This window comes from Canis aureus, chromosome 19 (assembly GCF_053574225.1).
Source record: "Canis aureus isolate CA01 chromosome 19, VMU_Caureus_v.1.0, whole genome shotgun sequence".
Lineage (NCBI taxonomy): Eukaryota > Metazoa > Chordata > Mammalia > Carnivora > Canidae > Canis > Canis aureus.
The window spans coordinates 41,967,424-42,038,413 of NC_135629.1; the positions used below are offsets into that span (position 1 = coordinate 41,967,424).

The 70,990-nt window shown below is 46.3% G+C and overlaps 1 protein-coding gene and 1 long non-coding RNA gene across 7 annotated transcripts; one reads left to right on the forward strand and one right to left on the reverse strand.

The window, feature by feature from the left end:
- Positions 1-3,895: 3,895 nt before the first annotated feature.
- Positions 3,896-16,542, reverse strand: LOC144290136 (uncharacterized). The gene is made up of 3 exons (XR_013357962.1): positions 15,792-16,542; positions 6,867-6,975; positions 3,896-4,089 (listed from the first exon to the last, which is right to left on the reverse strand). It is a non-coding gene; the product is annotated as an uncharacterized LOC144290136 (long non-coding RNA).
- CDC25A (cell division cycle 25A) lies at positions 16,163-41,963 on the forward strand. Of its 6 annotated transcripts, none has more exons than XM_077859039.1 (16): positions 16,165-16,313; positions 16,461-16,895; positions 18,261-18,334; positions 19,506-19,548; positions 19,942-19,978; positions 20,476-20,574; positions 22,560-22,679; positions 25,689-25,823; positions 26,478-26,552; positions 30,302-30,475; positions 34,621-34,719; positions 35,882-35,944; positions 36,040-36,138; positions 37,486-37,616; positions 39,782-39,893; positions 40,120-41,963. In XM_077859039.1, the coding sequence occupies exons 2-16, from the start codon at positions 16,726-16,728 to the stop codon at positions 40,258-40,260; spliced, it is 1,572 nt and encodes a 523-aa protein (XP_077715165.1). In that variant the 5' UTR covers positions 16,165-16,313; positions 16,461-16,725; the 3' UTR covers positions 40,261-41,963. The 6 variants fall into 6 exon arrangements, with proteins under 6 accessions (XP_077715169.1, XP_077715167.1, XP_077715168.1 ...); XM_077859038.1 differs by having other exon boundaries at positions 16,166-16,313; positions 20,473-20,574; XM_077859041.1 differs by lacking the exon at positions 22,560-22,679 and having other exon boundaries at positions 16,164-16,313.
- The last annotated feature ends 29,027 nt before the right edge of the window (positions 41,964-70,990 follow it).

A 70,990-nucleotide genomic window follows, 5' to 3' on the forward strand; every position in this document is an offset into this window, starting at 1 on the left:
AAGCTTCCAACTCTTGGTTTTGGCTCAGATCATGATCTCGGGGTCATGGGATTGAGCCCCACATCAACCCTCACATAGGGCTCCACGCAGAGTCTGCTTAAGATTCTCTCTCCCCTTGGGGCACCTATGTGGCTCGGTCAGTTAAGCGTCTGCCTTCGGCTCAGGTCATGGTCTGTGGGTCCTGGCATCCAGGTCCCACATCAGGCTCCCCACTGAGCAGGGAGCCTGCTTCTCCCTCTTCCTCTCCTCCTCCCTCACTCATGCTGTCTCTCTCTCACTCTCTCTCCTGATAAATAAAATCTTAAAAAAAAAAAAAAAAAGATTCTCTCTTTCTTCTTCCTCAGCCCCTTGTGCTGTAAGCACACACACACTGTCTCTCAAAAATAAATAAATAAATAAATAAATAAATAAATAAATAAATAATAAATAAATAAATAAATCTGTAATTAAAAAAAAAAAAAAAACCACCTGAGCTGAGGTCAAGATTTGGATTCTTGGGACGCCTGGGTGTCTCAGCAGTTGAGCATCTGCCTTTGGTTCAGGGTGTGATCCTGGAGTCCCGGGATGGAGTCCCACATCAGGCTCCCTGCATGGAGCCTGCTTCTCCCTCTGCCTGTGTCTCTGCCTCTCTCTCTCTCTCTCTCTCTCTCTGTCTCTCATGAATAAATAAATAAAACCTTGGGCAGCCCGGGTGGCTCAGTGGTCTAGTGCCTGCCTTCGGCCCAGGGCGTGATCCTGGAGTCCCGGGATCGAGTCCCACATCAGGCTTCCTGGATGGAGCCTGCTTCTCCCTCTGCCTGTGTCTCTGCCTCTTTCTGTGTCTCTCCTGAATAAGTAAATAAAATATCAAAAATAAATAAATAAATAAATAAATAAATAAATAAATAAATAAAACCTTAAAAAAATTTGGATTCTTAACCGACTGAGCCATGCAATTGCCCCACATAAACTGATTTCTTAATTTAATTTTCGTTAATTTAAATTTAAGTAGCCACACGTGTATAGGACAGTAGTAGAAATACTTTTTTTCTTGGTCTCCCTGCAAAATGTTCTTCCTTCTTTGCAGGTCCATCTTCCAAGGTATTTATGGCAAATGGGTGGACTTTAGTAACCCAAAAAATATTAGCCCTAGCCAACTTAGTTCAGGGCCAAAAGGAAGTTCTCAGGATTCACAGAAATCATTTTAAAAAGGATAAACTTATCACACAACCCAGAAGAAATTCCACTCCTGGGTGATTACCATTAGGAAATGTGGGGTACCTGGCTGGCTTAGTTGGTAGAGCACACAACTCTTGATCTCAGGGTTCAAGCCCCATGTTGGGCATAGAGTTTCCCTAAAAAAATGAAAAAAGAAAAAAAAAAGAAGAAGAAAACACACTTCCACACAAAAACTTGTATGAGAATGTGCACAGCAGCTTCATTCATCATAGTCAAACCCAGGAACACCCAAACATCCATCAGCAGGCCCATCAAAGTGTGGAACATCCAAACAATGGAATGCTACCAACAAGTGAAAAGAAATGCCGGCATACACATCACGAATAAACCTCATAGACATTATGCTCAGTGAAGGAAGCCAGATACAGAAGATCACCTATTGTATGATGCTTCACATGAAATTTCCAGGAGAGGCAAAACTATAGTGGTAGAAAGTAGATCAGTGGCTGCCAGAGGCTGGGGTTGGGAAGAAGACAGTGACAATGAAAATGTTCCACATCTTGATTGTGGTGGTGGTCACACAATTGCACATATTTGTCAAAACTCATATAATTACTCTTAAAATTGTGAATTTTATTGTAGATAATTTATATCTCAATTTTTAAGATTTGGTCAGAGGGGAGCTCCCCCTCACTGGCTCAGTCAGTAGGACACGAGACTCTTGATCTCTGGGTTGTGAGTTCAAGCCCCACAATGGGTGTAGAGATTACTTTAAAAAGAAATAGGGATCCCTGGGTGGCGCAGAGGTTTGGTGCCTGCCTTTGGCCCAGGGCGTGATCCTGGAGACCCGGGATCAAATCCCACATTGGGCTCCCGGTGCATGGAGCCTGCTTTTCCCTCTGCCTGTGTCTCTGCCTCTCTCTCTCTCAGTGACTATTATAAAGAAAAAAAGAAAAAGAAAAAAAGAAAAAGAAATAAAATGTTAAAATAAAAGTTGTAGAGTGAGGAGATAAGTGCTGGCAACGTGTGGGCATATCCTTCCAGGAAGGAGTGTTGTTCTCTATGCCCACGAAGCCCAAGCTTACATAAGCTGGCCCTTGCACCCACTACAGATGGGAGAAAGGGCTGGAGGTGAGAAATAGGAATAGACCTGCAGTGTCCCCTCCCTGCCCACTTGGGACAGCTCTGAGTGTGCCCAGGGAAGGGATACCCAGGTTGTATTCAGGAACAGAGCCTACCAACCTGGGGCTGAAGGGATCCCCTCCCTCCTCTGCATTTCTATTTCCTCATGTGTGAAAAGAATGTGGGGGCCCCACTGGATTAAAAAGGTACTTCTCAGAGTGTGTTCCCTGGAAGAGTGGTCAAGCAAAATTCTCTATGAAAAACATGCCTTATTCAAGTAACTATGTAAAACCTCCTATGCTGGTCCTTGGAGATTCACAATACATATTAGCTTATTAAAGGCTATGAAGAATCCTGCAGAAAAGGACTGGTTTACCCCAGGTAATTTCATTCCGATTTACCCCAATTTCCTCAAATTTGCCTCTTTATTTCACAGAACTCATAAACATCCCAGAAGGCCTGCAGTAGACCTTAGAGTCTGGATTTTAGGTGTAAAAGATGAGAATAGGTCCAGCCTCATTTCCCTGTAGGGCAGGCATTGCTCAGGGATCGAAAGGGATAGGGCCTGGAAACCAAGCCCCATCCTCCCACCTGCAACCCCTCCCACACCTTGCCTAATGGGGCCTTTTGTCAACCAGCTAGCAACAGGATGGCACAAGATGCTCTAAATCAAGATAGGAGGGAGTCACAGGAACAATTTCACTTCCTAGAGGCCCAGAGATTGAGAAAGACAGGGCAATGATACCACAGGTCCAGCTTGTTGGTTTCCAGCCCCTTGCAGCTCTCTGCAGTGTTTCCTCCCTTCAGGGAAAACTTAAAAAAAAAAGGGTATACTCTGGTTGGAGGGAGGGAGGGACAGCACCCTGTAAGGGCTGTAAGATGGGCACAGCTGCTCCCCAGGATCTCTGACTTCCAGAGGTTTGACCCCAGGAAAGCTCACAAGAAACCTTGGCCCTTTGAGGGGCACTTGGGAGGCTCAGTCGGTTAAGTGTCGCCTCTGGCTCAGATCATGGTCTCAGGGTCCTGGGATCAAGCCCCGTGTCAGGTTCCCTGCTCAGCAGAGAGCCTGTTTCTCCCTCTCCCTCTGCCACTTCCCCTGCTTGTGTTCTCTAAATAAGTAAAATCTTTAAAAAAGAAAAAAAGAAAACTTGGCCCTTTGAAATGAAGCCCTTCCACTGATCTAGAACCTACTATGACTCCCTATTGGCCCAGTGTCCTCCTCTCCCTGCCTGCTACCTCTGACCTAACTCAGACCTCACCACCTCTACCTGCTGGGGAATCACCTGGGTCAAAATGTCCAGTGCTCCATACTTATGGTAGTGGACATGAGTGTGTTGCTGAAAGCCAATCTCTGTGCTCCGGAGACAAAATATGTTTTTTTTTAAAGATTTTATTTTTTTAATTTATTTATTCATGAGAGACACAGAGAGAGAGAAAGGCAGAGACACAGGCAGAGGGAGAAGCAGGCTCCATGCAGGGAGCCCGACGGGGGATTCGATCCCAGGTCTCCAGGATCACACCCCTGGCTGCAGGCAGCGCGAAACCGCTGCGCCACCCACTGGGGCTGCCCCGGAGACAAAATATGTAACACAAAGACAGAGTTTGGGTATAAAGAAGAAAAATAGCTTTATTGCTTTGCCAGACAAAGGAGGCTACAGCAGGCTAAAGCCTTCAAAACCACACACCTGCCGGAGGAAGAGGCTGGGGGAAGGGGGTGGTTAGGGAAATAAGGGATCGAGCAGGTTTTGAGAGGAATTGTGTACATGTTGCCAACTTCATTTGTCATGTTTTCAAGATCCTACCGGGTTCCTGAAACAAAAGGCCAAGAAAGCGGATGCCCAATTAGCTCAGTCAGAAGAGCATAAGACCCTTGATTTTAGTGTTGTGAGTTCAAGCCCCACACTGGGGTATAGAGATTACTAAAAAATTAAAAAATAAAACTTAAAAAAAAAAAAAGGACAAGAAAGGAGGAGGTCTGCAGAAGAGAGGAAAAAGATTACTTCAAAAATCAAACTTTCCGGGATCCCTGGGTGGCGCAGTGGTTTGGCACCTGCCTTTGGCCCGGGGCGCGATCCTGGAGACCCGGGATCGAGTCCCACGTCAGGCTCCCGGTGCATGGGGCCTGCTTCTCCCTCTGCCTGTGTCTCTGCCTCTCTCTCTCTCTCTGTAACTATCATAAATAAATAAAAAAATTAAAAAAAAAAAAAAAGAAAAAAAAAAAGAAAAATCAAACTTTCCTGAAGCATTAGCGCAGCCATATTTATTTTTGTTCAACTTTATGCTTTTAAGCAATTTCAAGTGTAGTGTCACATTAGATTACATTAACAAGGAGGCAGCATGGGGGACAGTGAGAATCAGCAATCCCCTGCTTTTCTCCAGTACATTTCACTTCAAATTCTGGAACAGTATTTACACTATTTGCTTTGTTCTCTCTTGCTAATGCCTCGGTGTGGTAGATTGATCAGGGGTCATGCCTCCCATTTCCTTGAGGGTAAAACTGAGACCAAGAGTGGTCAAGAGGTTGACACATAAAATGACGACTGACAGCTGAGACCGACAACACGGGTTTAGGGTTCCTGGCCCTGAGTATGTCCCACTTTGCAAAAGGCTCTGGAAACCATCCCCATCAATTAGGGTGCTTTGGGTTTTTCACACGCACTTAGCTTCCAGCCCAAACCGCTCTAACTACAGCTGCCTCAACACTTCTCAATTCTTTCCCACAGAATATTCTCCTGGGAAACAAGCGCCCTCTGGCGGCCTTCTCAGGTGCTACGCCCATGTCCGGCAGAGAAAAGAGTGGCAGAAAAAATCCTCAACCTTTTCTGGAGAGAAAGAGGACTCTAGGGACCTGCCATCTCCATAAGTCCAGTCCATCTTCCTTGAAGGGGAGGGGAGAGGAATGACGGCTTCTCCGAGGCCCTTTCTAAACCCACCAGTTTCAGGATAATTCTCACATTCCTTTTTTTTTCTTTTTTAAGATTTTATTTATTCATGAGAGACGGCAGAGAGAGAGGCAGAGACCCAGGCAGAGAGGGAAACAGGCTCCACACAGGGAGCCCGACGCGGGACTCGATCCCAGGACTCCAGGATCATGCCCTGGGCGGAAGGCAGGCAGGCACTCAGGTGAACCAGCCAGGCGTCCCTGATTCTCACATTCTTAGTCTTCACCACTCCACACATTTCTCCTCATCACTGTGAGCCAGGCTCCAGTCACTGCTGGGAACAAGAAAGCCTAGGTGCTCCAGAAGAGCTCTGGCTGACTCAGGAGGCCCGAGGCTCTCTCCCTGCCTGTTCCCACACTTGAGGAGCCAAATAGCTCCCTCTATCATGACCTCTCTATAGCATCTTTTTATAGGAGTGATTTGAGTAGGAGGAAAATCTGGAGGATGGTGTCCTACAAGTGAAGCGAATGTTTGTAGGGGTGGTCAACTGTATCCAGTGCTGTAATGGACAGCTTCTGGAGAGTAAGGCAAGGTGTACGAACTTGTCACCCGATTAGCAAAACAAAAGTTCCCTGGAGAACTTGCCAAAAGCCATTTCTGCAGAGTAGGGAGGATGAATGTCTGATTGAAGTGAGTTCAAGACAAAATTAGAGACATTTTTTTTTTTAGTTTAACTGTGTAGGGACAGGATATAGCTGGAGGGGAAACTGGCATCAAGGGAAGGTTTTCTTTCATATTTATATATTTATAAAAATATTTTTTTAAGATCTTATTTATATATTTGATAGAGCATAAGCAAGGAGAATGGCAGAGGGACAGGGAGAAGAAGACTCCCCACTGAACAGGAAACATGTCATTGGCACGTCTTGTCACAGGGCTCCATCCTGTGACTCCATCCTGTGACCCTGAGATCATGACCTGAACCAAAAGTGGCCTCAACTGAGCCACTCAGGCGCCCCTCTATACATACAATTTAATAATAACTGTATCATTAACAATAAACATTTCAGGGGCATCCGGCTGGTTCAGTTCATGGAGCCATGCAACTCTTGATCTCAGGCTTATAGGTTTGTAAGATTATTCAAAAATAAAATATCTTAGAAAAACAAAACAAGGGACACCTGGGTGGCTCAGCGGTTGAGTGCCTGCCTTTGGCCCAGGGCATGATCCTGGAGTCCCCGGATCCAGTCTCATATCAGGCTCCCTGCATGAAGCCTGCTTCTCCTCCCTCTTCCTATGTCTCTGCCTCTCTCTCGGTGTCTCTCATGAATAAATAAATAAAATCATAAATAAATAAATAACAGAACAAGGGGCACCCTTCCCCCTGCTCATGCTCATTATCTCACTCTGCTCTCTCAAGTAAACAAAATCTTTTTTAGGAAATTTTATAAAGCAAAACAAAACAATGAACATGTCACTGACATATACCATTCACGCAGAAAAGTAAACAAACTATGAGTGTGCAGCTCAGTGAGTTTCCACAAGGTGAACACTTTCATGCTACCAGCACCCAGATCAAGAAACCATGTGACCTGTTCCCAAAAGTTCTCCTTACAGCCCCTTCTAGTCACCATTCACCCCACACAAACAACAAGTACCCTTACTTCTATCACCAAAGATTAAAAAGCAGGACTTCCATCTTACAAAATTTTATGTCAGTAGAATCAAACAGCATGTCCTCTTCTGCATATAGTTTATGTTCAACATGGCTTGTGATTTCATCCATAGTATGATAGTCCTCTCCTTTCTGTTGCTGTATAAAAGAACCTCCATTTACCCATTCTATTGTTGATAGGCATTTGGGTTGTTCTCTACTTGGGGCTAAGATGAATAATGAAGCTATGAACATTCATTTAAGTGCTTTTTGGTGCACTTATGAATCATAATGTACCTTCTGTGCCATCTCTTACCTTTCCAGGGCCTTCCTGTGGCTACTTCCTCACTTCCCACCTCTCTCACCACTCAACATGACCAAGACCTCATCTGGCCACCTTCCCTGACTCCCCTCAGGGGAGTCTTAACCGTGGGCTGGCCACTTCCTCCCTTGTGGTTCCTAGCCTGGGCTTCCCCTCCATAGGCTTCTGCTACACCCAGTGTTCAATACTGGTGCTCCAAAGACCCAGTTTCCAAAAACACTTTTGGCACATCCTCAATGGACTTACCATCCTCATGCTGATGAACCCCAAATCTCTCTCCTGAGTACCAAGCCCATAGAATAAACAACTTATCAAATTGCTCCAAGAACTGTGCTGCCTATGGTTGAAATCACATTACCATCCACCCCCAATTGCTTAAGTCATTACCTAGGATTCATTCAACACTCCCTCAACTCTGTTATCAAAATCCCATGATCTCTACCTCTGGTCAAGGTTACTCCCTCCTACTACTAAGGCCCCTGCCTTGGTTCGGGATTATCACCTTTCCTCACCCGGACTGTTCGGACAGCCCCCACCTTTCAGGCCTTCCCACGCTCCCCCACTGACCCACCCTGCATCAATTCTGATCCCATTATCACCCACCCTCCACACCCTCCACTGTCCACTGGCCCAACCCTTCAGCGAGCTCTAAGTCCTTTGAGAGCTGACTCCTTCCTCCCACTTGGGTCCCTCACAACCACTCCCATTGGCCCATTCTGGGACTTGGCTGGAGCACTTCATAAGTGGTTCCCAAAAAGTGCCATTCTCGCTTGCCTCCTTGCTTCTGAGGGTTCTTCTCCTTGGAAAGCACCGCACCTCACCTGACCTTAAATTCCCCTCTTCCAAGGCAGCCCGGGTGGCTCAGTGGTTTAGCGCTGCCTTTGGCCCAAGGTGTGATCCTGGAGACCCCGGATCGAGTCCCACGTCAGGCTCCCTCCATGGAGCCTGCTTCTCCCTCTGCCTGTGTCTCTGCCTCTCTCTCTCTCTCTCTCTCCCCTCTCTGTGTATTCTCATGAATAAATAAATAAAATCTTAAAAAAAAAAAATTCCCCTCTTCCAGGGACCTACACCAAGAACTGTGCCAGCCTTCAAGCTTCAGCACCTTTAATCTCCTTTGGGAGGTACCCCGCCTCCTCCAGCCTCCCCCATCTCCATCTCCTCCCATCCTCTGGGTTGTACCAACCCTCCACAAAGGGCAACCATTATCATGGTGATGATTCCAGATTGCATTTGGCTAATGTAAACCCCCTGAGGGTAGGAATTGTGGCACTTTGTTTCAAACCCTCAGTTTGTCCCAGTAACCAATAAAATACTTGTTGAATGAATGAATGCAAGAATAGGGATGTTGAACCAAGTATTGAACTCCCCAGACAGAACGCCTGGGTGGTTCAGTGGTTGAGCTTCTGCCTTTTTGGCTCTGGGTGTGATCCCAGGACCCTGGGATCGAGTTCCACATCTGGCTCCATGTAGGGATCCTGCTTCTCCCTCTGCCTGTTTCTGCTTCTCTCTCTCTGTGTCTCTCTTAAATAATAAAATAAAAAAATAAAATAAAATAAAATAAACAAAAAACACCTCCCCAAACATGAAAAGAGGGAAGAAAAATTTCAGATTTAAGGGAGAAAAATGTTTGAAATAGTGGGCTGGGCAGGAAGGGAATCCCAAATAGGACCATAGGAACTGTGACCACAGAGATAGTGTTGGATTTCTGGAGGGCACTGGTGCTGGAGTGCTTGTGAGGGAAGAAGGAGATGGAGCAGGAGACAAGGGTGCTTCACTGTAAAGAATCTGGTGTTCTGGACCACAAAGGCTTTGGACTTCAGCCTGTCACCCATTGCTTTTGAAACTATAGGTTGAAGGCAATCATAACATTCATTTTGTTTGGTTGATTGCTTTGTGGGTTTTGTTGTTTTAGAGAAAAAGAGAGGGGTGAGGAGGGGCAGAGGGAGAGGGAGAAAATCTTAAGCAGGCTCCACACTGAGCACAAGCTAGATCTCCCAACCCTGTGATGAGGACCTGAGCTGAAATCAAGAGTCCGATGCTTAACCTGACTGAGCCACCCAGGTGCCCCTCATTACCAGGATGTTTTAAGTGACATAAAATAAAATGGAAAATAGTGTGTTGTGTGAAGTATGAATAAGTGATGTATTAGAAACACTTTGAAAAGAAGAAAAAAAAAAAAAAAGAAACACTTTGAAATGGTATTCTGGGTAACAGGTCCAAAATGTATGAGAGCCCCTGCTTTAAGTAATGTTGGGAGTGCTGGTTACAGGAAGGGCTTTGAACAGAGGAAGAGATCAGATTTGCATTTAGAAAGATCACTTGAGGCCAGGGTTTGGGAGTCTGGCTATACCAGAGCAGCAGTGGGGAGGAAGAACGAATAGATGTTGGTGGTGCCATTTCTGCCAAGGGCCCTAGGGAGAGTCATAAGCTTGAAAGGAAAAGAGATGCAAACTTGAAGCAAGTAGAGTTGAGTTGCCAGTGGGCTGTTCTAGGTGGATTCAGAAGAGGGGCTAGAATTCAGGAAGGAGATCCCTACTGGAGACTAGAACTTGGGAGCTCTGCGGGGATAAAGCTGAAGAAGTAGGGGGCGGGGTAACTGTTCAAGAGCACCCATGAAAAAATGGAGAGGCACCTACTAGAAAAGACTGTCATTCTAGAGCAAACATTGAGCCATGAGACCAGACATAGCCTGTGCTCAGAATACTAACCTACAAAACTTGTTACATAGCACAATGTAATAGAAATACAAATTGTGTATCTAAATAATGTATGTGATCTTTAGTCCTCAATGTCCTTAAAATCCGTATCATACAGTTCAGTGGTCCCCCACCCTGACTGTGTATCAGGACAATTTAGAGAGCTTTCTGATCTCACAGATTCCAGGCAGGGCCTCACTCAAAAATTGCAACATCAAAAAATTCAAGGGAGACCAGAGCATCTATAATTTCAAAAAAGCTCCCCAAATTGGTAGCCATCAGGAAAAAAACTGAGGAGGGCACCCGGGTGGTCCAGCCAGTTAAGTGTCTGCCTTCGGCTCAGGTCATGATCTCAGGGTCCTGGGATCCCTGTGTTGGGCTCCCTGCTCAGAGGGGAGCCTGCTATAAACTGTCTCTCTGCCCCTCTCCAAACCCCGTTCACATGAATGCTTGCTCTTGGTCTCCCTCTCTCTTAAAAAAATAAATAAAATCTTAAAAAAGGAAAAAAAAAAAGAAGAAAGAAACTGAAGTATTCTATCTGTGGTATTGAACCAATCAAGTGAGAAAAGGAATGTTTGGGACAATGTTTATAACATGTTGTGTCTATGTAAAATCAAAAGTGTATGTGCGAGAACATGTACTTCTTAGCATGGACACAGACCCTAGGAGACACAAAAAAGCTGGCCACGATGGTAACCAACAGGGAAAAAAAACAGGGTAGTTGGCACAGGGATTAGAGTAAATCTCTAGGCCTTTTTGGTATCATTTGAATTTGTGCCATACAAATGGATTATCAAGTCAATAAATAAATTCCCAGATGTTTGTGATGTAGAACCAGGATTTGAGAACCTCTGATTGTTAAATACTCCTCTTCATCTTGATAGCATCTAAGACATAGGGATTTTTGTTGTTGTTGTTTTTTAAGATTTTATTTATTTATTCATGAGAGACACAGAAAGAGAGAGACAGAGACACAGGCAAAGGGAGAAGCAGGCTCCATGCAGGGAGCCTGATACAGGACTGGATCCCAGAACCCTGGGATCATGACCTGAGCCAAAGGCAGATCCTCAACCACTGAGCCACCCAGGTGCCCCAAGAGACTCTTAATCATAAGAAACAAACTGAGGGTCCCTGGAGGGGAGGTGGATGGGGGGATGGGACAGTTGGGTGACAGGCATTCAGGAGGGCACATGATGTGATAAGCACTGGGTATGATATAAGACTGATGAATCACTGAACTCTATCTCTGAAACTAATAATACATTATATGTTAATTAACCAAATTTAAATATTTAAAAACTCCTATGGGGTTTTAATTAAAGATTTTATTTATTTATTTATTTATTTATTTATTTATTTATTTATTTATTTGACACAGAGAGAGAATACAAGCAGGGGGAGCAGCAGAAGAGGGAGAGGCAGGCTCCCTGTCTGGGCTCCATCCCAGGACCTCAGGATCATGACTTGAGCCAAAAGCAGACGCTCAACCACTGACCAACCCAGGTGCCCCAAAGACGCAGATTATATACAAGTTCCTGCCTGATAGCCTGGCGGGGGATGGGGGTGAGGGGGTGCGGTGGGGGGGTGGGAGGAGTTCATGCTGCCTGCCATAACCAGGCAGAAACCCAAACCTGCCTCTAGCACAGTTGGGTGAAAGGAGGATGGGCACAAGTAAAACATGAAATCAGAAAAGGAATGTTTCTTTTATCTCCAGAAATTAAGTCTGATAAATGGATGGAAAATTATTTGGATTTTGTTTTGTTTTTGTTTTTGTTTTTTACAAGATGACTCCCTTCTCCAAGCAAAAATGGACAAGGTACTGCAGTACCTAATGCAAATTTATTTTTTTATTTTTTCCTAATGCAGATTTAAAAGCCAAGTTTCAGGGATCCTCAGGTGGTTCAGTGGTTTGGAGCCTGCCTTTGGCCCAGGGTGTGATCCTAGAGTCCCAGGATCAAATCCCACATCAGGCTCCCTGCATGAAACCTGCTTCTCCCTCTGCCTGTATCTCTGCCTCTCTCTGTGTGTGTCTCTCATGAATAAATAGAATCTTCTAAAAAATAAATAAATAAAATAAAATAAAAGCCAAGTTTCTGGGCAGCCTGGGTGACGCAGCGGTTTAGTGCCGCCTTTGGCCCAGGACATGATCTTGGGGACCCAGGATGGAGTCCCACATGGGGCTTCCTGTGGGGAGCCTGCTGCTCCCTATGCCTGTGTCTCTGTCTCTGTCTCTCTCTCTCTCTCTGTGTCTCTCATGAATAAATAAAATATTTAAAAAAAAATAAAAGCCAAGTTTCTGTGGTTGCCAAGGAATGTCAGGGAGGAAGCAGGAACCCTGCTGGGGCACCTCAGTATTTAAGAGACCCAGTTGTGGTCCACCTCTTGTCACCATTCTCAAGTACCAGAGAGGCTTCCTTCCCACCTCTGCATCACCTCCTGCCTCATTCAAGTCACCACCTTCTCCTAGCAGGACCTGGTGATGATCCCCTCCAAACTGATCTCCTCAGCTCTACCATTGCTGCTCTGGAATCAATTCCCCATTCTACAGCCAGGGTTAGGGTTATCTTCTTAAAATGTAAAAGTTACTTTGTTATCCCATAGCCTTTGAGATAAAGGCCAAGTTCCAGAATGTGGTCTTCAAGCCCACAAGCCCCTGCAGAGTCTGGGCCCTCCTCACCCTCCTCTTCTCCCATTGTTCTTGGCTATACACAAGAGATTCTGGCCAGCCTCAGAGCCCTTGCTTATGGCCTGTTCCTCTGCCCAGAATACTCTCTCCTATCTCTCCTAAGGATTTATCCTTCTGGACATATCAGATTCCCTTCTTTTTTTTTTTTTTTTAAGATTTTATTTATTTGGGCAGCCCGGGTGGCTCAGTGGTTTAGTGCCACCTTCAGCCCAGGGCCTGATCCTGGAGACCCGGGATCAAGTCCCACGTCAGGCTCCATGAATGGAGCCTGCTTCTCCCTCTGCCTGTGTCTCTGCCTCCCTCTCTATCTCTCTCTGTGTCTCTCATAAATAAAATCTTAAAAATATATATATATTTTTTTTATTTATTTATTCGTGAGATACACAGAGAGAGAGGCAGAGACATAGGCAGAGGGGGAAGCTGGCTCCCTGTGGGGAGCCTGCTTCAGGAATCCAGCCCAGGACCCGGATCACGACCTGAGTGAAAGACAGATGCTCAACCACTGAGCCCCAGGCACTCCTCAGATTCCCTTCTTAAACACTCAAAGCATTCATAGTCCCCCCCCCCCCCCCCCCCCCCCCCCCCCGCTCCCCGGCAGGGGTCACACTTTTTCTTTGTAACATGTATCCAATCTTTATGTTCGAGGAGTCCCTTGAACCAGGCACTGGCTGGTACTATATAAGGGGCTCAAAAGGGTAAGGTCCCTACCCTTTTAAGTTTATTGTCATTTGGGGGAGGGTACTCACCCCAATCCAATAATCACTGAATCAAATGTAAACATATGGTGCCTGGAAGGTGGATGATAACTGGGGAATATATCAGTTAGGATGTCTGAGGGTAAAGCTCTCCTGGAATGGGTGAATGTTTGCTGAGTGAAGTGACTATGGAGGTGAGACCATTTCAGGCAAAGGTCCAGGGAAACACTGACCCTGTTTGGATCTAGCAAATTGGTAGGCTCTTACTAAAGACTGAATGAATGAGCAAAAATTGACTTGTCCCAGAATCATATTAGAATTCAGGCCTTGGAACACCTGGGTGGCTCAGCAGTTGAGCAACCTCCTTTGGCTCAGAGTGCGATCCTGGGGTCCCAGGATTGAGTCCCACATCGGGCTCCCTGCATGGAGACTGCTTTTCCCTCTGCCTATGTCTCTGCTTCTCTCTTTGTGTCTCTCATGAATAAATAAATAAAATCTTAAAAAAAAAAAAAAAAAAAGAAATCAGGCCTCCCACTCAGTGTAGTGTTCCTCCCTTACCCTAGGGCTTCTCTTGGATTTTGGAGAGCATGCCCTAAGAAAATGTGGGAAGTGTTCTGGTAAAATGATGCTTTTCCTTTTGCTTCCATTTCACATTTCAAGTGTCAGGTTTTTATTCCAGTACTTGGATTCACTGGTGTAAGTGCTTCAATATGTTAGCCCTCTTGGGCTGATCCATTTTGGGAATATCTGCTTAGGCAAGGAGGGAGAGCTTTCAATTCCTTTCTTTGACTATGAAACGAATACTGATTGTATATTTACACTGCACACACATGCAAAAAGTTTAAAATGTTGACATTTGTGTCTTTGAAGATGGTAAAATTATGATTTTTTAAGATTTTTAATTTATTTGAGAGAGAGTGTGCAAGCTTGAGCAGGAGAGTGGGGGGAGGAGCAGAAGGAGACTCCCGACTGAGCTGGGAGCGGCATCCCAGAATCCTGAGACCATGACCCCAGCTGAAGGCATACCCTGAAGGGGCCCCACAGATGATTTTTTTTTTTAATTGTACTGATCTGTATTTTTTAAGCTCATAATTATTTTGTATTATTTGCATAACACAAATCTATAAAAGCAAAAGCTTTTCTTGTCTTTTTTAAAGATTTTACTTATTGGGACGCTTGGGTGGCTCAGCAGTTGGGGATTTGCCTTCTGCTTGGGGCGTGATTCTGGAGTCCCAGCATTGAGTCTCTCATCGGGCTCCCTGCATGGAGCCTGCTTCTCCTTCTGCCTATGTCTCTGCCTCTCTCTCTCTCTCTCTGTCTCTCATAAGTAATCTATTTATTCATGAGAGTCAGAGAAAGAGAGGCAGAAGGAGAAGCAGGCTCCCCATGGGAAGCCTGATGTGGGACTGGGTCCCAGTACCCCAGGATCACTCCTTGAGTCAAAGGCAGATGCTCAACCACTGAGCCACCCAGGCCTCTCAGCCAAAGTTTTTCAAAGAAACAATTCGGGGCACCTAGGTGGCTCAGTTAGTTCAGTGACTGCCTCTGACTCAGGTCACATTCTCAGGGTCCCGAGATCATGCCCCCACAACCAGCTCCCTGCTCAGAGGGGAGTCTTCTCCCTCTTCCACTTCCCTTACCCCCACTCATCCACTCTCTCGCTCTCTCTCAAATAAAAAAAAATTTTTTCAAATAAATACAATCTTAAAAAAAAAAAAACTTAATTTAATGAATTTAATGGTTGGCCCTAACCAGAGGTAATGGTCATAATCACCAGACACCCAAAATATACGATTTAAATAAGCAGATAAGCAGAACGTGTGCTCTATGCATGCTGTCTACAGACAAGTGCTCTTGCAGCTCCATCACTTTTATAAAACCATTCAATCTAGGATCTGTCACTGATGCAGGAGTTACAAAAATAAATATGGCCACCCACAGGGCGCCTGAGTGGCTTAGTCGCTTAAGTGTCTGCTTTCTGCTCTGGTTGCTCTGGTGGGACCCAGGTACAGGGATGGAGATCCGCATCAGGCTCCGGCTCTGCCGGGAGCCTTGCTTCTCTCTCTCTCTCTCTCTCTTTGTCAAATAAATAAAAATAAAAATCTTAATATATATATATATATATATATATATATATGGTCACCTATAAAATGGGAACAATTTCTCCCTCTCAGGGTTGTAAGGATTAAATGAATTAATACAGATAAAGCACTTGGAACAGTGTCTGTCACATAAATACTATATGTATTATGTATTTATGTATTACGTATTTATTGTATTTATGTTGTTGCTGTCTAGGAGCTCCCAATAGGGTAAGGGTAGAAACGAAGGAAATGGTTCTGAAAAAGTATGGTATGAGCTTAAAACGGAAGTGAGCAATGAATGTGGAGTCCAGCAGCCTGCAGTGCAGGGCTCGAGTCTTGTGTGTCCGTGGCTAGCACTGCAGGAGCCTTAAGCGCTTCGTTGTTGGGGCCTAGAGGTCACAGAGCCCAGTCGTTGGGTCATTCGGTTCCTACTCTTCTTACAAAAATTGGGGCCTGGAGGCCCGGGAGGAAGGGAGAAGGGGCCTACAGTACCGCACGGTTATAGGTCGAGCCACGGCTGGACCCCGAGTGGTCAGGACAGCTCTCTCCAGCCTGCGCGTCCCCTCCGCGTGTGGACCTCAGGGAAGGGGGGGGCTACGCAGTCGTGGCCCTCCGCGGGTAGGAGGTTCCCGGGCCACGGTGCGGGTTGGGAACTACGCTCCCCAGCATGCAACGCGGCAAGAGAGGCGTCTCGGTCTCTACCCTCGCCTCCCAGGTTCTGCTGGGAGTTTTCATTGACCTCTGAGCCCCTATCCATTCGGATCTGCTCTGGCCTCCTCTCGGCCCCGCCCCTTTCAGAAAGCGGATGACCCCTCAGAGCCCCGCGAGCTGCTTCCTTCTTCCCCTCTCATTGGTCCAGCGTAGCTGCCTTTCGGGAGCGAGGAGGCGAAGTTGCTTACTGATTGGTGGATTCCGTTTGGCGCCAACTAGGAAAGGGGGGCGGGGCAGCGGCGGTCCCTAGTGAGCAGCTATTACCGCGAAAGGCCGCCTCGGCAGCGACAGTCCGGAAGAGAGGTGAGACTCCTCTTGGTGCTCTGCGACCCCGGGTTCGGGCAAGGGGGTGAGAGAAAAGTGAAGAGAGTGTGAGCCCTGGCCGTTGCCTTGCGGCCCTGGCCGCTTTCTCTTCCCGACCCGACGCGTTTGTTTGGATTTAATCCTCAGGTTGCCGGCGCCCGCCCGCCCGCTGGCCTCGCGGGGTGCGGGGGAAGCACCCGTGCATGTGCCTGGCGCCTGCTGGGTCTAGACACCCGCCCGTCCGCGCCGCTTGCCCGCGGCAGCCGCATCCCTGAACCGCGGGGTCGTGTTTGTGTTTGACCCGCGGGCGCCCGCGGCGGGGCGCGCGGCCGAGGCCGGTGCCGGCGGGGCGGGGCGGCGCGGCGGAGGCGGAGGAAGAGGGAGCGGGAGCCCTGGGAGGCCGGGTGCCGCCATGGAACTGGGCCCAGAGCCCCCGCACCGCCGCCGCCTGCTCTTCGCCTGCAGCCCGCCTCCCGCGCCGCAGCCCGTCGTGAAAGCGCTGTTCGGCGCGCCAGCCTCGGGGGGCCTGTCGCCTGTCACCAGCCTGACGGTCACCATGGACCAGCTGCAGGGACTAGGCAGGTGAGGAGGGACTGGCGAGCGGTGCCACAGGCCGCTGGGCTCCCAGATGGCTCTCGGTGGGGCGGGGGCGGGATCTGGCTGGGAAACGGGTCCGGAGCGGGGCGAGACCTGCCCGCCGCTCGTGGGCCGCCCCGCTGAGCTGGGGCCCGCCATGTGCACCCTCCCCCCCAGGGCGGAATGTTGGGCGGGAGAGGCCGTTCGGACCCTCCAGGGCCGCCCTCAGCCCCGAGCCGGGCCCGGTAGGGGGTGGGGTCGGCCCGGGGTCCCCACTTAGGCTACCCATTTCAGATTGCTTTGTACTCTCCTTCTGTCCCAATCCAGGGAAGTTCTTTGTAATCTCCCCCCAAGAGGGCAAAGCAGACCCTTCAGGCGCCTCACTTCCACCCTTTCCTGAACCACTTAGCTTCCTGCGAGCTTTGTTCCTTCTCTACAGAGACACATGGCATTTTCTTTCCTGTCGTTTGTGCAAAATCCTCTTCGTTCCTCACCACGTGCACATTCCTGATGTCCACCCCTGCTTTCCTAAGGCAAGGCCTTTTTATTCAACTCTCCATCCTCAGAAGCTCCCTGGACTTTTCCTTCTAGCAAAACCTGCATCACGGTGTTTCTGGTGGGGTTGCTTTCCCTTCGATTTTGGATGTCCCATTTTCTTTGTAAGCACATGTCTTGTACATTTCTAACCTCTGAAAAGCAGGAACTTGTCCAATTTATCTTTCATCCTAGCAGCTAGAACACATGCTCTCCCTTCAGAAAATACTCCAGCATCATAGTCCTCTTGCCTACAGTGTAACCCAGGCCATGCCTTCCCACCACTTTTGCATCTTTTATTTTCAAGTGCTGAGTGTTTTGGGTGGCAAAGTGGGTTCTGTGATGTGGCCCAGAAGTAGATGATTGATAGCAGCCTGGATACTTGCCTAACCTCGTGGCCTGTCTCCTGTGTGTACTTGTAGTTATGTTTTGGAAATAGAAAGAGGGGCAGCTGGGTGGCTCAGTGCTGAGGTGCTCTGCCTTTGGCTCAGGTTGTAATCCTGGGGTCCTTGGATCCATCCACATCAGGCTCCTCCCCACAGGGATCCTGCTTCTCCCTCTGCCTGTGTCTTTGCCTCTCTCTCTCTCTGTCTCTCATGAATAAATAAATAAAATCTTTTTAAAAAATACATAGGGATCCCTGGGTGGCGCAGCGGTTTGGCGCCTGCCTTTGGCCCAGGGCGCAATCCTGGAGACCCGAGATCGAATCCCACGTCGGGCTCCCGGTGCATGGAGCCTGCTTCTCCCTCTGCCTGTGTCTCTGCCTCTCTCTCTCTCTCTCTCTGTGACTATGATAAAAAAAAAAAAATTACATAGAGTTCTTTCTCTTGCTTTCAGTGAATATGAACAGGCGCTGGAGGTGAGAAACAGCAGTCTGCAGAGAATGGGCTCTTCTGAGTCAACCGATTCAGGTATTCCTTTAGTCTCTACCATTTATTATGTGTTTACTGTGTGAGGATCAAAACTTGGAATGTGTTGTGAACGTGTGCCCCACCTAGGAACTTAGTCTGGTGACTACCTGAGACAGTAAACCAGAGTCATGGCATTCAGTAACCAATACCCTTAACATAGGCCAGATAAGGCCCTATGGTAGTTTATGGAGGAAACCAGCGTCAAGTGTCTGCATGGAGGTAGAGTGTGCTTGATCTTGAGGATGAGTAGGTGGGTACAATGAACCATAACACCAAGACCAGAAAGGTGTATTGGTTGAAATGCAGGGCCAAATTATTGAAAGTGTGATGACATTGTTTCAGTGAGCCTGCGGTGGAGGAGATGGGCCCAGTGCATTTTACTCTAATTCACAACTTCATGCTACTGCAGGGTTTATATTTGCACAGATGCTTTAGGCTAGGGAACTACAAGAGCGAAGATCTTAAAATGGAAACTTCTTAAGAACTAGGGATAGGATTCTTGTGGCAGCATGGCAAATGAGAATATCAGAGCTAACACTTGACTTTCTGCAAAGTTATGTGGATCTCATGAGGAGAGGTGTGCAGTAGGCACACTCGTGGGTCTGGGCCATACTGAGAGCAGTGTGTCTTCCACCTTGCTCCCTTTGGTGAGATGAGCACCTTACTTGGTGTTATTTTGTTAAAGGCCATGAATACTTGGCTTGTTTGTCACATGACTGATAAATGTATTTTTCAAAACCCCCAAATTAAAAAAAAAGAAAAAACCCAAATTACACATATGATCTGACAAGATAAAATATTTGAAGTCAAAACTATTCCAGAAAACAGTTACCTATTCTTTCCATAGTCAGAACTCACAGAAAGTTACCTGGGTAATCTCTATTTGAATAACCAACCATTCATTAGAAGATTATGTTTAATTCTCACATCCTGTTCCCTTGATGGTATTTGCAAATAGGTAAAGGGGATTGGTAGAAGATATACTATGAAAATGTTGAGACTTGTGCAAATATGAAGTTTTTGACAATTAGAGACACCACTTTAATTCTGGCAAAAGTCCAAGGTGTGAGTTGATTGATGGCTTAAAGAAAATACTAATAGTATTTTTGTTTATTTAATAACAAAGTGGTGTTTTGTGTATTATTTCCTGAGGTTTTTTTTATTTCCACAGGCTTCTGTCTAGATTCTCCTGGGCCCTTGGACAGTAAAGAAAAGTACGTATTCACTGCTTTTTAAAGTTTGTGCTTAGAAAAGACTTTTCTTAATTTTTTATTGAAATTCTTTGTGTTCTGGACAGGACCCCTGGATTTAGCTAACCCTAGTAAAACTTCTGGATCCTATAAATAAGTCTGCCTTTAGAGAAAGTAGTTTGTGTTAGTAGTCTTTAAGACTTCCCGTCCTTTAAAAGAAGACCAGGCTTGCTCATTTTACCCAGAAGCCCAGTAATGTTGGGGTGCTTGTGAGAACAGGACAGTCTCAGAAACCTGTACTTGCATCTTGCCTAAAATGGGAATGTTTGTGCCCTCCCCAAACTATAGGCTAGACACTGCCTCTGCTAATATTTCTCTTGTTTTAGTCTCATTGTTTATCTTCTGATCTCATTGCAGCCTTGAAAATCCCATGAGGAGAATAAGTTTCCTGCCTGTAAGTTAATTCTCTTGTTTATCTTGAGTTAATTAGTATTATCTATCTCCTTAGCTGTCAGGGTGACCTTGATAGTAGGTAGACTTTCACTTGGACAGCAAAGACTACTTTTCTTTAGTCTTGTAGCACTCAAAACACATAAGCAACTCACCTTCAGTTCTGACTACCATTTTAGATACAGGAAGCATTCTTTTTTTTGCAAATGATGTCTGGGGATTGACTTGGCACCCTAAATCCCTGCTGAGAAGGCCATAGACCTATCTTGTGAGGTTGGATGGAAAGCCATGTAGCAGGATCTTCTGTTCCATGTTGTGACAGTGTGGAACCCTGGCCACATTTCTTGGTTCCCTCCTGCAGTGTATGAGGAGCTAAACCCTACCCTCCCACCACTGCCATTTTTGTTTTTCTTTTGAACCTGAGTTTCATTGAATTGTCATTTATGTACCCTTTTTTCAATGTCTTTTTTTTTTTTTTTTTTTTTTCCATTTTGACAGCAGAAGCTCTTGGGATGTAGCCCAGCCCTGAAAAGGAGCCATTCTGATTCTCTTGACCATGATGTTTTTCAGCTGATGGACCAGGATGAGAACAAGGAAAACGTGAGTGGCATCAATATACTAACAGAAGATGGAGGTAAAGCCACAAGTGTCAGTGGCTTACAGAGGAGTGTGGCTGGGCTGCTTTCTGGCAGACTAGACTGTCACCAAAGTCATGCATGGTCTTTGCAGTCAGAGAAATCTAGATTTGAATCCTGCTTACTAGCTGTGTGACTTTGACCCATTACCTCTTCTTAGGCTTCATTTCTTTGCTTGTAAAATACAAGTAGCAGTAACTTGTAGGGCATTATGGAATGAAATAAGATAATGTATATGAAGCATTTAAAATGATTCCTGGCAGGGAGGAGTTGCTCAGATGGTACCTTTAGGAGTAATTATATCCATGAATGCCCTTATCCAGAAGGGTCTGCTCGAGGCCCTGCTTGTTTGTGCTCACCCTGGCGTGAGTTGTAAGCTTAGGGAAAGGCTTCTTGGCAGTATTTGGTAAGAACAGGGCCAACAGGTCTCGGGGAATCAGAGTAACTGAACTAGTTGCTTAGAGGGTGAGCTTGTGATGCTCCATCCAAAAGAACACCCCGACCTGGCTTTTCTCTCATACCTGCCAGGTGCCTTGCACAGGGTAGGCATCCAAAACAGTTCAGTGAATTGGCTCAACTTTTTTCTGGCCTTTATTCTCTCTATATCCTATGTCGATTTCGTCCTGTATTCCATTGCCTGCTAAAATGCCACAATTCATAATCATCATCTTCCAGACTTTGTGTACAACCTACTGCCTCCATAAATTCTCCCATTGATTCCCTTAGCAACTTGTGAGGTGTTCAGAGGGAGAATATGAAAGTGAGTTCCTGCCTTGAGTGCTTAGAGCACTGCCTCAGCCTCTGTGTATATAGTGCTTTCTACTGAACACACTGAAGCTGTACTGCTGCCTGGTTTTTCCCCTGCCCCTGGCTCTTCCCAGGGTTGCTTGCTTGGAACTTTGTTCCGGAGAGGGGAATAGCATAGGTGGTAGTTCAAGAGCTCTTGTGATCTTAGGCACCTCATTTAACCTGCAAGACCTCATTTCCTCATCTGTAAAATGGGGATGATCAGGTTGTAGTTGATGGTTCTATGAGTTAATGCACAGGAAGTACTTAGTGCTGTGTCGGCATGCAGATACTCTGAGATTAGCCTGTGACCACTCTGAGCACTTACAAGTGAAGTAGCTATCTTGGGTAGGGAGATTATAAGTGCTTTTAAACTCAAAGTAAGGGGCACCCTGGGTGGCTCAGTGGTTTAGTGCCGCCTTCCGCCTGGTGTGTAATCCTGGAGGCCCTGGGATCGAGTCCCATGTTGGGCTCCCTGCATGGAGCCTGCTTCTCCCTCTGCCTCTCTCTCTTTTCTCTCTTCTCTCTCTCTCTCTCTCTCCTCTCTCTCTCATCTCTCATGAATAAATAAATAAAATCTTTTTTAAAAAAAACAGATAAAATAAAAAGTAAACTCAAAGTAAATGCAATCGTACAGAATGTCTTCTGTCACTTCTGGCTTTCACTCAACATGTGAGATTGATTCATTCATGTTGTGAGTAAAACAGTTTTTTAAATTTCCCATTGCTTCTAGTATGGAGTACAATCACTATACGTGGAAAATAATTACCTCCTGTTGGTTAGGAAGAAGGTGGAAAATATCTTGAAACAAATTGAGAGTGAAAAGTTGTGACTCCCATTCACAGGCAATAATATTGAAGCACTTTGCTTTGGATTTGAGGAAGTTGTTGCTTTGTGTACTTGGAAGATAATTATGTTTTTGTCAGGAAATAGTCTTTGTGGTGAGAGAAAAACATGCTGCCTTAGGAGTTAGCTGTTGACAGGATGTGTGAAAATCGTAGACACCGATCCAATGTTTGAGTGAAGCTCAGAAATGGGTAAACCCTTAGTTTGGAGGCAGTTACAAAGGTGAGCAGTGCCTGCTCCCTTGACTCTCACCCAAGCTACAGTTAGGGCCCTGGTTTTTCATGGACAGTGGAAGATGTCTTGACTGCTATCTTGCAGGAAGCCTTTGAGTTTAAGAAGCCAGTAAGACCAGCATCTCGTGGCTGCCTGCACTCTCATGGACTTGAGGAGAGTAAAGATCTCTTCACGCAGAGGCAGAACTCTGCCCCAGCTCGGATGGTATGTGCTCTGGCTTTCACGGGGGAGTTCCTGGTGGGAACAGAATTAAAGCACTCACTTTCACCTGGAGTCAAAGACACTCTAGTAGCTCTTGTTGTCTTTTCCTTGACTTTTGAAATTAGACTGTCACATGTTTTGGTGGTTTTGATGTGCCTGGAAAGCAGACAGAAGCAGAGTGAGAGATGCAATATGGAACTTGAGCAAGGAATATTTGACTTTGTCAATCCTGGGGAAATAATCTGCAGGCATCCTGAGTCTTTCTTCTAAATGTGTGTACAGTGGAATTCTATGTCTCGAACCTTGCTCTTTCATAGCGCCTCCTGAGTGCTAAGAGGTTCCCAACATGGTGGTGTTCAGGGACAGTACTTGGCTTCTTCCAAAAGTGGCTTATTAAGAACTTAAGGATTCTAGTGAATCCTTACCTCTGGGCTACTTGACAGTATTTGGGGCCACCTACCCCAGGGTTATTTTTTGCCAAAAAGAGGCATCACCATTTCCAAAGCTGCCTCCTGGTGATCTGCTAGCGAAGGCTAGAGAGGCCCAACTTGAACGAAACGGCCACATTTGGTTTCCAGGTTTTCCTGGGGACTTGCATGTGAAAATATACAGTCTGGCTTGTGGTCTGAGGTTCATGTTCACCCAGTATCATGGCTCTGTCTAGCATTTGCATAAGGCACTTTTATATATGTTCCTGTCTTTAATCTTCATAGGCCTGTGAAGTAGCTGGTGTTAACCTATTTTACAGATTGGGGATGTCTGGTCAGGGAGGTTGGGCTGATTTGCCAAAAGGACACACGTAGGTAGAACACTAGGATTTAACAAAATCTCCAGATTCCTAAGTACACAGTAATTCTTTAAGCACTGGGTATCCAAAACTAAATATCTTTAGTGTGCCTCTTGAAGACTGCTGCATTGGGTTTTATTGTGGTCACCTGGCCATCTCTAATTATAGGTGACTTGTCCATCATTTGCTGTATCACATGTGCACTAGGGATACCAGAACCTCGGTCACAAATAATAGTATTACAGTGTGAGCCTTCAGAGGATATTGTCCCACAATAAAGTCACCCGCCCCTTGGTTTGCTGGTTTAAAACTTGCCACCATCCCCAGAGTGCGCTCAGGAACATTTGTGGAGAATCAAAGGAAGCCTAGAGCTTCCGTGAGTGAAACAAGCTGGTACCTGAACCAGAGTAGGCCAGCTGCAGAGCAGATTTCTCACTAGGTGGGCAACTGACTCCAAAAACCAGAGAGCAACTTGAGGATTAATGCCATCCTGTCACAAAGGGATTTGGGTCTGAAGGATTCTCTGTAGGACTTAGGTTGAGACTGCTTCCGTACTGTGGAAAAAGATAACTGATCATTTTTCCTGATTTTGGGAAGCACCTGGAAAAGATGTAATGGACTATCAGCAATGTTTGTATTAATGTTTTAAGTCTATTTTTTTTTTAATTTTTTTTTTTAATTTATTTATGATAGGCACACAGTGAGAGAGAGAGAGGCAGAGACACAGGCAGAGGGAGAAGCAGGCTCCATGCACCGGGAGCCCGACGTGGGATTCAATCCTGGGTCTCCAGGATCGCGCCCTGGGCCAAAGGCAGGCGCCAAACCGCTGCGCCACCCAGGGATCCCAATGTTTTAAGTCTAGATGGTAGACTTATGAGCCATCTTTCTAAATTTCCTATATTAAATATATATTAGTTTTATGTTGGGGCTTCCCCCAAAACAACAACATAGGGTTGCTTTTTGAGATTCCCCTATTTTTATTCCAGAAATGGTTCTCCTAGGAGAAAATGTAGTGGGGAGAGAGGCGTGGGCTTTGGAGTCAAACAGATGAGCCGTGTGATCTTGGTAACCTCTTGGTTTCCTGATTTGTTAAATACATAGAAAAGGATTAGCTCCCCTCAATGTATTGTGAGGTTTTTTTCATTTTTTTTTTTTTTTAAAGATTTTATTTATTCAGAGAGACAAAGAAACAGAGACATAGGCAGAGGGAGAACCAGTCTCCCCACGGGGAGTCTGCTGCAGGACTCAATCCCAGAACCCTGGGATCATGACCCCAGCCAAAGGCAGATGCTCAACCACTGAGCCACCCAGGCACCCCTGGGACTAAGCACTTAAGATGATATCATAGTGGCCAGCACACAGTAATTCCTCAGTTAAAAAACTGAGCACCTGTCATTCATTCATTCATTCATTTATTTATTTATAAAGATTTTATTTATTTTTATTTTTATTTTTTTAATTTTTTATTTATTTATGATAGTCACACAGAGAGAGAGAGAGGCAGAGACATAGGCAGAGGGAAAAGCAGGCTCCATGCACCGGGAGCCCAACATGGGATTCAATCCCGGGTCTCCAGGATCGCGCCCTGAGCCAAAGGCAGGCGCCAAACCGCTGCGCCACCCAGGGATCCCTATTTATTTATTCATGAGCGACACACACACACACACAGGCAGAGACACAGGCAGAGGGAGAAGTAGGCTCCATGCAGGGAGCCCGACGTGGGATCCCGGGTCTCCAGGATCATGCCCTGGGCTGCCCGCACCTGTCATTTAAATTCCAAGTCTAATGGACCAGGATAGACTCTCTAGAATGAGGCCACCCTTTACTTCCGTAGGAGCTAAAGTTACATAAGCATTCTCCAGGATGCTCTGTGAGCAGAGATTATCTTCTCACCCTTCCCTACTGTATCACAACCTGCTTGTTGATCACTGTTCACCAATTATAGTCCTCTGATACAGCAAACTTTGCTCTTCGTCAAAGGCTCTCCCCAGATCCCACTGTAAGGTGAATTGCTTCTGAGAAGAGGTTTTTGTGAAGGCTTCCAGGCCTGATTTTACTCAGGACCATGTATAGACATCAAATCCTTTAACACCTTAGGCTGCATTTTCTTTGAGTAAAATTTTACTTCTAATAAATGCAGTATGTTTTCCTCATAAAATCTAGTGACCCATCCAAGGAAATCCAATCTGATCAATTATTAACAAGCTGTGAATTCTATCTTCCAGCTTTCCTCCAATGAAAGAGATGGCAGCGAGCCAGGGAATTTCCTTCCTCTTTTTATGCCCCAGTCCCCTGTGACGGCCACTTTGTCTGATGAGGATGATGGCTTCATGGACCTTCTTGATGGAGAGAATCTAAAGGTGCTGTGTGTGTGTGTGTGTGTGTGTGTGTGTGTGTGTGTGTGTTGTGTGTGTATGTTCTTACGTGCTGTGTGTGTGTGTTGTGTATGTATGTTCTTACTCGTTCCACTAAGTACCCTGGAGAAGTCATGTGAGAAAGAACAATAATTCCCCAGGGCTTTGAGGTGACTGATATTTTTGTTCATTTGGTGAGAATTTATTGAGACTCTGCTCCCAGTTCGGGGTGGGAGTGGGGGTGGTTCTTCAAAAGAAGACCTGAGAGGATCCTTCTTACCCCGATGGAGTTGACAGTCTATTCTGTGCAAGAGACCTGGAACTAGAGAAATGTAGGATGAGCTGGCGTAACACAGGAGGGCCAAAGGCTACCTACCTCCTCGTGTACCCTCAGGGTGGAAGGGATGCTTGTAGCTACATTCAGATGTCTGAATTGTGAAATGTGATGCTCTTCTGACCTTAACATACTGGGGAGTGGGAAGGAGGAGTGAACATTAGAGGTTTCATATCCAGGCCTGTCTGATACTTCTCAGAGGGAGAAGCAGGCTCCATCCCGGGACTCCAGGATCATACCCTGAGCCAAAGGCAAGACGCTCAACTGCTGAGCCACCCAGGCGTCCCACTGCTGAATCTTTCTTTATAATAGCTTTTCTCTTTTAGAATGATGAAGAGACCCCGTCATGCATGGCAAGCCTCTGGACAGCTCCCCTTGTCATGAGAAGAACCACAAACCTTGTAAGTTGTCCTGGTGTGTCTGGAGGGAGCCTTGAGTAATTAGGCCTCTGGGACAGAGTGGACTAGACTAAATGGAAAACTAATCCTTCTGTCCATATCACCACAGGGTTTCATCTGAGATTCTGTCTTTGGGCTTATGAGTTTCCCTTTGACTTGATTGGTCACTAGTGTTCTCTGGTGTTGTAAAACACGCTGGCTCTTCAAGTTTTCTTTTATCTTCATTGGTATGTGAGGAAGTCTGGCTAATATATATACACATAGTTCTTGTTTGATAATTTCTAGTTTATCCCAGCCATTCTTGTTCAAGTTAATATTGTGTGTGTGTATTAATGTCCTATCGATACAATGTCCCATCGATACAACTCTTTCTTACTTTCTAGTTTAATATGTCAGGAAAATATCTGCTAAATTGAATTCCTCACAAGTGGCAGTGATTGACACCTTTGCGTTCTAAGCTGTAGGTGAAGGTATGGGTTAGTCTGGGGATTGGCTTGAGTTCGCAGGATGGGGCCTTGCTTGGCCTCAGAACACAGCATCCCTCTCAGGAGCTATTGAGGAACACACCTGCGTGGGCACTCTGAGCTCCTTAGAGCTCCTGTTTGCAAGATGGGGAGCTGGTTGTCTTCTTTCCCTGGGTCTCTGGCTCTCCTCTTTCCTAGGCTTGTTTGGTTGTTTTGTCCTTGCCTTTCAACATTTGCACAAAGTCTGCCAAACATTTGGAACACCATTTTATCTCTGTTTCCTGCTCAAAGGTTCTGTTTTATTTCAGGTATCTTCCATATGGAGTTTAGGATTATTTCGGAGCTTAAAGCTCCTGACAGTATTACTTGTAGATAATTGAAATTTTAGATAATTTTTATGTTTTTCTATTTCTCCTGTATAGACTTACTCACAGCTCGTATTTAGGACAGATACTTGTTTCTCTTGCCTAGTTTAAGTTAGAATTGCCTTTGACTCACTCAGGCATCACTTACAACTATTATGGATTTAAGCATATCCCTGGATGACTACTTCATTGGAAAAGGGTCTGAAAGTGGCTAGTGAAGTTCCACCTTACGCCTTTGGAGCAGAGCCCCCCTCAGGCTCCCACAGGTTGACCTGCTCTAAGAGGTGGTCTGAGTTTGAAAAGGGGCAGGGTGCTTGCTGTGGCCATTAATATTTGCTTCCTCCAGGAGTTTGAGGGGTCAGTAGATGAACTTTTAGTCTGTGCTTTCGCATAGAGACTTTTTTTTTTAAATTTTTATTTATTTATGATAGTCACACAGAGAGAGAGGCAGAGACACAGGCAGAGGGAGAAGCAGGCTCCATGCACCGGGAGCCCGACGTGGGATTCGATCCCGGGTCTCCAGGATCGCGCCCTGGGCCAAAGGCAGGCGCTAAACTGCTGCGCCACCCAGGGATCCCCCACACATAGAGACTTTTCTTTCTCTAGCCAGGTTGATAGGGTTTGTCCCACTGTCATCCTGAGTTACGTCTTTGTTTAATTCAGATCCCATATTAAAACTTCACACTTCAAGCAGTAAGACAGCAAGGAGTAGGTTGTTTTTCCACGTCTTGGTCTCAGGGTAGTACTGGAGTTATGGAGCACCAGAGGGTGAAACAGACAGCAGCTTACCCTGGATGTGTGGCCTTGTTAAATGTATGCATGGGGCCATGTGTATCCCATTGAATGGATGGGCCTTGTGGACACTTTAAGGGCAGTAATGTCCATCATCCTGGAAAGAGCCATATGCTGAAGTTGGGGGGTGATCCCTCAGAGATGGCATGTTTACCCAAGGTCTCAGGCTATGTGGGGACTTGTTGAGGAGCAGGATATATTTTATGAAAGAACAGTTCATCTCAGGACATTGCACGTAGCCCTGTGAAGCTGCGAATGGGATGTGCGGTGGGCAGGGGCAAGGTTGTGACAGTTGTCACTTGTCTGCCAGTCTAAAATGTTTGGATGGATTTCCCCAGGGACACAAAGATTCAGTGAGTGTGACTGTTAACTGGAAAGGAGGAGGAGTCAGTTACAAACAGGCCACTCAGGAGCTGATTATGACTATTTGGCAAAGTGCTAAAGACTTTTTCTGAATTATGGGGAGAGGAGGGAATAGATTGAAGGAATCCTAAATTAGGAATGGGTGGTATTTAGGTTAATAGTGGTAAAGGAGAAGTCTTGAGAGTGACACCAAAGTTGTCAGTCTGAGAGGCACTCTTAAAATATGTCCTTAATTTTGTTGGGTGTCTGTGTGCATTTAGTAGATAGAGAGCCTGCTGTCTGCTGCCTTCTCCAAAGCATTTGTGATGGTAGAGGTGTGCCCTCAATTATGCCGCCTTAAGTGAGTACAATCAAAGGGCAAGTGGAATGACAAGACTTAGGGATCTGGGTTTTAGACCCCACTTGAGTTACCCACAAATGGGGACCATTAGTGATACTTTATCTGTCTACGTGTTTCCCAATTTGTAAAGTAAGGAGTGTTTTGTTTTGTTTTTTGTTTTGTAAGGAGTGTTGATTAGGGGAAGGACTGCATTTGTTTCTAGCTCTAACATCTAGGGTAGTTGGAATAAGACTTCAAATATGAAGCCTTTAGTCTGAAGACTATTTGTCTTTTTTTTTTTTTTTTTTTTAACATTCTCCTGTGTTTGTATCTCATCATCTAACACCACACTTGCCGAACAGTAACTCAGAGATTTTCTATCAGTATATAGCCTATAGACTTCTGTTTCCATCGGAGATATTTTCAAACAAAGCTGGAAGCAAGGTATACAGCCTCACATTGTGCAAATGCCTGGAGAACATTAGATACTGTCACAGTACAAATTCAGAGCCCCATATCCTTAGGTATACATAGAAATTGATAATCTTTTTTTTAGATTTTATTTATTAATTTTATTATTATATATATATAATATATATATAAGATTTATTTATTTATTTATTTATTTATTTATTTATGAGAAACAAGAGCTAGCTAGAGAGAGCACAACCAGGCAGGGAGAGGGAGAAGCAGGCTCCCCACTGAGCGGGGAGCCTGATGCAGCGCTTGATCCCAGGACTCCGTGATCATGACCTGAGCCGAAGGCAGATGCTTAAACCAACTGAGCCATCCAGGCACCCTGATATACTTAGATTTTTAAACTATCACTGCCCATGAACTATCCTCTTGAGACCACTTAAATTATAGTATTAAATTAATGTTCATAGTCATGAGGAAATAGATTATCTCAGTACAAATGCTTTAACTAAACTTACTAGGTGTCTTGAAAGACATAAATTATGTATAGAGTAAGGAAGCTTGGGAAATACCTATCTTTTTTTTTTTTTTTTTTTTTTAAGATTTTATTTATTCATGAGAGAGAGGCAAAGACACAGGCAGAGGGAGAAGCAGGCTCCATGCAGGGACCCCAATGTGAGACTCAATCCCGGGTCTCCAGGATCACACCCCAGCCTGCAGGCGGCGCCAAACCGCTGCGCCACCAGGGCTGCCCTTTTTGTTTGTTTTTTACTTGTTTTAAGATTGATTGATTGATTGATTGATTGATTTAGAGAGAGCTCAAACAACCAGGGGGAAGGACAGAGGGAGAGAGAATCCTGAAGCAGCCTCCCCACTGAGTGCAGAGCCTATGCAGAGTTTGATCCCAGGACCCTGACACCATGACCTGAGCAGAGATCAAGAGTCAGCTGCCTAACTGACTGAGCCACCTGGGCACCCCTCAAGATAGCAGGCTTTAATGGAAGATGGGTCTCTTTTTTTCCCCCCTCTTAGGGCAATCGATGCAAGCTGTTTGACTCTTCTTCCACATGTAGCTCCATCGCCCGGTCAGTGTTAAAAAGACCAGACCGATCTCAGGAGGAGTACCTACCCGGAAATACGAAGCGGAGAAAGAACATGGCTGGGGCCAGTCCCGAAGAGGTAGCAAGTCCAGAGAAACCCCAAGAGGTTAGTTTTGCAGGTACCTTTGTGCTCAAGAAGAATGATACTGTGTTTTTTCAATTCTGAAATTTCCATTTCGTTCTTCTTTGCTAAGATTTACTGTTTTTCATTTGTTTCAAACATGTTCGTAATTGGCTATTGAAGCATTTTTATGATGGCTGCTTTAAAACCCTTATCAGATAATTCCAGCATCTGTGTTGTGGTGTTGGCCTCTATTGATTGTCTTTTCCTATTCAGGTTGAGATTTTCCTGGTTCTTGGTATGACAAGTGATTTTTCAATTGTATCCTGTGTATTTTGGGTATTTAAGACTCTGGGCTATGTAAATTTTCTGTTTTAGGCCTCTGATACTGCAGGGATGGTAAGCATTCCCTAGCACAGCCTCCCTTGACACAATGGGTGGGGTCGTTATTGCTGGGTAGGAGTGAGAGTTCAAGGTCTGCCCTAGGCCTCTGCTGACACCATCCCAGTGGAATGGAGACTAAGCACTTAATTATAGCTGGGCGAGGGTTGGAAGTCTAAGCTCCCCACTTGCTGACCAGGCGTGTTGTAGGGCCATCCTTTTTCCCTTGGTGTTTTGCTACAGTGGTGGTATTGCCTAAAACTTTTCTGTCTTGATAGGCTGCCTTTTTCCCAGTGCTTTGGCTTGGGGGAACAGACTTTTGTAATTTTTTTTTTTTTTTAATTTTTATTTATTTATGATAGTCACACAGAGAGAGAGGCAGAGACATAGGCAGAGGGAGAAGCAGGCTCCATGCACGAGCCCGATGTGGGATTCGATCCCGGGTCTCCAGGATCACGCCCTGGGCCAAAGGCAGGCGCCAAACCACTGCGCCACCCAGGGATCCCGACTTTTGTAATTTTTAAATAGCTGCATGAGGATCCTTGTTATGTTCCTGTTGTTATGATCTTGTTATTCTTGTTATGATCCTGTTAATTAAAATTTAGATTGTTCCTAGTTTTCTTTTTTTTTTTTCTTAAGATTTTATTTATTTATTCATGAGAGAGCAAGAGAGAGAGGCAGAGACACAGGCAGAGGAAGAAGTAGGCTTCATGCAGGAAGCCTAATGTGGGACTTGATCCCGGGACCACACCCTGAGCCAAAGGCAGACGTTCAACTGCTGAGCCACCCAGGCGTCCCTCCCTGTTTCTAGTTTTCAAATGCTATAAACAATTACAATATTCACTGTCCTTTCGTGCTTATTTTGGGGGGAATAAATGGGGTTGCTAGGGCAAAAACCTATGTACATTTAGTATATTTACCCCCTCCCCCATTTATATATTCATTCATTCATTCATTTATGGAAGGAGAGTCAGTGGGAGGGACAGAGAGAATCTTAAGTAGGCCTGACACAGTTTTATCTCACAGCTCTGAGATCATGACTTGAGCTGAAATCAAGTCAAACACTTAACTGACTAAGCCATCCAGGTGCCCCAGTATCATTTTTAATGGTCTCCTAAATGCATTTCAAATTTGGGTTGAAATAACATCTGTGCATTGCGATTGGTCACTAGGTCTCTTATTATTTGGGCTCCTGTGCTCCCATCTTTTTGTTTCCTTCTTGAAATTTAGTGATTGAAGAACTCAGGCCAGTTGCCTTGTAGAAGTTCCCACAGTCCTATGGGATCTTCTAATATTGTCTTCTCTCCTTTTTATTGCCCATAAACCTCTAAACACTAGGAAGACTTGATGAGATTGAGATTCAGTTTCTTTGGCATGAATATCTCATGGGTGATTTTGTTTACTTTGATCAGGAGACACATTGCTGGGAAGTCATTGATGATGATTGCCTAGATTTCATTTAACCAAGGTTTCAAAAAAGTGATCCTGTAGTTCTGTCATTCTTTTTTTTTTTTTTTTTAATAATTTTTTTTAGAAAGTTCTGTCATTCTTCATTTATTGGCAGAATGTACCTCAAAGAGAAACTTCCGTGCATCAAACTCTTTGGTCACCTGTGGGAAAGGCAAAATGCATGCTCCCTTTCTTTAAAATAAATATATCTCCGTAAATGCCAACCATGACCAAGAAAGAACATTAGCAGCAGCCCAGAGCCCCTCCTGTGCTCTCTCCCTCAACGACACTGATCTGAACTCTGTTGCTATAGCTGAGCTTTGCCTGTATTCAAATCGTATAAACTTGAAGTCCTACTGTATGTATTTCTTTTATGTCTGGATTCTCTTGTTCAGCATTACTTTTGTGAGAATCATCTATTTTATGTGTCCATTCTGGTGAGTGTACAGTGTCTGCGGTTTTAGTTTTTATTTCCCTGATAGTTATTTTTCTTGGTCCTGGATTTTCCCTCTCTGTATTGCTAGTCCAAGTGAATGTGCCCATTTTTCTATTGGGTTATCTCTTATTTGTGGAAGTACTGTATACATTCAGAGAGGATTCTTTTATTTAATTATTTTTTTAAAGATTTTCTTTATTTATTCATGAGAGACATACAGAGAGAGAGAGAGAGAGAGGCAGAGACACAGGCAGAGGGAGAAGCAGGCTCCATGCAAGGAGCCCAACCTGGGACTCGATCCCAAGTCTCCAGGATCACACCCTGGGCTGCAGGCCGCGCTAAACCGCTGCGCCACCGGGGCTGCCCCAGAGAGGATTCTTTTAAAGATTGTTTATCTTCTCACTCTTGCTTGCCTTGTCTCTTAATACTGTTCTTTTGATGAGCAGAATTTCTGGACTTGTTAAATGTATTTCAATTAATCGGTCTTATTTATGTTTAGTGCTTTTTGTGTCCTACTTAAAAGAAATCCTTACCTCCCCATGACTAACCCTTTTGACATCACTCTACTAGTCTAATAGCTTCCTTGCTACTATCATAAGGCATTCCAGGTTTATATTATACATTTCTTATCCCAACCTGGAGTCAGTCACTTCAAAAACCCTGGTTTATTTGTTCCTTTCTTTCTTTTTCTTTTTTCTTTCTTTTTTTTTTTTTTTTTTAAGATTTTATTTTTTAAGTCATCTACACGCAATGTGGAGATCGAAGGATACCCGGGTGGCTCAGGGTGTGATTGATCCTGGAGTCTTGGGATCAAGTCCCACATCACAAGTCCCGCATCAGGCTCCCTGCATGAAGCCTGCTTCTCCCTCTGCTTGCGTCTCTGCTTCTCTCTGTGTGGGAGTGTCTCTCATGAATAAATAAAATCTTTCAAAAAAAATAAATAAAACGAGACCAAAAGTTGCATGCTCTACCAACTGAGCCAGCCAGACACCCTCAAAGCCTAGTTTCTTTTTTCTTTTTTTTTTTTCTTTTTTAGATTTCATTTATATATTCAAGACAGAGGCAGAGACACAGACAGAGGGAGAAGCAGGTTCCCTATGGGGAGCCCCATGTGGGACTCGATCCCAGAACTCCAGGATCACTCCCTGAGCCAAAGGCAGGCACTTAACTTCTGAGAAACCCGTGCCAAGCCCTGGTTTCTTTTAGTGGAAAATAGTATTTGGAGACCATGGTATCCTTTAGGAATGCTCATTGTACCTCAGTGGATAGAGCAAAAAAATACTTATTTTAGACTCAGCCTTAATTTTAATTCCCCCTCTTTTTAAAAAAAAATTATTTATTTGCGAGAGAGAGCAGAGTGAGTGAAAACATACATTTGCGAGGGAGAGGAAGAAGAAGCTCCCCACTGAGCAGGAAAGCCAACGCAGGGCTCGATCTCAGGACCCCAGAATCAGATTCCCAATTGACTGAACCAACTCAGGTGCCCCTTAATTTCCCTTTTAAAAAAAGGTAGAAAAGGAAAACTTAGTTTCAGGACATTTCAGTTAGATGCTAAAATAATAGTAGACCTAGCCAGTGACCCATATTCTCTTTTTCAATCAAATAAAGAAAATGTTTTATTTGCTAAATATAGACATTTACATGTCACTCTCTTTTTTTTTTAAAGATTTTATTTATTCATGAGAGACACAGAGAGAGGCAGAGACACAGGCAGAGGGAGAAGCAGGCTCCTTGCAGGAAGCCTGATACGGGACTCGATCCCGGGTCTCCAGGATCAGACCCTGCTGGGCTGAAAACAGGCGCTAAACCACTGAGCCACCCGGGCTGCCCTGTCACTCTCCTCCTGGTGACATGTTCTAGGTGAATGTTTTCAAAAGTCCTATTCAAAACCCTGGCCTCATTTTCTACCTCTGATTTGTTACAGATTCTACATCAGTCTTTATCCCTGATATCTTCCCCGAAAGGGACCATTGAGAACATTTTGGATAATGACCCAAGGGATCTTATAGGAGACTTCTCCAAGGTAATTCTAAGTAGATGCAAGGAGAGCTGCTCTGACTAGGTAATTTGGGCTTTAGGTGCTTCCTAGAAGGCTCCCCTGCCTTTCTCCCTCACTCGGTGGCTCTTGGCAATGCCCTTAAGGGGACACAATTTAAAGTTTTTGAAGATAAGGAAACAGACTCATGATCAGACGTATCTTGGTCTCTGTGGGACTATAGACCTTACTGGTACTAATCAGAGGAAGTAGGAAGCTACCCACCAGCCACCTTGACTCCAACACAAAGGCCAGGCTCTGATTATAAAAATAGTAATGCAGTAAAGTACAAAGTGTTTCTGATTATAAAAATAGTAATGCAGTAAAGTACAAAGAAATAAGAATAAACCTGTAGCCTTACTACACAATTGTATATCCAAAGGTTATCTTGGAATATCCAAGGTTGATGAATTTAATTTCTCTGTTGTCCAGAGAAGTATAGCCTTTGAAAGAGAAGGCCCTCAGGGGAGTGCAGAGGGAGATCTGCTGATGGCCTGATATGTATGGATTTGCTGAGTGGAAGAGTTAGCTGTCTTTGGGCTGTGGTGAAATATGAGGGTGGGACAGGGAATGTATCAGTAGCAGCTTGTTTAGACACATAGGATAGATGTGAAGGCTACCAGAGCATCATTGGTTTAGCTAACATTTGTTGAAACACTAACATGTTAAGCAAAGATTCCAAAATTAAGTCCCAGTTCCTTCTCTCAAACAACTTATCCTGTGGTCAGTAAGACCTGTCATGCTGTCGACTACACAGTAGATGGAAGTTTATTGAGGGCAGTGTGAGCAGCCTGGAAGAAATAAAAGGGAGTTGTCTCACCTAGAAGATTGTGGAAGGTATGGGTCTGGGCCATATTTCATATTTCAGCCAGGTGAGTTTTGAAGAAATAGGGACACATAAGGGGGTTGAAAATAGGCAACAACTCCATCTGAATGGAAGAAGGAGCAAAGACTGTGTCCCCATTGGTGGAACCTTCCACTTGAATTGAAACTGTTGGTTATATTTGTCATAATGACCTTGCCAATGGCCATGGGGATGGGTGAGCTCTTGATTCAGCCAGTTGCCTTAATGAGTAATTGCTGGTGTGCTTATAATTGTTACATTTATCAGCCTTGAGATTTGCTTAAAAAAATTTTTTTTTTCTTTAAGGGTTATCTCTTTCATACAGTTGCTGGGAAGCATCAGGATTTAAAATACATCTCTCCAGAAATTGTAAGTCATCTTTTTGGATCCTGTCACCCATGAGGTATTTGGTTCTAGTTGTTCCTGACAACCAAAGTTGATTCTCCTGGGTTTTCTCTCCACAGATGGCATCTGTTTTAAACGGCAAGTTTGCCAACCTCATTAAAGAATTTGTTATCATTGACTGCCGGTACCCGTATGAATATGAGGGAGGCCACATCAAGGTATGGGTTCTTTTATTTATTATTTTTAAGATTTTACTTATTTATCCATGCAGGGAGCCCAATGTGGGACTCGATCCCAGGACCAGGGGATCACGCCCTGAGCCAAAGGCAGATACCCAAATGCTGAGCCAGGCATCTGGGAGCCAGGCATCCCAGAATTTGTGATTTTTAAAAGGGTGTGGGATGGTCAGGGTGCCTGGGTGACTTAGATGGTTAAGCGTCCGACTCTTGATCTCAGTTCAGGTCTTGATCTCAGGATTGAAGCCTATTTTAAAAAAATAAAAATAAGGGACACCTGGGTGGCTCAGCATTTGGGCATCTGCCTTCGGCCCAGGGTGTGATCCTGGAGTACCGGGATTGTGTCCCAGATCAGATTCCTTGCATGCAGCCTGCTTCTTTCTCTGCCTGTGTCTCTGACTCTGTCTGTGTCTCTCACGAATAAATAAATAAAATCTTTAAATAAAATAAAATTAAAACGTAAAATAAAGGAAAGAGGTGGTAACACCTGGCTACTTAATAGCTCATGTGCTGGTTATGAGATTTTAATTTTTTAATATTAATATTAATTTCACACATAATATTCTTTTTTTTTTTTTTTAAAGATTTTATTTATTCATGAGAGACACACACACAGAGGGAGGGAGAGAGGCAGAGACACAAACACAGGCAGAGGGAGAAGCAGGCTCCATGCAGGAAGCCCAACAAGGGACTCCATCCCGGGTTTCCAGGATCACGCCTTGGGCTGAAGGTGGCGCTAAACCACTGAGCCACCAGGGCTGCCCTGGTTATGAGATTTTTTAAAAGACGATTTGATTCCTAGTGCACTGAAGAACGTTCCCTGCCCTACACTGCTCTTCACCACATTGTACAGCAAATGCTGCCTGTCCTTTGCTTCACACCATCACCATCAAGGGCATTTCTAGGTGGTGCCCACTGATTTCTAAGCCAGGCCTGGGCACCCCAAGGCTTCTGACCAGAAGCCAGTCTGGTGACATGTCCTAATCTATGCCATACTTAGTGGTGCCTCTAAGTCTGTAGTTGAATTAAGCTGCAGGGTGGAGGGCAGGTGTTGGGTCATGCTTTCCCAGGAAAAAAGTAATTGGTTGTGCCAACTTCATCTTTTAACCAATAAAATAGTGTTGAAATACAATAAAAGGGTACATTAAATACAACATTAGCATTTGCCAGTGTCTTAGTAGCTTTCAAAAGTTCCGAATTCATAAATACCACTCCTGTCTGCCATAGTCATAACAGAATATGAGGTGCCCAATTATAGGTGACTCTCACAGAAGAATCATTGGCAAGTATGTTATGCCCAGGTTCCAAGAGTCTCTGGTGCCTTCACAGGGTGCAGTGAACTTGCACATGGAGGAGGAGGTTGAGGACTTCTTACTAAAGAAGCCCATTGTACCTACCGATGGCAAGCGTGTCATTGTCGTGTTCCACTGCGAGTTCTCTTCTGAGCGAGGCCCTCGCATGTGAGTACTGCATGAAACTGGGCTCTGCGGCTCAGGCCTGCGTTGACTGGTGGGATGTGGCAATGGATGGCTCACCCTCAGGGCGTACTTCAGTATACCGAGCAAGCACCCTCTCCCACATCCTGAATCATTTCCATGCCTTAGCCTGCGCACATGACTTGTAAATGTTCACTTTTGTGAAATTTCAAATTCATGTGTAGCAGATGTGTGCCCAAATCCTTATCTATTAAGCAGTCAATTTGATGAACAGCTTCCTTGAGTATGGCTTTTTATAGGCTTGACCTATCAGTTTCTGTGGCCAAGGGCTTTAGGCCTTCTCCAGCCCAGCCCTGTCTCTGGCTAGTATGGTAGGTGCTGGGAGTACAGAGGGCCAGCTGGAGACGGGGGTGAGGGCTGAGGCAGGGTGGAATGCAGCCTTGATTGGGGTAGGACAAGGTAGACTTTTCATGGGCCCCTAGGCCTGGATCCTTGTGCACTTTTCATTTTGAACCAGTTCTAAAGTCAGGCCACACGGGGGCGCCTGGGTGGCTCAGTCTATTAAGTGTCAGACTATGCTAAAATTGTGAGATGGAACCCTATGTGGGCTCCATGCTCAGCGGGAGTCTGCCTGAGATTATTTCCCTCCCTCGGCTGCCCCTCCTCCCTGCTCGCACATGCTCTTGCTCAAACATAATCTTTTTTTTTTTTAATTTAATTTAATTTAATTTAATTTTATTTTATTTTATTTTATTTTATTTTATATTTTTTTATTTATGAGAGACAGAGAGGCAGAGAGAGAAGCAGGCTCCCTGCAGGAAGCCCGATGTGGGACTCAATCTGGGGACTCTGGGATCACGTCCTGAGCTGAAGGCAAATGCTCAACCACTGAGCTACCCAGGCGTCCCTCAAATATAATCTTTTTTTTCTTTAAGAAAAGAAAAAGGCCATTTGCCCACATGTGCTTCACCTGACTTCATCAGCAGCTTCTGTTTTGCTGCATTAGCACACATAGAATTACACACACAACTACAACAGGAACTTGTCTCCCCACCAACCTCCTGAGGACAAGGACTTATCCTGCATTAAGCACAAAACTGTGATCACATGAAGGGGTAGGATTTGGGTGAGGACTAACGTTCACTCACTCTACAGGTACTTCCCATTGCCTCTCACATGCGAAATAGTGTTCTGATTACTGTGGAGAACAGCAAAATGTAGGAGAACAAAAAGCCCTGCCTTCACGGAGCTTGCATTTCATACTGGGCAGGAGCAGACAAATATAATAAATAATATGTTAACTACTCTGTGTTAGAAGGTATTTCAGAGACAAATAAGATGAGAGGTGGGTGCTCCCAGGAAGTTTGGAGGAGCAGCAAGGGGGCCAGAGTGGCTGGAGTAAAGGCTGATGGGGGAGGAGGCAGGGGCAGGGTACCCAGTTGGGGGCCACTGTAAGGATTTTGGCTTTTGTACCAAGGGTTGGTAGGTAAGAAGCCACTGCCAGGTGAGGGTATTAGTGAGAGTATTTAGTATTCCATGCAGGAGTACAAGTAGGTGCCTTGAGGCAGGAGCAAGCTCGGCTGGCTGGCTGGCTGGCTTGTTTATTTATTTATTTAAATTTTTGATTTATTCATGAGAGACACACAAAGACAGAGGCAGAAGCAGGCTCCCTATTAGGAGCCCGCTGAGGTACTTGATCCCAGGACCTTGGGATCATGCCCTGAGCCAAAGGCAGACACTCAACCACTGAGCCACCCAGGCATCCCAAGCTCTGCCTATTTAAAAGCCACAGGAAGAAAGCAGCTGGCTTAGTTAGGAAGTGAGGGAGGGACCCTAGTGGTGAGGAGCTGGAGGGTGTGGTGAGTGGAGATTGCAATGGGGAGCCGTCACTCCACATGAGGTGTGGGTGGTAGCATAGAGGACCTTGGGCAGGGGCCAGACAGTAGGGCCATTGAACCTGGAGGAAGGACAGCTTGGGAGAGACCATCCATCTCCCTATGAACTCTTCCTAAAGACCACATGTGGCCTGGGACCCACAGCTCAATGCTGGTTTCTAAGAATGACTGGGAAAGTGATAAGTTGTGTGTCAGGAGTATTCGCTCGGCACTGCTGTGCTCACCGTACCGTTAGTTCGGGTTGCCCCAAGTTAGGAGAGCTAACCTTGCTCTGGCCTGCCTCCTCGCTGCTAGGTGCCGGTACGTGAGAGAGAGAGATCGGCTTGGTAACGAGTATCCCAAACTCCACTACCCGGAGCTGTATGTCCTGAAGGGCGGGTACAAGGAGTTCTTCCTGAAATGCCAGGTGAGGCAAGGTCTCTGGAGAGCACGGTGCACCCCTCACCCAGGCTGGATGGGCAGATCCGTGTGCTTGTCGTGGCTGTCTCTTGTTCGGGGTCTGGGGATTTGCCTCACACAAAGAAGGGTCCTAGGCCCTGCTGCGCATCCCAGCCTCGCAGGCCCAGATGGGGGGAGAGCCGGCTTAGGAGCATGAGGCATGGGCCCCTCATCTCGTCCTCTGTCGTCTGCAGTCTCACTGCGAGCCTCCCAGCTACCGGCCCATGCACCATGAGGACTTCAAAGAAGACCTGAAGAAGTTCCGTACCAAGAGCCGGACCTGGGCAGGGGAAAAGAGCAAAAGGGAGATGTACAGCCGTCTGAAGAAGCTGTGAGGGCGGCCATGCCAGACAGCAGCAGCCTGAGCTGCCCTCTGTGCCTCCCCCCTTCCCTCTTGGCTGCAGAGAAACCTGAGCAAAGGGACCAGCCACGGGCGTGACATGTGGAGAGAGGACCCGGGGCTTGTGCGCCTGACCCCTACTGCTGCACTTGCGGGGCTGGAACATCCTGCCGGCCACGCCTCTTCTGTCTCTGTAAGACCTTCTCCTTCTGCCTTGTGACTGTCTGCCAGGGCTGTCGCCTGCCACAGTGCAGTTCTGGGTACCACTTCAAGAAGTTCTGACTTACCACCATCACCACCACCGTCGGACAGACCACCTGGGGCCTTCCTGGGTGCTGTTCTCTGGGGGGTGGGGGGGGGAGAGAAGTCCACGAGCAGAGATGCTGCTGGCCAAATACCAAAGACAGCCTGGGAAGGGAATGGTCTTTGTGGGATAACCCATATCTTTAATTTATTCAACTTCATCAATCACTTTAATTTTTTTTTTTTTTTTAAACTCCTGGAGACTTTTATTTAACTGCTTCTTTAAGTCATAATACTGCCATTCTGGGTAGGGTTTTATCATCCCAGGGACTACCTCTGCTTTAAAAAAAAAAAAAATATGGGGGAGAAGAGGCAAACTTGTGTTGAGGGACAGAACCAGCTCTGTCACCCCCAGGGGGCACTGTGGTACTGGGGCTGCTGCTATTTAAAGCCAAGGACTGAGGTACTGGTAGGATCAGGCACAGGACTCCGACTTGGCTACAGGACATAAGCTAAACCTCCCAGACCTACCTCGAAGGCCACTGAGATCTGTGGGGGAGTGACCCTACTCTTCCTCACCCCAGCTCCTTGTGACGTTGGCTGGTATAGGAGTCACAGTCAGGAAAGCACTTCAGACAGCTTCCATTGGACCACCCCCAGGCCAGTGTTGAAATGTGGTAGTGTAGGTGTCCTAGAGTAGGTGGGGGCCAGGGCAGGGGGGGCTCTGCGGGATGGGGGAGGGGAGCATACACCGAGTGTCTTCTATTACTCTGATACTCTTGAATAGCTTTTAATTTTCTAAAAATAGGCATTTTATGAGTCAAAGAGTATCAAATCAGTGTTGGCTGGGCCACCCAAGGGTGAAAAGAGGGGCTGGAAGCCCTGGGCTTTAGGAGAGGGCTATGGGTGCTGGCATACAGATGACTGTATTAAATGTGTTTCTCAGGAGGCAGCGTGGTGGATTTTGAAGGTAAAACTTTGGGTTTATCATGTTTGAATTTGAGGGACAGGGAGGCCTACTGGTCTCTGCTTATCCCCACCAATAGGCACCAGCCTCTTCACCATCTTTGCTCCATTGGGGTGTAGCCAGCTTTGTCTTAAACACAAGAGCCAGTCTCCCCGCTTACTTTGCTTCCTCCTTTGGGGGGTAGGGAGGGAAGCAGTGGTATTGGAGATGGCTTGTTGCTGTTATGGGTTTGAGTTGCATTTGGCTATAAAACAATCTTGTTAGAAAAAGTAAGTGGGGAGGAGGGGAACGGGAAGAAAGGGAGGCCTCTCCCCCTCCTCTCACCACACATTGAGACACATCTCCGTTGGTCTCTAATCTTGTTTGTAGGGATTCTGTTGGTTGAATGCCTGGGAAGGGAGGTGGGATGGCCTTCAGATTGGACCAGCTTACCCAGCATGGCCGACCAACTGTTGCAGGCTCTGAAAATAAAAACAGTCCTGAACCCATGTTCTCTGCCTAGTTCTTGGTGGATTTGAAGAGAATTGTGTTTTCTTTGGAGGAATCATATTCAACTAAAATCAGTATAGGGGTGGTTACATTTCAAGAGGCCAAAGGGCTCCTGTGTGGCATGGCTCTGGGGGTGGCCAGAACGACTTCTACTTGCTGCCCTGACTCCAAAAACTTGCGATTCAAGTTGATTTACAAGATGAAATAGGGCCATCCAAAGCTTACCCAAACCATTGGCATTGAAGCAACAGTTCAAAGGGAAAGGATCCTGGGGATCCCTGAGTGGCTCAGTGGTTTAGCACCTGCCTTTGGCCCAGAGCATGATCCTGGAGTCCCGGGATTGAGTCCCACATCGGGCTCCTAAAGGAGATAGGAGTTTCAGTTGTGCTCTGATGGAGAGGATGCCGCAGAAGGAAATAGGACAGGTGCTGGGAAGTCATGAGCCCACACACAGATCTTCCTAAACCTGTAGCAAATGCCAAAACCTAAAATATTTCACCCTTGGTCCCACCTCAAGTCAAGATTCATTGAGACACTGATTCCCTTCTATTTGCATCTATAATAGAGACATTATTTTAACTATTTTGGAATTGTCAGTGTGGAAAGAAAGGAAGTCCCCTGTAATTCTTATCTCCAGTATTACGTGTTTATAGGTCAGGAAGACAGGAGAGAACAATTCCACAGATTATTAAAGGGACCGGAGCGCGCTCAACTCACATCCCATTTCCTCTCCCAGAATTTTTTTTAATCCTTCCAAGGAGATCTCAGGTATATAAGCATCCCCACTCTTCCCTCCACTCAACTTTTGTCACACTGTATGTTGGAGAGAGTACACAGTGTATATAGAGATGATTTTCAATTGCAAAAAAAATCCAATGGCTGTACTCTTAATGCATCCCATATTACAACACTTTCCAAGAGACCAGAGTCCATCTTCCTAGTGAGAAGATTCAAAAGTTTTGATTGATTAGACCACAGGGGCACCTGGGTGGCTCAGTCAGTTAAGCATCTGCCTTCTGCTCAGGTCACGATCCCGGTGTTCTGGGATCGAGTCCCATGTTGGGCTCCCTGCTCCATGGGGCGCCTGCTTCTCCCTATCCCTCTGCTGCTCTCCCTGCTTATGCTCTCTCTCTGTCAAATAAGTAAAATCTTAAAAAAATAAAAACATGTTATTTTGGATATGCTGCTTTTACTCCTTTTTTTTTTTTTTTTTAAGATTTTATTCAGGGATCCCTGGGTGGCGCAGCGGTTTAGCGCCTGCCTTTGGCCCAGGGTGCAATCCTGGAGATCCAGGATCGAATCCCACATTGGGCTCCTGGTGTATGGAGCCTGCTTCTCCCTCTGCCTTTGTCTCTGGCGCTCTGTCTCTCTCTCTCTCAGTCTTTCATGAATAAATAAATAAATAAAATCTTGAAAAAAAAAAGGTTTTATTCATGAGAGCCACAAAGAGGGAGAGACATAGGCAGAGGGAGAAGCAGGCTCCATGTAGGGAACCTGATGTGGGACTCGATCCCGGGACTCCAGGATCACCCCCTGGGCCAAAGGCAGATGCTCAACTGCTGAATCACCCAGGTGTCCCTTCCTCAAGTTTTCAAAATAATTTAAGACTTAAGCATTTGTTTTTGAACTATGTGCTAGTTTCCTTGAACCTATCTTTATTTTTAAGATTAAATTTATTTATTCATGAGACACAGAGAGAGAGAGAGAGGCAGAGACAGGCAGAAGGAGAAGCAGGCTCCATGCTGGGAGCCGGACATGGGACTTGATCCCAGGTCTCCAGGATCACGCCCTGGGCCAAAGGCGGCACTAAACCGCTAAGCCACCCGGACTGCCCTGAACCTATCTTTTTTACCCAAATTACTTAAGAGGACAGTTCCTTTCTAGTTCATGTATGAAAACTTTATCCCAGGATGCCTGGGTGGCTCAGTGGCTGAGCATCTATCTGCCTTTGGCTCAGCCCATGATCCTGGGTCGGGGATCCAGTCCCACATCAGGGTCCTTGCCAGGAGCCTCCTTCTCCCTCTTCCTGTCTCTCTGCCTCTCTGTGTCTCTCATGAATAAAATCTTAAAAAAAAAAAAAAAAAAAAAAAAAAAAAACTTTGTCTCAAGTATTCATTCTTATAATTAGGATTTGATTCACTTGTCATGTAAGTAGATATGATTTCTACAAGAAATTGGCTTTTTTTTAATCATGGATAACTCCAAACATAGGCCAATGAACCTCTTTTCTGCCCATTACAAAGCTTCAAAAACATCTACTCAGAGCCAGTCTTCTCCCTAACTCCTCCCTGACTTTGCTCTTTAAATTTGCTCCAAGCAGTTAACACTCCTCTGGATTATTGCAAAAGCCAGCTGGTCTTTTGGCTTAGCCTATTGTTGCCACAATCAACTTGCTAAATGTCTAATTAGGTTGCCCATTCATACTGGAGAGTTTAATGGCTCCTTGTTGCCTATTAAAAAAAACCTAAACTCTAACTCTGCCTCTCCTCTCTCCCTCTCTCTCTCTCTCTCTCTCTCTCTCTCTCTCTCTCTCTATATATATATATATATATATATCTTTTTTAAAGGTTTTATTTATGTATTTGAAGAAGAGTACATGCATATGAGAGGGTCAGAGGGGGAGAGAGAGAATCCCAAGCAAACTCTATGCCGAGCCCTGAGCCCAATGCAGGGCTTAATCCCACGACCTGAGCTCAAACAAAGAGTCTGGATGCCCAACTGACTGAGCTACCCAGGTGACCCTCACTTTGCTTTTTACTACTTTGTTTCTCATACCAAACTGCATAAGGGCACTTGGCTCCAGGAAGGGCAAAGCATGAGTCAGTGATGACTCACAGGCCCCACCCTTCCAGCCAAGGAACCTGCAATAAGTCACTTGTCCCTCCCTGAAGCCTTTCCTCGTAGATCACAAAGGGCATTTAAAGTAGATGTTCCACTGTGGCTACCCGTCCCAACATTCCGTGACTTAGATATTTGGATGCCCCAATACCCACTTCAGATCTACGCGGAAGAAGGGCATCCATGGAAGAAGAGCTGTTTCTTTCACATACTGATTCAACAAGCATTTCAATTGTGCTGGGCACTGAGGATGAGGAGATGTATATATAGCAGGCCGGCCTACCTCATGGGGCTCACCAACTAACCAGAGAAATAGTCACTTTGAAACCAGGAGCACATAGGAGTGATACTTCCATGGAAGAGAAGCTAAGATTTAGACAGGTATGGAGCAAATAGTGCTCAAGAGGGATAGAAGGAAGCATACCACCCAGGAGGTGATGTATGTTTAAGCTTGATGCGCAGAAGTGTTAGGAGATAGGGCATTTGGAAAGGACTAGGAGGGCGAAACAGCACACATTCATGAATATAGATGAGGTAGGGGACAAGTTTGGGAGGGCAAGGTTGGTAGAGGAGGACACCCAGGACCTTGGATGTGGATGGAGCTGAGGGGTCTGTAAGCTTCTGGGATCTCGAGAGCAGGGCTCCTCCAACTTAATGGAGCAGAAGTAACACCTGGGGAACTCATTAAAATACATATTTTGGGACGCCTGGGTGGCTCAGTGGTTGAGCATCTGCCTTCGGCTCAGGGCGTGATCCCGGAGTCCCAGGGTCAGTCCCATGTCGGGGTCCCTGCGTGGAGCCTGCTTTTCCCTCTGCCTGTGTCTCTGCCTCTCTCTGCGTCTCTCATGAATAAATAAATAAAATCTTAAAAAAAATAAAATGCATATTCTGTTCCATAGACCTGGGATGGGGCCTGAGATTCTGCATTTTCTTGAACTCATGACCCAGAGATCAAGAGTGGCCTACTTTTCCTAGGCGCCAAGAGACTCTGCCTTTTTAACAAGCTCCTGATGCCACAGTCTTTGTCCACACTTTGGCAAGCCAGCCTGTGTGAAGCAGTAGTGGCTGAGGCTGGCTGGCTGGGGAGGAATGATGAGCGCACAGTCACAGGGGAAGCTATGGGCATGGGAGATGGGGGGTGAACACTAGAATCTGGTGGTGGGTGGATGGTTGCAGAGGGAGGGAGAGACCATGATGGTGCCCTGGCTCCCTACCTGAGGAACTGGGCAGACCACTGGCACTTAGAGCAAAAGATATAGGAGGAAAGGAAATGTCTGCATTGAGGCACTTTATAGAGTTGCTGGCCCATATTCTTCACAAATGTCGATGTCATACACAACAGAGGGGCTGAGGAATGTTCCAGATTAAAGGAGACTCCAGGGGATTCCTGGGTGGCTCAGCGGTTTAGTGACTTCAGAGACCTGACAACTAAATGAAATATGGGATCCTAGACCAAGATAAAAAAGAAAATGATGTAAAGGACATTTTTGAGACAATTGACAAAATAGTAATATGGACTATTAATTAGGTTAAAAGATTGCTTCAGTATTTTGTTTTTTAAGGATTTTATTTTATTTACTCACAAGAGATACAGAGCAAGAGAGAGAGGCAGAGGCACAGGCAGAGGGGGAAGCAGGCTCCATGCAGGGAGCCCCACATGGGACTCGATCCTGGGTCTCCAGGATCAAGCCCTGGGCTGCAGGCGGCGCTAAACTGCTGCTCCATCCGGGCTGCCCCTGCTTCAGTGTTAAACTCCTGAATTTGATAATTATCTAAGGATATCCTTATTCTCAGGATATAACACTGCCGTTAAGGTTAAGGACTATGATGTAGGGGAGTGCTTGGCTGGCTCAGTCGGTAAAACATAGGACTCTTAATCTCAGGGTTGTGAGTTCAAATCTTACATTGGGTGTGGAGCCTACTTAAAAAAAGAAAAAGTAGGGAGGGTGGGGCTTAGTTAAGTGCCAGACTCTTGATTTCAGCTTGGTCATGATCTCAAAGTCTTGAGATCAAGTCCAGCATCAGGCTCCCACATTGGGTATGGAGCCTTTCCTTCTGCTCCTCCACTCTCTCAAAAAAAAAAAAAAAAAAAGAAAAAAGAAAAGAAAAAAAAAGACTGATGTAATTTACTTCCAAGTAGTTTAATAAAAACAAAAACAAATAAGATGTAAATGTGTCTGTGTAAGGGAGATATAGAAGAGAAAGCAAATAGGACAAATATAAAAGATCAATGACTTTTTCCTTTTTTTTTTTTAAGAAAACTAATGCCGTTTTTAAAGGAAACTCTGTGCCTCTTTTTTTATTTTCTTATTTTTATTTTTTAATTTTTTTTAATTTATTCATGATAGACATAGAGAGAGAGAAAGGCAGAGACACAGGCAGAGGGAGAAGCAGGCTCCATGCCGGGAGCCCGACGCGGGACTCGATCCCGGCACCTCAGGATCGCGCCCTGGGCCAAAGGCAGGCGCTACACCGCTGAGCCACCCAGGGATCCCCTATTTTCTTATTTTTAAAGATTTTATTTATTGATGAGAGACACAGAGAGCGAGAGAGAACGCAGCAGAGACACAGGCAGAGGGAGAAGCAGGCTCCACGCAGGGAGCCCGACGTGGGACTCGATCCCTGGTCTCCAGGATCACACCCTGGGCTGAAGGCGGCGCCAAACCGCTGCGCCACCCGAGCTGCCCGTCTGTGCCTCTTTTTTTTTTTTTTTAATTTATGATAGTCACAGAGAGAGAGAGAGAGAGAGAGAGAGAGAGAGGCAGAGACACAGGCAGAGGGAGAAGCAGGCTCCATGCACCGGGAGCCCGACGTGGGATTCGATCCCGGGTCTCCAGGATCGCGCCCTGGGCCAAAGGCAGGCGCCAAACCGCTGCGCCACCCAGGGATCCCTGTGCCTCTTTTTTTAAAGTAAACCCTAAGCCCAACAGTGGGGCTGGAGCTCACAACCCAGAGGTAAGGAGTTGCATCTGACTGAGCCAGCCAGGCGCCCCCCAAAATTAATGACTCTTGATAAAGAGAATAAAGGAGTTCTTGTACTATTTTTGCGACTTTTCCATAAGTATGAAGTTATTTTAAAAGAACGAAGTCGAAGAGGAGAGAACTTTGGCGCTGAGCTCTTGTGTGGACAGGGCAGCTGTGAACAGATGTGTCCAGATGCCTGGGTGGTCAGAGGGTGAACGTGAGGAACCGCTCTGGAGAAATATCCAGGGTGGTGGCAGCAGCTTGTCCCAAGCACCTAAATGGCATTGGATGTTCAGGTCCCGGGTGAGGGCGGGAGCGGGACGCCTAGGGCCGCAGGGAAGCCGCGAGGGGCGGGAGGGCAGGATGTCAGAGGCCCCGGGCCGGAGGGGGCCGGGGCCGGGGCAGGGGTCGGGGTCGGAGCAGGGGCAGGGCGGGGCGGGGGCCGGGGCAGGAACAGGGGCAGGGACGGGTTGGGGGCCGGGGGCCGGGACAGGGGACAGGGGCCGGGGAAGGGGAGTGGGGAGCCACGGGCTGTGCCGCAGGAAGGCCTGAGCTAAGGCAAAGATCTGCGGGCCGGGCCGGAACGCCGCCAACGACCTCGGTGAACAAAGGCTGCCCACACTGGGGCGAGGGCGGAGGAGCGACAAGGAGGGGGGCAGAGACAGCGTCAGCGGCGAACCGGATGACCTCGGGCAGTTCCCAGCCTCCACGCGACTGTGACCGGGTGGGAGGGTCCTGGGAGTGGGAGTGACCTTGACGATTCTAAGATCTTAAGGCCCTGCCTGGCCATTCGGATTTGCAAATGCTGATGCCTGGAAGTCGTGTGAAGCTCAAGCCAGCGCTCCCAGCTTGCGCACTCGCAGGTCAGGGCGCTCACCCTTCCCAGGAGGCAGCCCCTGCCAGCCACGCAGAGCCGGTCGCTCTTCCCGCACAGGCCGTCGCGCAGCCCGACGCCTCCACCCACAGGCATCCTTTGTTCTCGTTTCGCCCCGCCGGGCTTGCAGCTGCGACCACTGCCGTAGGCGGGGTGTGCCAGCGGGTGGCGATAGTGCCCCAGCTTAGCCTCCCAGGCCTCAGCCTTCCAGCTTCTCTTCCCCTGAACCAGTAACTGGGAGGAGCTGGAGTTTCTGCAGGAGCTCCCCAACTCACTCACCCTTGGCTTCCAGCTACATTTAAGGACAGCTTGCCTGCCCTGAGCACAGGCAAAGCTGCGGCTGTTCTTTGTTCAGGCTGCAGTAACCAAAAGCGTAGTTCAAGCATGTGCTGCACGTAGTGCAATGCAGGAGCACCAAAACTGGAAACAAAAAGGAGGGGGTAGAGGTGCATTATCAGTGTGTGTGTGTGTGTGTGTGTGTGTGTGTGTATACATATATATATACTGATAATTAATTATTTTCATTTATTTAAGTAGGCTCCACCCCAATGCAGGGCTTGAACTCAAGACCCTAGGATTGAGTCACATGCTCTACAACTGAGCCAGCCAGGTGCCCCATTGATGTATTTTTTCTTTTTAAATAATCTCTATATCTACCATGGGACTCGAACTCACAACCCTGAGATCAAGAGTTGCAAGCTCTACTGGCTGAGCCGATCAGACGCACCGCCATCAGTGTATATTTTAATAAATACAGCAAAGTGGTCATCATGGAAAGACACTAGATATTTGTTGGGTTTCTTTCTTTCTTTTTTTAAATTTTTAAATTTATTTATTCATGATAGAGAGAGAGAGAGGCAGAGACAGAAGCAGGCTCCTTGCAGGGAGCCAGACATAGGACTCGATCACTGGACTCCAGGATCATGCCCCGGCCCAAAGGCAGGCACCGAACCGCTGAGCCACTAAGGAATTCCTTTTCTTTTTCTTTCTTTCTTTCTTTCTTTCTTTCTTTCTTTCTTTCTTTCTTTCTTTCTTTCTTTCTTTCTTCTTTCTTTCTTTCTTTCTTTCTTTCTTCTTTCTTTCTTCTTTCTTTCTAGATTTTATTATTTTTTTAAGATTTTATTTTTTATTTATTCATGAGAGACACACACAGAGAAAGAGAGAGGCAGAGACACAGGCAGAGGGAGAAGCAGGCTCCATGCAGGAGCCTGACATGGGACTCAATCCCGGGTCTCCAGGATCAGGCCCTGGGCTGAAGACGGCGCTAAACCACTGAGCCACTGGGGCTGCCCAGGATTTTATTATTTTTAACTAATCTCTACACCCAGTCTGGGGCTCGAGCTCACAACACCGAGATCAAGAGTCACTGACTGAGCCAGCCAGGCACCCTTTTGTTGGGTTTCTATATATTTCATTCATGGTTTATTTTGGATGACACAGGGTGAGAATCATCTCAATGTTTTCAATGCCTAAACTCTTCCCTGTTGGATGGTCCTGAGCAATTTGCTAGGCCCTAATCAAGAAATAAGAAGGTTTATGTTCCAATTCTGGCTTCACTCCTAACTAGTTGTGTGACCCTGAACAAAATATTTAACTTCTCTCGATTTTACAGGTCTCATCTACATAGGATGAGTCCCGGCAACACCCCCAACCCTCTGACCCAGGACTCCTGTGCCATTCCTGCACATATGTCCTCATTGTTGCTGACATTTCCAGGGAATGTCCTTTTTACACGGAACTCAGTCTTTTTTTTTTTAATTGTCTTATTGAAATGTAAGCAAACCAGCAAAAAAAGTTTTTAATAAAAAATAAAATAAATATTACCACCAAAGTAGGGAAAGAAGGTGAGTTGATAATTTTAATTACATGAATATATATTTTTAACTTGCATTTACATACTGGCCTGTTGCAATAATAAATAATATTAGAGTATACCAGCCGTTAAATAATAAATAAAAAGAATAACAGTGAACAAATAAATTTCCATTTTAGGCCAATATCCAGATTCAGTAAAATAGCTTAAGTATAAGGTAAGACTGGCACTATCAAAATTATCACCCCTTGGGCACCTGGGTGGCTCGGTCAGCTAAATGTCTGACTCTTGATCTCAGCTCAGTTCTTAATCTCAGGGTCATGAGTTCAAGCCCCACATTAGGGCTTCGCTGGGTATAGTGTCTACTTAAAAAACAATGACAAGGGATGCCAGGGTGGCTCAGTGGTTAGGCATCTGCCTTCAGCTCAGGATGTGATCCCAGGTCTGGGGATTGAGTCCCTGCATTGGGCTCCCTGCGGGGAGCCTGCTTTTCCCTCTGCCTATATCTCTGCCTCTATCTGTGTCTCTCATGAATAAATAAATAAAATCTTAAAAAAAAAAATGACAGAAAAACCCCTTACAGTTTGCACTCTGTTTCATGTTTTAAAATTTAAACCAATTAATACATAAATAATATGTAAACCAAACCAAATAAGAATTATAACTAGTCACACAGAATGACTGAAACACAAAAGGTTTTTTTAAATTTCACAATCATTGTACTATCACTGTTTATTTTGAAATTACTGTTTAGGGCAGCCCTGGTGGTGCAGCGGTTTAGTGCCGCCTGCAGCCCAGGGCGTGATCCTGGAGACCCTGGATGGAGTCCCACGTCAGGCTCTCTGTATGATGCCTGCTTCTCCCTCTGCCTGTGTCTCTGCCTCTCTCTGTGTATGTCTCTATGAATAAATAAAATAAAATGAAATTACTGTTTAAACATAGGCATTGTATTGCCTCAGGGGTTGGAGACAAGCACTGTCCCTGAAGCAAATTCAAATGATGCCAAAAAATTTACTAACTTACTCTGGAAACAAGCACATGAGCTAAATCCTTGTGTCTGGGGAGCAGACTGTGTAACTAGGAGCTTTCTGAATTAACATCCAGAACTCATAATTTTTATAAAAGTGAATAATTATTGAAATCTATAGGGACATCTGAGTGGCTCATTCAGTTAAGCAGCTGCCTTCAGCTCAGGTCATGATCCCATGGATCTGGAATGGAGACCTGTGTCAGGCTCCTTGCTCAGTAGAGCATCTGCTTCTCCCTTTCTCTCTCCCTCTGCTCACGCTCATTCTCTCTCTCTCTCTCTCTCTCTCAAATAAATAAATAAATAAATAAAATCTCGGCATGGAGCCTGCTTCTCCCACTGCCTATGTCTCTGCTTCTCTCTGTGTGTCTCTCATGAATAAATAAATAAAATCTTTTTTTTAAGATTTTATTTATTTATTAAAGACACAAAGAGACAGAGAGAGAGAGGCAGAGACACAGGCAGAGGGAGAAGCAGGCTCCATGCAGAGAGCCCGACATGGGACTCGATCCGGGGTCTCCACGATCAGGCCCTGGACCGAAGGCTGCGCTAAATCGCTGAGCCACCAGGGCTGCCCAATAAATAAAATCTTAAAAAAAAAAAAAAGGAATATAAAACTCAATTGATAGGTTAAACTACAGATTAGACCCAACTGAAGAGAATTCACTGGAGAAATATGTTAAATTACTTAAGGGCAGGCAGCCCGGGTGGCTCAGCGGTTTAGTGCTGCCTTCAGCCCAGGGCTTGATCCTAGAGACCCGGGATTGAGTCCCATGTCAGGCTCCCTGCATGGATCCTGCTTCTCCCTCTGCCTGTGTCTCTGCCTGTCTCTCTCTCTGTGTCTCATGAATAAATAAATACAATCTTAAAAAAGAAAAAAAATTACGTAAGGGCCCCTGGATGGCTTAGTTAATTGAATGTCTGCTTTTGGCTCAGGTCATGATCCCAGAGTCCTGGAATGCAGCCCCATGTCACAGAAGGCCAGAACACTTACACAGGGACACTTAGTGGCCGCTCATCAGTAGCCATCGGAGACTAAAGACCACAGGACACTACCCACCAAGTGCAGAGAGTCTCCCTCAACTAGAATGGTGCAACCAGCAAAGCCACCTTACAAGAATAAAAGTAAAATAAAAAGAATCACAGATAAACAAAAATAACAAGTTCCACACCAAGAGAACTGAACTAGATGAACTTCTAAAGGATACACTACCAAAGCATGGGGAAGAATCCCAGAAGGAAGGCCAGTAATGCAAGACAGGACAGGGAACAAGCACATTAGTAAACATAATACAGATATAAGTCCAAATAGACACTCACTGCATTCTGGTGAGAACGGGGTAGGCAGGTATCCCTTGTGCACATGTCCCTTCTAGGCTGTGAGCTCCTAGAGACCAGAAACAACAAATGAATCACAGACTAACTTTGAGGGTGCCCCCACCCAGCATTGGAACACTGCTCTTCAAAATCCTCCCAAGAATCTGGGGGCACTGGCTGGCTCAGTCAATAGGGCATGGCACTCTTGTTCTTGGGGTTGTGAGTTCAAGCCCCATCTTGGGCGTGTAGAGTCATCATCTTCTTCTACTTCTTTTTAAGATTTTTTGTATTTATTCATGAGAGACACACAGAGAGAGGCAGACATTAGGCAGAGGGAGAAGCAGGCTCTCTACAGGGAGCCCTATGTGGGACTCCATCACAGGACCCCAGGATCATGACCTGAGCCAAAGGCAGACACTCAACCACTGAGCCAGCCAGGTGTCTGGGTGTAGAGACTTCTTAATTTAAAAATTAAAAAAAAAAGTAATAAAATAAATAAATAAATACATAAATAAATAAATAATAAAACCTGGGCCAGCGAGGGCCCCTGATCTTTCAACATTTTTTAATTTAATTTATTTATTTTGGCAGAAAGAAAGAGCACAAGCAGAAGGAGCAACAGCGGGAGAGGGAGAAACAGATTCTCTGCTGAGCAGGGATTCCTACATGGGGCTCAATTCTAGGACACTGGGATCATCACCCAAGCCGAATGCAGATGCTTAACCAACTAAGCCACCCAGGTGCCTTGAGCCTTCAGCATTTTAATCAGTGCAGTCAAATTGCCCTTCATCATGTCAATGTCAGGTCCACTTCTTCCCATAGCACAGGAGCATGCAGAAGGCTCACCTAAGTTCCAGACTGCCGCCACCCTCCTCTTATATTGAACACTCTCCTCCCACAAAAGTGGACTCGTTGCCATTCTCCAAGGCCCACGGCCATCTAACATTTCCAAAAGGGACACCCAGAACACCACCTCATAGAATGCTTATTTAAAAAAAAAGAAAAAAGAAAAAAAAAAAAAAAAAGGATTTCTGGGTCAAGTCTGGGAAACCCTGATTTAAGCAATTTCCACCTGACTTCTTTATGGCATGTCTTAGAATCATTGACCTACAAGCGTACATTCTAGGTACAGCTTTTCCCAAACCTATTCACCCATGGAGCCTTTTTTCCATGGAGAATCTCATGGCAGTGAGGTTCCTGAGGGCTGACCTGGGGGATGCCGGTTTCTTTTCTATGGGGCCAGTCTCACTTGAGTCTTATCAAGTGGAATTTACCCCCATTTTCTGGGTGAGAACATTCTGGCTCAGCAAAGTGGGTGAGTTGCTTCTAGTTAGTTCGCTAACAAACAGCAGGTTCCAAGTCCGAGGACTTTCCTGACTTTCTCCTCATTGAAGCCACTTCCTATGAGGCTCACACAGTGCTGAGTCTGCTTGAAGAGAGTGCCTGACTGGTGCAGAGCAAGAAGGCGAGGTTTCTGGAAGCCCTGGGTGGGGAGCTTTGGAGTGAGTGACTGACAAAGCTTTGTGCTGGATTTTGCAGGCTTCACCCTGGTAACGCCTGCTGCTGCCCAAACAAGACAGTGAGGGTCCAGCCTCCCTCTCACCTCTGCAGCTGATCACATCTACCTCATTGTCAAGGCATGGTCTCTGGTCACAGGAAAGTGAATGGGACACACAGGTCAGGTGACAGGTGGAGTTCAGTGAACCCCGGGGTGAGAAAGCAGCCAGGGCCCTGTGCCCCAAGTGTGTAAGAGACTGTGAGCAAAGGGTCCCACGGAAGAGAGTGTGGAAAGGAGAAAGTGCCCTAAGGTCTGACTATGCTCCCTTTCTGCAAGATGCTGGGCCTACCCCACCAAGAATGGGCTCCTAGAATGACTGAGAGATTATTTTCAAGGTCCTTTTTAGCATTCATCACCTATTTTTGTCTTCTTTTTCTATTAGAAGTACTTTGACATAGGACATTTCCTTCCTCCAATGCCAGGCAGCATGGGGTGGTGGGAAGAGCAGAGGCTGGTGTTGGCTGGCTTGCTGAGGAGGGTGATGGGCCACCCCTCTTGGGCCTTCAGTTCTATGTTTAAGCTTCAGCTTCTTGAGGGCAGAAAGCCCCACTGGGCAACTGCAATGTTGTCAAATTCCCATGAGACTTAGTTTCCTAATTCATGCTGGGAAACTTTGCTTTCCCCCTCTTTCCTGGATTCATCATGGGCCCTGAAAGATTCAGAATAGGGGGAAGAAGTTGGGACCAGTTGCCTCAAGTTTGAAAAGCGAGATAAATTGTCCCTGCACCTGGGCAGATGACAGCTCTGTACTCAGCATCAAGGATGCCATGCCTCTCCTTGGATCCAGCTGGACACCTACAGGCATTTGTTCTGGCTTCCAGATGAGTTAACACCGTGATTCAGCGGCCATCCAGTCTCAGCACTCCTGAGCCTGGGAGACACCCTGTTTCTCCTTTGCTCCCTGGCCTGTGCCTACCCTGTACCTTGAGGGTGAGAGCAGCCAGGTCTGTGGAGGAGCCATGGCTCCTCACCTGCCTGGTATTTGCCTGCACCCAAACAACTGGGTGCGCAGGGAAAGAATGACAGGACTTGGCAGCTGCTGAGCTATCCAGCTGGGCAGGGAAGGTGGCCAGGTGGGGCTGAGACAGGGTGCGGTGACAGGCCTGGGAGCTCCAAGGCCTGCCCAGACATCTGGCTGGCCCAGGAGGACTGGGTGTGTTGACAAGTGTGGGCTGACCCAAAGCCAGGCTACTGAGCACCTGGTAAGCACAGTATTTGGTGGGCAGCTGAGGGAATAAGGCAAAGGGGGACAGAAGCCTTAGATTTATGACTTGCAAGATATGGATAACAGCAGGGGAGTTTGGGAATTAAATGACTTGATACATATAAGGAACTTAAAACAGTTCTGGTAAGAGCTCAAAAGTTCCAGGGTGAGTTAGGAGTCCACCCCAAAGGGTACAGCAGGTTCGGTGTCTGGTTCATCTCATCCTCCACATAGCTACAAAAACAGACAAGATCAGGAGAGCAACAAAAACCTCACACCAAGACCTCGTGAAACCCTACCAGGTCAGTGTCATTACTGAACCCACTCAGTCGGTGGGTAAACAGGTACGGAGGGTCTGTGACTCACCACCAATAACCTGCTGAGGCTGACACATAGCGAGGAGGTATGGAGTGGCCGCCCAGCAGAGGACCTGGTCCGTATGCTGGCTCAGGCAGGGCTGGTTTCTTTCCTTCCTCCACCCTCTCCCGACACCCACCACCTCAGAAGAGCCTGCCGAGGCAGGTATGAGAATTTGCTTTTCACGGGTGCGGAGACATGGCATCGAGAGGTGAGAAGCTGACATTCTTTCCCCACGTGGCCTCCACCAGCCTCTGTCCTCACTCCTGAGCCCAAGCCCCACTTCCCCTGGGGGTCACCTAGGCCTCTCCTATTCCAGGAAGCCTTCCCTCCCTGACTCACCTGACTGGGGAGGGAACACGCTTGCCCTGGGCCACATGACAGAGGTGCGTGGCGCCCCTTCCTTTCTGCATGACTTCGGTGAACCAGAGTGACCAAGAGTTGGCTGAAGCTAGGAAATCACCAAAGGTATTATTTACAGAAGACTTCATCCAACAGCTGTTACTAAGTGTCTGCCAAGCATCGGGCACGTGGGCCTCACCACCGAAAAGCCTCTGTCTGGGGGTTCCTTAACAGATGGCTCATTTAAGGTGTTGAGTGTTGTGACCTGAGGTGGTGCGATGAAGGCCCAGAGAGGGTACTCAGATTTCAGATCTTAAGATCAAAAGAGAGAATTTTTTTTTAAGATTTTATTTTTATATGACCTTTACACCCAATTAGGGCTCAAACTCACAATCCTGAGATCAAGAGTTGCATACTCCACTGACTGAGCCCACCAGGTGTCCCAGAGAGAATTCTTTTTTTTTAATTTTTTATTTATCTATGATAGTCACATACAGAGAGAGAGAGAGAGAGAGAGGCAGAGACACAGGCAGAGGGAGAAGCAGGCTCCATGCACCAGGAGCCTGACGTGGGATTCGATCCCGGGTCTCCAGGATCGCGCCCTGGGCCAAAGGCAGGCGCCAAACCGCTGCGCCACCCAGGGATCCCGAGAGAATTCTTTAATAAACTTGCTCTCTTCCATGTGAGGGAGTCCTCACCCTGGAGGGTGTGGTATGGCTCTGCCAAGGTCCCTTCTGTGCTGCTCCGGGTTCACATAGGCTACTCTACTCCCATAGAAAACCCTGTCCCCATCCATGAAATGCTCACATACTGTGATGGAGAGAAAAATGCTCCCATGAAGCCACCGGGCACAGCATTGACACTCCAAACACTGCTTTATTTCTCAGCACAGGGATCCCTGGGTGGCGCAGCGGTTTGGCGCCTGCCTTTGGCCCAGGGCACGATCCTGGAGACCCAGGATCAAATCCCACGTCGGGCTCCCGGTGCATGGAGCCTGCTTCTCCCTCTGCCTGTGTCTCTGCCTCTCTCTCTCTCTCACTGTGTGCCTATCATAAAAAAAAAAAAAAAAAAAAAAAAAAAAAAATATTTCTCAGCACAGATGCCAATTGCCCTTTCAAATGCAAAACTGCTCAACCTCCCAAGAGCGGTTTGGTCTCCCTCCGAAGGTCATGGCCAGGTCTCCTGTTCCGGTTTTTGGTTTTGCCCTGCTGGCCTGCCCTGCCTGCTTCCTGTGTCCCATCCAGCCAGCCAGCTGTCAGCATTCCTCAGCAACTTGCCTGCTCCAAGCTTTTTGTCCCTGGACATGCTGTTCCCTTGTACAGAACACCTTTCCCTCCCCGGCTTTGCACAGCAAACACCTGCCTCCTTTTCACCAGATTCAGTTCTCCTTCCCCAGAGCTGACTCCCGGGGGCAGCATCAGTCACCTCGCCCTTCTCTCTCTCTCTCTCTCTCTCTCTCTGTCTCTGGGCTTGTCCATGCGATTATCTTACATTTATCCTAATTGCCATTTCTCTCATTCTTTTCCTGTTTCTCTGGCTCTTCCCTAGTCTCAATAGTTTGCCTTAGAGAAACCAAGGTAGGTAGAGGGCTTGTGGACATTTTAGGGTATCAGACTGTGGGTATCCAGATTGTCCCCTGGAGCCCACAGCTCGGCGGAGCCCTATTGGTTGGAATGCTCAATGTCAGACCTGAGGACTCCTCCCAAAGCTGGTGCCCCAGTGGGAGCCATACCTGCCTTTAAATAGTGAGACGCCCACTGCACTGTGAGTGACCAAATCCCGGCAAACCCTGCCAATGCACCCGGATAGGGCAAGGTCAGAGGCTTGCGTCTTTATGCCTGTGCAGAGCGAGGCCTCCTTGGCTAGGCATCTGCCTGAACACCTTTGGCCTCAGAAGTCTAAGATCCTGGCTCTGAGCCCCCAGAAGGACTCCGAGGCTCTGTTGGAAGGATTCTCTGCTCCATCCCGCCCCACTCCGCCCCAATTCAGATTCAGGCCAGGACACAGAACATCTGGCATTCTCTTTGGCTTCCATAGCTGTTGACCACTCTTCCGCTCTGAATCCCACTCTTCCAGATAGAAGCTAGACCTTCACTTTCTCAGCCCTTTTGCAGCTGGGGCACTGCCATGACCTGGTTCCTGCTGTCTTGTTGGCAACTAAGAAGCCAGATGGACACAGGTGTTGTCCACCAGATGCAATACCTCGTTCTGGGAAGGCTCCTAGAATATGGAGATGAGTCAGAGTAGTTAACTCTAATAGGGCACCCCAGAAAAGACGACAATGAAGGGAGGTGTCCAGGGTTCTGGGAGCATCAGTAGTGGAGACTTGTAGGGAGGGGTCCCATCTTACTCCTTTATTAATTGCCCTGTCCTTCTGGCAGTGAGGTGTCCTGTAAAGTCAATTGGATTTCATATCTGGAGACCTGAGTTTAAGTCTGTGGCACGTGTTAGTTGGTATCTTGGGAAAATTGCCGCATCCCCAGAGCCTCTGTGTTCTTATCCTCTCCTTGGAGGATGTGGGAAGGTAAAACGAAGTAATGCGTGTAAAAGAGCTGTGGCCCAGCACTATATAAATCTTCACTTTTTAAAAAAAATCCCTTCATCCTTTTCAAGCTCTCCTTTTTTTAGAGATAGAGGGGAAGGGGCAGAGGGAGATTTTTTTTTAAAGATGTTTATTTATTCTTGAGAGACAGAGAGAGAGAGAGAGAGAGAGAGAGAGAAAGCAGAGGCACAGGCAGAGGGAGAAGCAGGCTCCATGCTGGGAGCCTAATGCAGGACTCGATCCCAGGTCTCCAGGATCACACCCTGGGCTGAAGGCAACGCTAAACCACTGAGCCACCCGGGCTGCCCAAGGAGAGACTCTTAAGCAGGCTCCATGCCCAGCGTGGAGCCCATCTCAGGGTTCGATCTTATGACCCTAAGATCATGACATGAGCCAAAACCAAGAGTCAGATGTGACTGAGCCACTCAGGCTCCTCTACACTTTATTTTTTATTTTTTATTTTTATTTTTATTTTTTTAAAAAGATTTTATTTATTTATTCATGAAAGACACAGAGAAAGAAAGGCAGAGACATAGGCAGAGGGAGAAGCAGGTTCCAGGGAGGGACCCCGATGTGGGACTCAATCCTGAGACTGCGGATCACACCCTGAGCCAGGGGCAGGTGCTCAACCTCTGAGCCACCCAGGCGTCGCTACACTTTATTTTTTAATAGAGCATTTCATAGATTCTGGCACACTGTGGCACTTGAATGCTTCTACTGAATGGACAAATGAAGAAACAAATAGATGATCAAAAAGATGGCAGGCACTCAGGAAGTGCTTTATTAAAAATAAAACATTGGTGCAGCTCCGGTGAGGCAGCGGTTTGGCACCGCCTGCAGCCTGGGGTGCGATCCTGGAGACCCGGGATCGAGTCCCACATCGGGCTCCCTGCATAGAGCCTGCTTCTCCCTCTGTGTCTCTGCCCCTCTCTCTCTGTGCCTATGAATAAATAAATAAAATCTTAAAAAAAATAAAAATAAAAATAAAAATAAAAATAAAACATGGGGTGTCTGTATAGCCCCATTGTTTAAGCATCTGCCTATCAGACTCCCTGCTCAGTGGGGGGAGGAGAAGGCTTCTCCTTCTCCCTCTGCCCCTCCCTCCCCACTCCTCAGGCTTTCTCTCATGCACAAGCACTCTCTCTCAAATAAATAAATAAATAAAATCTTTCTAAAAATTAAAAAATAAATAAAACCTGAAGAAAAATGCCACTTCTGGTATGCATATTGTCAGCTAATGAGCTAAGAACTTCACATACATTCTTTCACTTAATTTTCACAGTAACCTTGGGAGATGACTACTCCCATTTTATAGATGATGAAACTGAGACCCAGAGATGTTAAGTAACTTGCCTAAGGTCACACAGCTAGTAGGTGACAGGGCTAGGATTCACCTTCTGGGCCTTTATTCTTGTCCCACTTGCTATCATCTTTTCCACAATATAGTAAATGCCCAGGCATTTCCCAACAGTTTGGCCTAAGTCCCCCATCCTTTTATTACTACATAAAAACGTAACTTTGTCCATCGCTTTCCATGGCAGTTCCTGAGAGGCTGTTTCCCTCAAAGGGCCCTTGTTTCCGCTCTCACTGGTGCTGGGAGAGAAGTCTTTCTTGTTCCCTGAATCTGTCAGACCAGGGGTCTCTAGCCCCTATGAGTTTCATAGCAGGTACCCCCCACCAATCTCCTCCTGTTACCTCAGCTGTCCCCAGAGACAGGTAGGATGCAAAGCATCACGCCCATCATAGGTAAAAAGGGCCTGAGGTCACTGCCGTCACAAGTCTGCACAGGAATGCAGACCCAGATCTTTGGACTCTGAGTTCAGAATCCTCTCTACCAAATGGCTTGACCTAAGATTTGAGCCCAAAAACTGTCTGGACACAAGGGAGGTTTACTGGAACTGGAGAGGGGACCTGGCTCTGAGCAAAGTCCACTCAATAGCCTTTGCTCTATTGATTCCTCCCAGGCCCTTGCAAGGGGCAGTGTGTGTGCAGGGTCATAGCTTTGGTGCTGTGTGGCACCCCGCGGCAGATGGAAGCTGAAGCTTCCAGGGACATGGAGCAGAAAAAATACTTTCCCTGTCCCTGAGCTATAAGGCACAGAGTCTAAGTGCTTTATTTATTTATTTATTTATTTATTTATTTATTTATTTATTTATTTATTGAGTCTAAGTGCTTTAGACATGAAGTCCGGGCAGCTGAATAGCCATAAAGAATCAGGGGGTTTGGGGTAGAAGACCAGGGTTTGGGTCCTTAGTTCGTTCTGACCACTATGCACAAAGAGGATGCTACTTTTGGACTGGACAGTGTCTCATCCCTGGGAACATCACAGGCCTCGTGATGCTCAGAAGCCCTAGGACTTTCAAGAGATCTGGGTCAATCCTGTTTTCATTCTCTTCGCTGTTGGCTGCTTTGAGCAATTTAATTTAACAGAAAGGCAAAATCCTTTCATCGCCAGATCTCAGTTATGGTGAAACTTCTGGGATTTGACAGGGGAGGAGGGCAGCAACAGTGGGTGAGGTGAGGTTGCAGGGTGGAGGGGCCTGGGGAGGGGTCTGAGTCTGATCTCAGTTGCTTAGCTTCTGGTAAGAGAGGCTGGGTTCTCCCATTGGCCCTTTGGAATCCATCCCTTACCTCACACCTCTAGTAACATTGGCTGCAGATACCCTGAGGAATGGGGAAGGGTCTTGGTGAATTTCCTTTTTTTCTTTTAAGGTATTTATTTATTTATTTATTTATTTATTTATTTATTTATTTTTGAGAGAGAGAGAGAGAGAGAGATCACGAGCAGGGGGGAGGGCAGAGGGAGAAGCAGACTCCTTGCTCAATGCCCTCAGTTTACCTGTATTTTTTTATTTTAATTTTTAAAAAGATTTTATTTATTTATTTATGAGAGACAGACAGAGACAGAGGCAGAGACATAGGCAGAGGGAGAAGCAGGATCCCCATGGGGAGCCCGATGTGGGACTCTATCCCTGGACCAAGGATCACGCCCTGAGCTGAAGGCAGATGCTCAACCGCTGAGCCACTCAGGCGTCCCTTCAGTTTACCTTTAAAGCAGCATTTGAATACACATATCCGGGGGCACCTGGGTGGCTCAGTGGATCAGGCGTCTGCCTTCAGCTCAGGTCATGATCTCTGGGTCTTGAGATTGAGTCCCGCATTGGGCTCTGTGCTCAGCGAGTAGCCTGCTCCCCCGCCCCGCCCCTCTTCCGCTCGCTTGTGCTCTCTCTCAAATAGATAAATACAATCTTTTTTTTTTTTTTAAAGATTGTTCACGAGTGATTTAAAAAAGAAAGAAAACACACATCCACATAAGGGCTTGCACGTGGATGTCCATAGCAGTTTTAGTCAAACCCAAAACCAACTTTGGTGTCCATTAGCCCTGAACATACAAACCACCTGTGATAGGGATCCCTGGGTGGCTCAGCAGTTTGGCGCCTGCCTTCAGCCCAGGGTGTGATCCTGGAGTCCCTGGATCAAGTCCCACGTCGGGCTCCCTGCATGGAGCCTGCTTCTCCCTCTGCCTGTGTCTCTGTCTCTGTCTCTCTCTCTCTCTCTCTGTGTGTCTCTCATGAATAAATAAATAAAATCTTAAACACACACACACACACACACAAACCCACCTGTGATACACCCGCACGTAGGAATACCACTTAGGAGTGAAAAGGGAGGATTTCCCGACACATACAGGAACCTCAAAAACATTGCAATAACTGAAAGAAGCCTAACACTAAAGACCACGTGTTGTATGAGTCTGTGTATGTGACATTTCTAGAAAAAGCAAAACAGAGACAGAAAGCAGACTAGTGGTTGCTTAGCACTTGGAGTGGGCTTGGGGACCAACCACAGACAGATCGGGGGAACTTCCTGGGGGTGGCAAGGATGTTCTAAAACCAGATTGTGGAGATGCTGGCATAATCCTGTATATTTATTAACACTTGACAAATGTGTACACATAAAACGTGCGAATTTTACTGTAAGTCGATTCTCTGTCAACAAATACCTGAAGTCTTTTGCTTTTCACAGTCTCATCCCAGAGCTTCCCTGTGTGCCAGGCTGGGAGTAGAGGGCGCAGTGCCTCCACCTCCTCCTCATAGAGGAGAGGAGGGCTGTGCCAACTTTGTCTACACAGAGGTTCTCAAAGTGTGGCCTCTGGGCTGCCCACAGCAGCAGCCCTTGGGGGCTGATTAGAGATGCAAATCTCAGGCCCCTGCTCGAAACTGCTGAATCAGAAACTCTGGTAGTGAAGCCTAGCAATTAGAGCTTGGAACAACCCCCTCCAGGGCAGTGAGGAAGGTTATCGGACAGCAGGCAGGTCATCTATGTTGAGTGCTGACTGCATGCAGCCACCTGGCAAGCCCTGAGTCATACCATACTCGCAGCAGCCGTGGGATGTCTGCGTTATTATTAACCATGCTCCATTTTGTGAACAAAGAAACTGAGATTCAGACAAGCTGAGAGACTTGTCTATTAATAAGGAGGCAGAACTGGGATCTAACACTCCAGTTTCTTTTTTTAAAAAAAGATTTTATTTATTTCTTCATGAGAGACACACAGAGAGAGGCAGAGACATAGGCAGAGGGAAAAGCAGGCTCCCTGTGGGGAGCCTGATGGAGGGAGGACTCGATCCTAGGACCCTGGGACCTAGGACCCCAGAGCCAAACGCAGATGCTCAACCACTGAGCCACCCAGGTGCCCAAGAGAGAGTCTTAAGCAAGTTCCACATCTAGTGTGGAGCCTGATGCAGAGCTCCATCTGATGACCCTGAGATCATGACCTTAGCCCAAATCAAGAGTCAGTTGATTAACATACTGAGCCTCCCAGGTGCCCCAACACTCAAGTTTCTGTCTTGAAACACACTTGTTCCGTCACCCCAGTCACCCCACTGACCTCGTGAATGAGAGCAAGATTCAGTGTCTGAAAGCCCAGAGAGGGGACAGGAGATGTACAATAAATACAGCCCCCTCGGGTTCTATCTTGGAACAAAGCGTGGGTACAAAGAAATAAACAATAAGCACAGCACTCAACGTGCCCAGTGTTTTTTCCTCAAGGCTGAGGCAGCCGGCTTTGTTTAACGTTGGATTGTTTACTCCCCGGGGATGGGAGGGTGAGGGAATTTAGAGCTAGCTGCTTGGACAGGAGCCCAGGAGGTCCTAGCTCAGTTCCTGGGGAGCCTGGAAAGGGGAGGACTAGGGATACAGAGGGAGCGGGACTCAGAGATCCTGGTCAGAAAGTAGGAGGGCCGCTAGAGCCCTGGGAGGGTGGGTCTGTGGTTTCCAGATGCACGGATGACATAATGTCTGCCGGTCCTGCACACACCAGTCCTGCTCCCACTGGCCTTCAAAGCAGCAGGGCCAGAGGCCCCGCCCCAGCTTTGGCCTGCTTCTTAGGGGGCTTGGCTCTGTATGTCCTGGAGCCACTCAGGAAACTGAGGAGGACCAGCCCGGCCTCCCTGCTTAAACCCAGTGAGCGCAGAAGCTTGGCTTGATACCACACATTGGGCGGGGGGGGGGGGGGGGGGGGTGCCACTTCGTCACTTCTTGGGTCATTCAACCCTGGGTGCTGCTAGTCTGTTTGCCTCGCTTGGCCCTCCCACTCAGGGTTCACACTCCCTGCTTTTCCCACCACGGTTATCATTGACCGGCAGCCTCGATCACACAGAGAAGTTCATCCAGCTCAACTATTCAAAGGCAAGGGGGTGGGAAGGGACTCACTCTGAGAGGAAGGGCAGAGCCAAGACCAGAATGCAGAACTCCTGGCCACGGAGTTAGTTCATAATAATAATCCCTGTCATTCGGGTATTCCCATTATTTACCAAGTACTTACCCAAGTGGTATCTCCCCCGACTCACTCACTAACCCTGTGAGATGGAGGGTGTATGTCTGCTTGATTTATAGACTTGCAGCTTGGGGTTTATAGAATTTAACCTACTTGTTCCAGATCACCCGCTGGTAAGTGACAAAGCCAGCGCTCATGCCAGATGCTTGGGCCCCAAATTATTTGCTTGGCGCTTCATTCTTGATGAATGAGCAAGACCTCCAGTGCCCAGGGCCCCGGGAGGAGCCAGAGGAATCATTTTAAACACAGCCCCCTCGGAGTCTGTCTTGGAACAAAGTGTGTATTTGTCTTGCTTGTTGGCTAAATAGGATCCTCTAAATTGAGCAGATCAGCGGCGGGTAGGGGGGTGCCTGGCTAACTCCGTAGGTAGAGCATGCAACTCTGATCTTGGGGTCACAAGTTCAAGCCCTATGTTGGGCATACAGCTTACTTGAAAAAATAATAAAAGTAAATAAATAAATTGAGCAAGTAGGTCCACAAACAGCCTGGAAACAGCCTTCTACTCCTGCCCATTGTGTGCTTCCCATTTGTCTTTTTTGCATTTGCCTGTTGTGGATGACAAAACCACAGCTAACACAGTCAACCTACTCTCCCTTCCAGTCAAGCTCAAACATGATGCTGAGGAGGAGGATGACCTTCAAATCAATCTGCCAAGGGCAAACTGCGACCTTTCAGACATCATCTAGAAGCCTCACAGCTTGTAATAAAGGAGCCAGGACTATAGCCCAGATACAGGGTGACTTTGGAGTGCATAATGTCACATTTCTCTCCCATGCTTTTTTTTTAATATCTTATTTATTTATTCATGAGAGACCCACAGAGAGAGGCAGAGACACAGGCAGCGGGAGAAGCAGGCTCCCTGAGGGAAGCCCAACATGGGACACGATCCCAGGATCCCAGGATCACGACTTGAGCTGAAGGCAGATGCTCAACCACTGAGCCACCCAGGCGCCCCATTCTCTTCCCATGCTTTTTTTTTTTTTAAGATTTTATTTATTTATTCATGAGAGACAGAGAGAGAGAGAGAGAGAGAGAGAGAGAGGGACACAGGCAAAGGGAGAAGCAGGCTCCATGCAGGGATCCCGATGTGGAACTCGATCTCAGGTTCCGGGACTCCAGGATCATGCCCCGCGCCGAAGGCAGGCGCCAAACTGTTGAGCTACCCAGGGATCCCCTCTTTCCATGCTTTTAAGGAAGGATGTGGAACACATCCATGGGTCTCAGGTCTGGGACAGGCTGGTACAGAACCTGGTTGCTGCATGACATCTGTGGAATCTCAGCCAAGTTCTCTGGAGCAGGGGCTTCCTTTCATACCTAGACTGTTAACTACACTTCCAGGCAGCATTTTTCTCACCTGGGTGCCCCGGAGAGCGAAACCAGGCTGCCATGTCCCTCTCTGTAGGCTGGATCCTGGGTACGAGTGCCAACTGCCCGGGATTTCCCACTGACATCACTGCTGATCTCTGGCTGAGTTCTGAGGTGACATGTGCCAGGAGAAATGCCTGCAGGTGGCTTTCACCCAACCGGCTTGAGCAGGGAGGGGAGTGGCTTGTCATGATGAAGGAGCCAGACGTGTGTTTTCAGCTGTGGCATCAGACTTCCTGAGTTCATCTCCTCTGACTTAACTGCCCCTACTTTAAATTAAATTAACTTTAATTAATTTTATTGAATAACTTTGATGTGTAACGTGTGTAAGTTGAAGGTGTGAGGTGTGTTATTTTGATACATGTATATGTCATAATATGATTGCTTGTTGGAGAACAAGGCAAAGTGGCCCAACAGCAACCACCAAGCTGAATGTGAACAGGCTCATTAAGCGACACACCTTGAAATAACCATAGCCCCTAATTGACCAATTACAACCAAGCACAGTTCCTAAGATTACCAAAAAAAGGGGACATTTCCGTAAGTCCCCATATTCTCTTTACTCTGCCCTTTGACTATGGCCTTACACCCTGCCCCACACACAGCCTCTCCTCTGCTGTCCTGCCCCGCAGCTCCCTTGCTCTGGATTCAATATACTTGTATTTCTTTTATTCTGCCTTGGTTGAATTCTTTCACCACCCACACCTCTGGCCTCCACCCAATTGGAGCACCCCTTATGTGGTGGCCCTCCTCATTCAATTGGAAGACCCACATCTGTGTCAGGATATTCATCACATTACATAATTATAGTACAAGATCATTGTCTATATTCATTGTACTGTGTTTATCTGCCCCACATGATGGACTTTCCAGGCCAAGAAGGGATGCTGACCAAAAAGTTATATCCCTTCTCTGCCTAGAGAACACATAGTCCACCCACTCCTGCCCAAGGGAGAGATGGAGTCAGGGCCCAAGGATTCTGTTTTTTAATTTTTATTTTAAAGATTTTTTATTTATTCATGAGAGACATAGACAGACAGACAGACAGACACACACACACACACACACACACACACACACACACAACAAGGCAGAGAGAGAAGCAGGCTCCATGCAGGGAGCCCGGTGTGGGACCTGATCCCCGGACTCCAGGATTACACCCTGGGCCAAAGGTAGGCACTAAACCGCTGAGCCACCCAGGCATCCCAGGAGCTAAGGATTCTGGAAAGCAAACACCCCAGTCACCGTGATGAAGAAGACCTGTGTGAGTCCTTTCATTGTAGAGAGAAACTGAGGCACTGACAGAAGAAGGATTCGCAATGTCAATGCTGAAGCATCAAGAAAAGCTCAAGTTATGCTCAAGGCAAGGATGCTCATAAAACATACATTTAAAAAAAATCCATTTTTATTTTATTTTATTTATTTATTTTTAAATACTTTATTTATTTATTTATTTATTTATTTATTTATTTATTTATTTTTTAAGATTGTATTTATTTATTCATGAGAGACACAGAGAGAGGCAGAGACAGAGGGAGAAGCAGGCTCCATGCAGGGAGCCCGATGTGGGACTCAATCCCAGGTTTCCACGATCAGGCCCTGGGCCGAAGGCGGCACCAAACCGCTGAGCCACCCAGGCTGCCCAATTTATTTATTTTTAAATGTTATTTATTTCTTCATGAGAGATGCACAGAGAGGTAGAGACATAGGCAGAGGGAGAAGCAGGCTCCCCGCAGGGAGCTGGAAGTGGGACTCGATCCCAGGACCCTGGGATCAGGCCCTGAGTCAAAGGACGATACTCAACCACTGAGCCACCAGGTGCCCCGGGATTAAGCATTTTAAAGAATTTTTTTAAAAAAAGATTTTATTTATTCATGAGAGACACAGAGAGAGAGAGGCAGAGACATAGGCAGAGGGAGAAGCAGGCTCCCTACCAGGGGCCCGATGTGGGACTTGATCCCAGGAACCTGGGATCACGACCTGAGCCGAAGGCAGAGATGCTCAACCACTGAGCCACCCAGGCGTCCCAAAGAATTTTTTTAAAAAAGTGTTAAAGACAATGGAATATTATTCAGCCTTAAAAAGATGCAAGCCTGACACAGGTTACAATGTGGATGAACCTTGAAGACAATATGCCGAGTGAAATAAGACAGAAAACAAAAGGACGAATATTGCTTGATTCTACTTACATGAGGTACCCAGAAGTCAAATTCATAGAGATAGAAAGTAAAACAGTTGTTATCAGTGGCTGGGGGGCAGGAGGGCAGGGAGGAGAGGGGAGTTAGTGTTCAATGGATACAGAGTTTCAATATGGGAGGATGAAAAAGTTCTAAAGATGGATGGTGGTGCTGGTTGCACAAAAACGTGAACGTACTTAATGTCATTGAAATGTATGCTTATGAAAGACTAAAATGATAAATTTTACGTTATGTGTATTTTTCAAATTTTTATTTATTATTGTAGAGAGAGAGTATGCGCTGGGGTAAAGGGCAGAGGGAGAGGGAGAGGGAGAGAGAAACTCAGACTCCCTGCTGAGCACGGAGCCTGATGCAGGGCTTGACCTCAGAACCCTGAGATCAGGACCAGAGCCAAAAGCAAGAGTCGGATGCCCAACAGCTGCACCACCCAGGCTCCCTTATGTTATCTGTTGTCACAACTTAAAAGAAAGTGTTAAGAGCTTAAGGCTTGAATCCAAACTCTACCAAGAATCCTCGGGAAGATAAGCTATTCCTTCACCAGGTAAGTTTGGCAAGTATAACACTGATCTATGCTTATCTGAAATCCTACCTACCATGATACTTTGTGCTGTGATATTTTGATTTTTTTCTTAAGATTTTTTTTTTTTTTATTCGTGAGAGATACAAAGAGAGAGGCAGAGACACACAGGCAGAGGGAGAAGCAAGCTCCTTGCAGGGAGCCTGATGCAAAACTTGATCCTGGGACCCCGGAATCCTGACCTGAGCCAAAGGCAGAGGCTCAACCACTGAGCTACTCAGGCATCCCTATGATTTATAATAACTATATATTTGATTTTCATTCCCATTTCCTGGCATGAAGTTCTTAAAACCTTGGAATTCTCTCTCTGTCCCTGTCTCTCATGAATAAATAAATAAAATCTTAAAAAAAAAAAAAAAAGGGCAGCCCCGTGGCTCAGTGGTTTAGCGCCGCCTTCAGCCCAGGGCATGATCCTGGAGACCTGGGATCAAGTCCCATGTCGAGCTTCCTGCATGGAGCCTACTTCTCCCTCTGTGTCTCTGCCTTGCTCTCTCTCTCATGAATAAATAAAATCGTAAAACAAAAAAACAAAACAAAAAAAACCTTTGGAATTTCCTAAGAGATAAGAATGTCAAGGTATCTTGATATTCATAAGAAATCACAGTCAACCACACCTGAGTTTATGTTAGTAAAGTGCCTTTGGGAAGCACCTAAGAAAGGGATTTGATTGCCAGGGAAACCAACCACGTGATTAGAATGTTGGAACTTTCTCCTGACATCTGGAAAGAGGAGAGGGGTGGGAGTTTGAATCAATGGCCAGTGGCCAATGATTTAATCAATCATGCCTCTGTCCGGAAGCCTCCAAAAAAACCCAAGAAAAGGATGGGGTTTGAAGAGCTTCCAGGTTGTTGAACATGCGGAGGTCCGGGAAAGTGGTACCCTCAGGACGCCTGGGTGGCTCAGCAGTTGAGCGTCTACTTTTGGCTCAGGGCATGATCCTGGATTCCCAGGATGGAGTCCAGCATCGGGCTTCCTGCATAGAGCCTGCTTCTCCTCCCTCTGCTTATGTCTCTGCCTCTCTTTCTGTGTTTCTCATGAATAAATAAATAAAATCTTAAAAAAAAAAAAAAAAAAAGAAAGAAAGTGGTATCCTCAGAGAGAGCCTAGAAGCTCTGAGCCCCTTCTCATATACCCTGCCCTATATATCTCTTCCCTCTGGCTGTTCTTGAGTTATATCCCTTTATTAGAAACCAGTATTCTAGGAAGTAAAATGTTTCTCACGTGAGCTGTATTAGCAAATTAATTGAACTCAAGGAAGAGATTGTTGGAACCTCTAGTTTCAGTTAGTCAAAAGAGTTCAGATTACAATCTGTACTTGTGAATGGTGTGTGAAGAAGGTGAACTGAATAAAAAAAAAAAAAAAAAAAAGGATCCCTGGGTGGCGCAGCGGTTTAGCGCCTGCCTTTGGCCCTGGGTACGATCCTGGAGACCCGGGATCGAATCCCACGTCGGGCTCCCAGTGCATGGAGCCTGCTTCTCCCTCTGCCTGTGTCTCTGCCTCTCTCTCTCTCTCTCTGTGACTATCATAAATAAATAAATAAATAAAACAGAAGGTGAACTGAATTGTTGGAGATCCATCTAGTGTCTGAGAGTTGCTTGATGGTGTGGGGAGAAAATATACTGGATTTGAGGTCACAACACAGGATAATGAAGTCTATTGACCGATATGCTTTGATTAATTTACTTAGCCTGTATGTATTATGAGTCTCGTATGAGGAGCACTGAGCTTGATGCAAGCTGTTAGGGTCCGAGGACCCAGAGTGGGTCCCTCTGGACCAGCCAAGAGAGTCCTTGCTTCTCTCAGTATGGAAATCAAGGCAAGAAGAAGTGAGAGGAGAGTTTACTGAAGACTTAGAAGAATCTAGATACAGAGAGAGTATCTAGATACTGAAGAGAGTATAGATACAGCAAGAGAGTCTAGATACAGTAGAGCATCTGAGAAACTAAAAGTAACATTAAGTCTTGTCTTTGTTTGGGGCTTGGTTTTGTTTTTTTTTAAAGTTTATTTTATTTTTTTAGTAATCTCTACACCCACCCTGGGGCTCAAACTCACAACCCAGAGATCAAGAGTCACATGCTCAGGGTGCCTGGCTGGCTCAGTTGATAGAGCATGAGACTCTTGATCTCAGGGTTATAAATTCAAGCTTCATGTTGGGTGTAGAGATTATTTAAAAATAAAATCTAGGGATCCCTGGGTGGTGCAGCGGTTTAG

What these genes read in the sequence shown, in the direction of transcription:
- CDC25A (XM_077859038.1), top strand. Translation starts at nt 16,726, where the DNA reads ATGGAACTGGGCCCAGAGCCCCCGCACCGCCGCCGCCTGCTCTTCGCC. An exon ending in TTCTGAGTCAACCGATTCAG is followed by an intron (nt 18,335 to 19,505) that starts GTATTCCTTTAG and finishes TTATTTCCACAG; the next exon opens with GCTTCTGTCTAGATTCTCCT. An exon ending in ACTCTGCCCCAGCTCGGATG is followed by an intron (nt 22,680 to 25,688) that starts GTATGTGCTCTG and finishes TCTATCTTCCAG; the next exon opens with CTTTCCTCCAATGAAAGAGA.